Consider the following 72,089-nt stretch of genomic DNA (forward strand, 5'->3'; position numbering starts at 1 on the left):
ATTTCCAAATAACCACCTTCTGGGCCAGCTAGGCTGTGAAGTGAAATAAAACTAGAGGAGGGTATATCTTGCACGCTACTAGAGATACATTTCTGACAGTTATCAATTCTGCAATACAACAGTTTATTTGATTTCCATTTCATTCTACGTTTCTTGGATGCCAACCAATTGTCAGGCACTGGGTTAGGCATCAACAGAATATAGAGCCTAGTGCTAACAGACCTTAGTTCAATTATCAGCTCCACCCATTGTAGGTCTGTGGTCTGAGAATATATTCTGTAAAGCATGATATCACTTTTTTTTTTTCCTTTTTTTTGTTTGAGACAGAGTCTCACTCTGTTGCCCAGGCCGGAATGCAGTGGCACGATCCTGGCTCACTGCAATCTCCGTTTCCTAGGTTCAAGCAATTCTTTTGCCTCAGCTTCCCAAGTAGCTAGGATTACAGGTGCATGCCACCATGCCCAGATATTTATTATTATTTTTAGTAGAGAGAGGGTTTCACCATATTGGCCAGGCTGGACTTGAACTCCTGACCTCATGATCCGCCCGCCTTGGCCTCCCAAAGTGCTGGGATTACAGGCGTGAGCCACCGCGCCCAGCCCTGATATCACTTTCTACATAGGATGGGCACGAGGATAAAATGAGATTTACATAATGTGCTTAGTGTATACTAAGTGCTCAATAAAATATACTATTATTTATTACTACTAGCATCATTATTACAGAAATACAAGTTTGTAGAAAATATGCCCTCTGCTACAATTAATAACCTAATGAGAGCTCAAAATACAGAAACAGGTATCTATAATGCAATGGAGTAGATTACCTGGGGTTACACAGATGTGTAGACTACTAGATATATAGACTAGATATATTGACTACTATTAAAACAGAAACAACAAAAGAATGAGAGTGGTGAAAGTAGCTTCACACCTCTTTTCAAAACCTAAAGCTAGAACATCTCTGCTGAAGGTCTGAATTTAAAAAGAAAAAAAACAGCTAATGTCCTCATATACCAGGAATCTATCAGAGCACAGTAATCCAATCCTCCTAATCCAGTTCGATTTTTGTTTATAGCTGTTATTCCTTTCTAACACTCTAAAAGAAATGTTTATTATCTCTGTTTTCTCCCATCAGAACATAGACTCCATGGCTCCACAAGGGCACGCCTTTGTCTTTTGTTGATGTTCTTGCTCGGGGCTGAACTCAAAGCACCTAGAATAGTGCTTGACACATAGTAGTCATTCAATAAATTGGTTTTTAGTTGAACAAATAAGTGAAGGAATGAATGAATGGATTGATAATGGCCATTCTCTAATAGTGAACATCTTCAGAATGTGAAATACATAGAAAAATTTGGCAAAAACTGCCAAAGTTGAAAACAATACATTTCTGCCTGTAACTCCTAACTTACTGAAATCTGATTTATAAATAGTCTACATATCTTGGTTCTCAATGCAGAACATAAGGATAACTGAACAGAAGGACAACTGAACTATCCTTCCCTTCCTTTGTTCCAGTAGTCAAATAAAGGGAAGTTGACATAAATGTAGCTATTTAGCAATTATTACTGGCCATGAATAAGCTCTGTTTCCTCCTACATCCCCTCACCGGTTCTGTTCCTGGATCAAGGCACACCCGTGCAGTAGGAGCTGCTGATGGCTCAGCATCATCTAGCACCAACCATTGGCAGAGCCAGGGAGTTCTGTTTCTGCAGCAGAAGGGATGGCATGTGTTTCTGGTTAAAATTTAGAATTCATTTTTTCATAAATAGAGGGTCCTAAACATGGTTTTCATTAGAGTAATACTATTTGGTTTGTAGAAAATGTGTCAAAAGACTCTAGAAGTCGTTAAGTTAGAAGCCAGTCACTGCCGTGTAGCACAATTTCCATGGGAAAATACTGTTCAGTGTCCAAACATATTCAGCTTACAAATACACCTTTGGAACACAACCTATCTGTAAGTTGGTATTGCCAATATTTAAATTGTATTAAATATGTGCTTAACAGCTCTCTTTGGAGCAACTCAAGTCACTTTATATATGTCAATATGTCTACCCAAAAGGGATCCATGAGAAAATAAGGATATGAGAGAAAGCTTTTTGTTTTTTTATTCTAGGTTTTAAACCTAAACCACAAAGATGTGAAATACGTGTTACTGTAACAGATTAATAAAACTACAAAATCCAAATAACCTGGATATAACTGCACAGAAATCTTTCCCTTAGTTAAACCAGTGGAATGTTCCCACCTAATCAATCAAGTTATATTTTGCACATGTGCTCAGCTACTGATCCTTTTTCTAAGGAAAGAAACTGGGTTAACTAAACACACACAATAGAGAGGCAGAAGATAAGCCCCAGATGGCAGAGAAGGTGAATGTAATTGGAAGACAGGTGCGCTCCACCTGCCGGTGTGCAGCTAACTTAGAGCCCACTGTGACCATGAGGGAGAGGCTCCTCTTTAAGGATCGAGACATGACTGCTTTTCTGTGCTCTGTCTTCATATTTTTTTCCCATAGCCCATGCCACCTTAATATGTATTCTGAGCAGAATAAATTAAAACTTACATTTTGAATGCTGCTACAGATGCACTGAATTGTTTCATGAGAATATCTTCTCATCAACACAATTTAATCTTCCTTGGGGAGAGTCATGATTTTGATTTCTTTTGTAATCTCCTCACAGCATATGGTGCCGTATCAGGCAGGACTGGGCTGAGGGACTATGAGCCTCTACTCGCTATAGGAAGAGCACATAGAGCCTACATGCAATGCAATACTGAGAGCTGTATCCTGCATGAGTACAAAGACTAGGTTGCTCAGTAAATATCAGCTATTCTTAAACTTGTTCAGCAAGTTGCTGTCAGTGTCATCAAATGAATGATAAAGGAACATGAAATAATAAGACAGGGATTTTTCAGCAGGAGAAGAAAAATATATCATGACTAGACAAGTAAATTTTAAATTCTTTACTTGGTAGTACTTTGATGTAAAAAGATGGTTGGCAGATTGGTTTTTGCAGAAAAAAATATACAGTATGGTTAATAGCACTTACTAATTGCTCACCATGAACCCAACTTTGAACTAGATACTTCACATGAGGTGACTCATTTAGGCCTTTCAAAAACTTTCATATGTAAGGCAAATTATCCTTATTTTTCAGATGAGAAAACTGGACTCAGTAAAATTAATTTGTCCAAAGTCGTCTAGCTAGTTAGATGAATCACGATAGTGGAATCTGTTTTGTGAAGGCAGTAACACTTCCTATCTGGAACACAGAAGTGACTACTAGTATCATGAATCTGTTGACTATCTTCTAACAGGTAACTCTTTAATTAGCACCTCAAATGGTATCATTTCATAAATTTAGGTTTAATATTTTCCAAGTTGCTTATGGGCTATGTCCAATATCATCTCGAAAATCAATATAACCAAAATATAGCTCAATTACTACAAATCAGTTTCCTATTCCAAGCACTTAGATGTTCCAGTAATGTCACTATTCCCAATATCTTTATACTCCAAATCTCTATTCACCCTATTCCCTCTCTAATAACTAATTACCATTCATCAAGAAAGCATCTGCTACCCCTTGAAAAGTCACTCTGCTAGCTACTGGGCTCAGGCCTACGAGACATGCAAAAACCATCAGCTAATTCACAACTTAAAGGAGCTTAAAGTATCAGAATATTCACATAAAATGTTAAAAATGTGAATGTTATAATGAAGTAAGTAATCCAGATAAATGCAACTGGAATTCAGAGAAGAGTTTACCCTCAACTGAGTAGTCATAAAATGTGTGCTGTGAGCGGTGAGATTTGGCTGGGCCTTGAAGGCTACAAAGGGCTTTAAAACAATTATTTTAAAAGAAATTATTGCTCCTGGTAAAACAATCAACCAGATAGAAGGACAGAAAGGGAAAGAAAACTCCTGAGGTTCCTTGTCCTAGTCTCTGGGAGCATCCACTGTTAACAGTTCATCAAGTAGATGGAACTTGAGTACATGGAAATAAACAAAGAGGAAAAATGGCTGGAATAGCAGAGCCCTGACAAACGGGAGTGGTCATAGTGGAGGCTGATGCAAGAGATCATTAGGAAATGAGGCTAAGCAATAATAAGAGCCAATTGTGCCTTCACACACTTGTCCCACTGACACATCTAAAGGCCAACCATGTTCTAGGCAGACTCGGATCTGGAGTAGGCAGGGGAATACTAGCAAATGGGATTGTTCTTCTTATGGGGGGTTCCAGGACAAAGTTTGAGGAGTTTCACGATGACCTGAAGAGCATTTTAGAAAAGTACATTTTGATGTGAGTTTAATCAGATCCTAGAGATTAGAAGTCCCATTAAGAGGCTGCCATGTATTCCAGGCATAAAATGATGAAGTCCTTAAGTCAAGCAGCAGCAGCAGCAGAACTCGTACAGTACAACCACCTTGCACTCTATTGTAATGAATAAGAAATTAAGACTAAGAGAAGATGGGTGTTTTGCCTACATTTCGTATGTAATTAAAGGCTTGATAAAATAACTATGGATATAAGTCTTGAAGAACTAAATGGTAATATCTTTATCATTTCAGAATTAGAAAATGTTTCTCAAACACCTTATTGGTATCATAAAGATAATTTAAAAAGCAACTATCTTAAAATTTAAACATAATCTTTTCACCCAGAGACATCATAAAAATGAGAAGACAAGCCACCAGTTGGGTGAAGATAACTGAAACACATATTACAGAACAAAAGTCTGGTATCCAGAATATATAAATAGCTCTTACAAATCAATGAGTTTAACAAAAAGAAGCAGGAGAGTGGGGAACATGTATGAATAAGGAATCCACAGCAACCAGAATATTAATAAAGAGAGGGAATAAATCATCAATATTACTGGGAGACATGGAACAACAAATTAAAACTAAAATGAGATATCATTTCATATCCATAAGACTGGCCAAAAATAAAATGTATCACCAAGTGTTGACAAGGATATAAAACAAAAGGTATTCTTATAGATTGCTGTTGGGATCATAAATAGGCACAACCATTTTTGGTAATTTGCATTATCTGCTAGATGTGAAGATACAAATATTACCCTACTGCAATCCCCCTCCTTAGGAGACACCCTAATCAGAGTCCCCTTCGTTAGCACAAGGAGATGTAAACACGAATGTTCACAGCAGCCTTATTTGGAAACATCTTAAATGTCCAAAAACAAAGATTGATACCTTCATCATGATACAGTTCTACAAGGGAATACCATGTGTCAGTAAAAATGGATAAATCAGATCTACATGTCAACAAAATACTGAACAATTACAGTAATGTAAAGAAGACCACAAAGAGTATTGTTACTACTTATAGTCTAAAAACAGCAAAACAAGACTATATTGCTCAGGTACACATACATACATAGCAAACAATAAGGAAGTGCATGCGTGAGAATAATAGACACAAAGCTCAGTGGGCAAAGTCCCTCTGAGGGAAGACATGAAGAGTACGCTGAAGTCTCAACAGTGTGTGCAATGATTTATTTCACCATCTGGGTGGTGGACACAAAGGGGTTTATAATATTATTTAATTGTTTGGTGTCACTGAAATATTTCACAGGAATTTTTAATGAATAATAAAGAATTAAAAAGAATGTGTGACACCATTACAGAGTAAACGAGAAAGGAAAGAGTCAAACATTGCTTGAAAAATTTTCAAAATACTTACTCCCATTTCTACTTCCCTGGACTTGATTCCCAATGTAAGCCTCACTCAAACAGCCTCTTCATGCTTCTGTCTGTCCCAGCCTGGTGTTAGACTCATCTCCCCTATCAGTCCAAGAGGCCACTTCTTCCTGTCACTGCCTATTCAGAATCTGTCAGTGGTTCCTATCAAATCTAAACATTCTTGTATAGCCATTAATGACCCTCTCAATCAAATTCATCTCCAGGTCTAATTAAAGGGGAGGAACTGGAGGAGGAACCATTTTCTGGACCAGGAACATGCCAAGTTCATTTGCACCTCCATGTTTGTGCAAATATTTTCTCTATCTGAAAGCCAGTCCTTCTTCCTATGTAAGTCTTACCAATCCATGAAGATCTAGCTTCAGATCTTCCCTTTTGGAAGCATTCCACAATGATCTCATTCTCTGTTGAGCCCCTATTCCTACAGCCCAAAATAAGTACATTTGAGCACCAGTTTCATTCTGTAACCCATTATTACTAATTATTTCCTACATTTTAATCTTATTCTTTTTATTACATTTCAAGTTGCCCAAGGAGTTGAACTAGGTCTTGCACTTCTATATTCTCCACAGTAATGAGTACCCAGGAGATGTTACAAATATTTTTTGTTTGCCCATACTTGGAAAGGCTGGATATATACATACCAAAAATACCTGACACCTATCATCAAGATCCCTTAGGATTCGTATCATCAAAGCAGTGTTTTAAATTATCTATAAAACACATGCTAGGGAAATTATTGTGCACCATAGTTTATAAAAACATGGTTCATGTTCACATTCCATCTCACCATTCCTCGCAGGCCATTCAAAGCTGAACAGTAGATGTGGTATCTATAGCTGGGTGCCACATAGAAGGTTAGCGTATCCCCCAGGCTGGCCCACCTCACTACATCATTCGAGTAGTTCAGAAGCAGATAGTAGAACAGAATACACTACATGTCTGGCCAGAAACAAAACTAGTATAAAAAATTCATGAAAATACCTAGAAGGCTGTGATTCCACATCAGTAAAGATGTTAGATTCCAGTCTCCCCTGTGAGAGCCACTCCACATCTACGTACCTACATAGAGATCAGCCTCAAGCAAGAAAGGCAGTTGTAGCTGCTTCTCTGCTTCCCACGACACTTTCCCCCTCATCCCTGTGATCTGATTTATTCTTTGAGTCCTCAGTGAACTTTTGCTTTCTTCCACTTACAAACCATACAGGGGCCACTGTCTCTGGTCTCCCTTGAGCTTCTGGTCTCCTAGAGGGAGACAGGCATATACACAGAAAATGGAAAATGAAACTAAGTTATAAATACCTATGAGACTCAGTGGAGGCACAGAAAGGAGTACTCAATGTAAGAGGTGAGGGGTAGGAAAGAAGTTTATGCTAAGCCTTAAAGGGTTGGAATAAAGTAAGGCAATTAATCTACTCATATGTTAATTTTGAATAAGGAGGAGGAAGAGGGAACAGGAGTTTATTTTTTGTTTCCTTCTTTTTCGAAATCCTTATTTTATTTCAAAACCTTACCTCTGCTTGCCAGCAGACTGCATGTTGCCTAGTTGGGAAATGTAGCACTGCGTAGCCCATCACATTATGTTCAGGCTGGGATCAGCCCAGTGTTTACCAGGTATTAACAGAGTAAACTTAGGACCAAAGAACACAGCATCTGACATTGCAAAGGAGTGCCATGCAAAAGCTGTGCAACACCATCCTCAGAGTTACGGCCCTTATGCACTAAGAATACAGATGTGCATTCACTTGTTCATTCATTCACTCAACCAATGTTTACCCACCATTTATTAAGTGCCAGGTGCTGTGCTAGGCATCAGTGATATTTGGTGAACACTCTATATTTAGTTCTGGATCTCATGGAATGCACAGTTCAGTCAGGAAAGCAATCTGACACTCACAAGTCAACACATCATTATTGACCGTAAAAGGACCATGAAAAAGGAATAAAGTGCTATAACAGCATTCAATTGGAGAGCTTCCCTGATTAAATGACTTTTCAGCTGACGTCTAGGAAAGAGGGAACAATGTAAGAAACAGAATTCCAAGGAGAGGGGGAAAAATTTCTTAGCCTGCTCCATAGAAGCTCTACAATCAAATGAGTCTTATCTGAACTGCCTAGGCAAGGATTCACACGAAAGACTTCCAAATGCATTACCACTTAAAGATTCCCCTGCTGACCCTCCCAAACTCTAAATGGAAAGCGCATCCTCATTTGAAAGGATGAAAAGGTGACTTTGCCTTCTGGGTTAATGCCTACACAAAAATAGCTTTGAAGGGAGTGAATGTGCCTTGTCTTTTTGCTAGTATAGTATGATGAATCATATCAAAGAATAGTTGTTTGCAAAGTCTGAGACAAGATCAAAATGCCATTTTCCTCTGAAACTGCAGCATGTGTTTTGTAAAGAAATCTTAGTGATATCTAGCAGGGAAATTTGCAGTCCAGAAATAGACTTCACACTGGTTTCTACTGAAATTGAAACCAAGAAAGAAGGGGTATCCAGGGAAAGGGCATAATCATGAGGTTAGAATGAGGGTTAGTGCCAGTCCTCCTATCACATACTCATAAATGCTCTCCAGTAGTAGAATTAAAACAGCAAGTTACTCTAGCAGATGTTTTCAAATTAGCTAAAACCGTGTCACCAGAGTAAAGCAGCAAAGCTGGAAATGTGCCCAGAGAGACCTTCCCACAAGCTGCCTGAGGGAGCCATTTATATGTATCTGAGCCCTCCTAGTGCAGAGATTCAGATGCAAGGCTAGGGAGATAAGCAAGTCACAGCACAATGTATCCTCATCCAAATGCTTATCCATGGCTTCAGCAAGACCACCACTCTGCTGAATACTAAGAAAACCTGGCAAGATTGAGCAGTTCCAAACCACACACTTTGTGGTTTGCTGTTGTGTTGTTGCTTACAAATCTGACAAGAAAACATTGAGAGAAGACAGAGAAATTGTCAATGGCCACAGACGAGCAAACCATGATAATATGAAAATGAACAGTTTGGTTTCTGGCAAATCCTAGGGAGAGGGAGGAAGGTGGTTTACATCTTCATAAAATATTCAGAACATTGATATCTAGTTCACAATTAGATATCCAACGGGACAATCACATCCCAGCTATGCTGGTTGTCTATCGAAGAAAAAGACCAAGGATCTGAGTCAAAAATCTGTGGATATAGATCCAGAGGGCTTTCTCTTGCATGAGCTGGTTTTTCTAAGTGGGATGTTACTTGTTACCCAGTAATCATTAACTCCTACAGGAGGGAGAAAATAATAAAGCAACCAGAAAAAATCTTAAGTCAGTAATGGATGCAGATAACCCTGTTTCTCACTTATACAACAGCTATCTGTCTAGTAAACCCTACCGTTTACTAGAGAGGAGGATGGGAAATGGGTTGGGTCAACACATCTCCTATGCAATACCAACCTCTGTACAATCAGACTAAAGAACAGAAGACCTCAAACGGATGTCATTCACCTTTTTAACTGCCTTATAGTCATACCCCATTTTTTCTTGTTCTCAATCACATGTTTTGCTCTGTAGGTGTGTGTTTTGCAGGGTTACAAGGAAAGGTGTAGCAAATATACAATATACAGTATTGTATAAGCTAAATAGATATATCTTAGAAGCAAAAGAACTGGTACCTGGTATCTCATACAATCAGTTATCTGTGGGCGTCTGATAGATTAAAATGAATGTCAGAAGACTATTTCTAACTCCTCCTCTGTGGTAATGCAATGTTTTAGATCTTCCTAGGAACAACATCTTTGGCAATTCCTGATAGACAACACAACTAGAGAAAGTCACCTTCATTGGGCAGTAACAAGAATCAAGCTACAAATTCTCATGATTAAAATTTAAAAAAAAGAAAAAACATCTTTTGAGGGACACTGTAGTCATTACTCTCTGAAAATAGAGAACTAGTAGCACTTAGGATCTTAGGAAATAAAACAGCTCAAGACATGGGATGTTTTTGAAACATTCGAGTGTTTCAACAGCAACGAAGATTTTTCTACAATGCTAGTAAAGCATCTTTTTGTGATAGTGGTTCTTTAAAATAAAAAAAGTGTACAAAAAGACCAGCATACCACAGACATAGGCATAGATTATAAACATGAGAAGTGAGGATTGGGGAAACGTGTTCAGGTTTTTCAAGAGTCTTTTTAGTCTTCTTATTTCAATGGTGTTCCTGTAGTAGGGGAAATATAATTACCAATGGAAAAAGAGAAAAGAAACAAAAGAACCTACAATTGTATCGTTTTCTTAATTTAAGAAAAGAGAGGTAAGTGTGATTTCTATAGAGATGAAATCTACATAAAAGTAGATTTTAATTGGATGCTTCCTAAGAGGAAAACAATTCCCTCTCCTCTGATAAACAGTGGAACAATTTGTGGGAATGATCATGAAGGTAACATGAATTTGAGTTGATCATAGAAATTTCACTATAGAAATACACATTAGATGCCATTTTACTATTATTTCTGAATTTGAAATATTATAAGATCAAAATCAAAACACTGAATTCTTTGTTTCTGAAAGAGTTGATATTCAAATAATATGGTATTCATCTCAATTAAGCTGTAGATGAAACTATTACTTTGCTGCATATTAGTGAATATTGCTCATATTCACTAAAATGAGTACTTTTTAAAACAAGTTCCCCTCCACCAAGTTTTAATTTTATATTTTAAAAAATCAATCTAAATGGCTATATGGAACAAAGGCACACATATTTAATAGAGTTAACTCAAAGTGCATGCAGTTTCTATTCCCAAATTGGGTTGAATAGGACACTTAAGCTTAGAAGGATTTAAAAAGTAGAACACTACAATTAGTTTTAGGCTATTTCTCTGTATGGGCTACATAATATTTTGGAAGGAAGGTCTTGTCTCCATTTGCTTTCACTAATCACTAATATGCTTTTATTGAGTGTTTAGTCCTGGCAGAACAAAGTTTATGTTGATGGAGAAATTAAAGATGCTAAACCACGAAAATTCCCTCCTAGGGAAAACTCATATACTCACTATTTCCCCCAAGCACAATTGCTTGTGATATTTAAGAAGCTTTGTCAGAAAATTATTTTGACATATTTAAAAGAATGTTAACCAGTTCATTTTGTCCATATTTATGTTGCCTGTAATGTTTGAGATAAAGTATTATATTTGCAAACTAATCTTAGAATGAAATACAGAGAGAAATAGATAGCTATAAAGTAAAAAATATCTTTGTATGCAAGTACATTCTTCTTTACTCACACAAGGTAAGTAACATTTTCTCTTAAGTAAATTAATTTTTTTTAAATTCACAGAATTTTAGATCTGGAACGAGGGATATTTCAAGGGACTAACCACTGAAACAACTTTAAGTACTAAATCCAAAGGAAATTAAGAACAGGGCTATTGACACCTGATTTCTATGAACTTTCTTGTTTCATGCCAGAGTATGAATTTTCTGAACCAAGGGTAGCTTTTATAACTTAAATTTTTTAAAATCATGCATTTTGCATAGACATATTCATTATTTCTTTATAGGCTTGAGTTTCCTTTTAAACATTTAAAGAAAACTTTATTCTTCTGGCATGAGATAAATTAGGATACTTGTAAAATTTCTTGCCTCCATGTCATTTCCATTCAAGTTTTATTCAAGGAATAAAAAGTATTGCTTTATATGCAAAGTGACCTAGGCCAATAGAAGGTCGCTTCCTGAACTGAAATTGTGCTATAAATAACAGTCAAAAGGCTGTTCCTTTTGGAACAGCTCTTTCAGGGTAAAAAATAATTTGCAGGATGTTTGCCTCAGGTCCTAAAATCGCTTCCCTAGTCCTAAGCATTTCTCATCTCCGTGTCTACATCTTAGACGGATCTATCCTCACCTTCTACGAAGCCATTCACGAAGACCATAAAAGCTAAAGATCTGTCTTTAATTGGTACTTTTATTATATGTCTTCCCTCGTAATTCCCTAACTTCACGTGTTATGGAAGGAGGCAGGGAGCATTCACCTCCCACGACCGGGAGTCAGTCTCACTGTGTCAGGAGTAAGGAGTGAGGAGTCTCGCCTGGATCCACAAAAGACGTAACATCTCCCACCCAGCGTCCCACTCCTTGCCGCCTGGCTACCTTCAACCCCTTCCCCTCCGCACATCCTCCCCTTCTCTAGCAGAAAATGCCGCAGCGCGACGGTCGGGCTGGAGGCAAGCCCTGCAACCGGGGGCGAGCGCGGCACTCGGACACAGGCACTCAGTGTCTCCGGCACCGGCAGCCGAGCCGGGCCACCCCTTCCCACGGCCTCCCGGTGCCACCCAGCGAGACGGGGACAGCGCGCCTTCCGCAAAAAGCGCAGCAGCCCAAGTCCTGAATGCAGGGTCTTCATCGCGGCTGGCCCTCCAAAGGTGCCTCTAGCAGCTGCAGCCGCCCCTCAAAGAAAGTGCAATTTGTTATCTGGCCCAGCCTCGAGGAGAGGTCCCTGTTTGGCCTCGGTTCCAACCCGGCGCATTCAATTCGCTGAATGTAGGGTCTTCCCGCCTGCCCCGCGATTCTCCGGGAATTGGCCTTGGCCGCGGGCAGGGGGCGACTCTCCAGAGACCTCCTCCTCGGACCCCATTTCTCTCTTTCTCTCTCTCTCTGCCTGTCTCTCTTTGTGTCTCTGTTTCTTTGGCTTTCTTTTACAAACGCACGGGGGAGTTGGTCCTTTTCCACAATGCCAAAATGTCACCCAAAAAGCAAGTGCAACAACTTGCTTTGCAAACCACCCAGGAGCCTGACGAGAAATCCCCCGCGGGGAGCAGCCCCCTCCTCCCCTGCAAGGTGAATCCGCGGTGGGGTGAGGGTGTGAATTTGACCGGTGGACATGACGGGGACAGGGGACCGGTGTTCTCCTCCCCTCCCCCTTCCGGGACCCTGTCGCAATTATAAATCTTTCCCCTGCCTGGGTCCCCGTGGGGAGCCGCGAGGACTGCACGGCCGGAGAGGACGCGCTCGCCCCCGAGACCCCAGGTTACCCGGAAGGCCCGAGAGTGCACCCCGGGCGGCTGGAAAGGTAGGGAGCGCGGACTCTCGAGCCGGCGGCCCGGGGAGCCCAGCCTGCAGCCCCTCCGCGGGCTAGGGAAGCGGCGACCGCGCGGCAGGCAGCGGCCAGGAGCCACCCAGCGCGCCGCGGCCGCCGCCGCCGCCGCCGCGCGCGCCTCAGCCCCACGGCGCAGCCCGGCGTTACCTGGCCGCGTCCCGCAGTCCGGTCCTCGCTGGCTGCGTCCGTCCGTGGGTCCCACGAGCCTCGGAGGAAGGACGAGAGAGATGTCCCCGCGACCGGGACCGGCTCTCAGCGAGGTGACGGAAAGGACTCGAGACAGGAGCCGAGGCGGCGGCGGCCGCTCGCGCCGCCGATGCTGCCGATTCCCCGAGGCGGAAGGTGTCCGCGAGGCCGTGTCCTCGAGATTGCGGCGCCCGAAGCGCAGCGCTCGCCTCTGGAGCGGAGGCTGAGCGCCGGGACGCGGCGGGCTGAGGCGGCAAGGCTGGGCTGGTCACCCGCCCCTGGGTGCATGTTAATACGGTGGGGAGGAGGAGTCCCGCGCTTCCTCCGCCCAACCACCGGAGCCGGCGGGCGGGCGGCGGCCGCGGCCCGGAGCCAGCCGCTCACACCCGCCGCAGCTACTACGGCGCGGCGCGACCGCCGGCTCCGGCCCCAGCCCAGGCACGTGCGCCCAGGCCGCGAGGAGGCGCCGGCGCCTCCCGGAACGCACTGCTGACCTGCGGGTGCTGCCCGCCCAGTATCCGGGTGGGAAGTGCGCTCGCCCCAGACCGAGGGGAAAGCCCAGCATTCCCGGGGTGGAACAGAGAGGCGGCCACCCGCGAGTGGGCGTGACCCATTGGTTCCCTTGCGCAGCATCGTTGGAGAATTAAGCTTTCCCCTCCTCTCTTGCCAGCCGTTGTTCCTAATCTCGTCTTTTTAAGGGAGGAAAGTAGAACTCATGACACTTTGTATCACACGAAATCAAGTTGGCGGGCAGAAGGTTTGCTGACCTCTGCCGTCCCTCCTCAGGGTCCCTAGGAGAATTTTTGAAGAAGTAATCGTTAGCAAGGAGATAGGGGCAATAGAAAGTCTCAGACTCTCAGGGACCCATGTTCGTACCCAGCGCCACTACTTTCAAACCGTTATCCCTCAGAACTGTTGCCTCACCTCCACACCAACTTTCCCGGGTTGGATGACACAATATATATCCCACCAGTTCATCTTCGTACTGGCCAAGAGGTAATTCAAAAAGCGAAACGCATCTTATCTGCGGACCTGTGCCCTCGGTAAACTCCCCAAGATCCACCCCAAGTACACTTGGAAGCCAGGCCCCTCCACACAGGCTGAGCATCACGCTTCCACAAACTGAAAACGGACAATCCATTTGGTTTCAAAGTCAGAACAGGGATAGTGGCGTGAGTGGGTGAATTGCGATGTGGGTCAAGGAGAGAAAAAAGTAAATCAATTAAGTATTTGTTGAGCTCCTGCGCTGCCCACTTAATTGCGAACGTTACAATAGTTAAAATAATCGTGGTTAATCACTGTCTTATTTCCTTTTATTCAAAAAAGAAATGGCATCTTCATAGAGAATGCCCTTTGTTCTACAGCTCCCTGAGGGAACATTATGACAAAAAGTATATAATATTTATGTAATTTTATCCAGAAGTTATAGCATAAGATTTAGCATCTGTTTTGTGTGATGTCTAATTATAAATATTAATAGAATATCCTTTTAAAGACAACACTCCTAAAAATGTAAGGAAGTGAAAAACAGTTTTCATAAAAATATGACTCAGATAAATAACCTCTTTCCTGCAGTTTCACTGAGTGATTTTCCATTAAAGAAAATAACAATTAACTGAAACCACTAAATGGAGGTAAATTCTCAGCATTGTAATACCATGAGCACCAACGCTTTAACAATGATCTAAAAGATATTCTCAGACAATTCAAGAATTACTATAGGGGCCTGGCTCAGTGACTCATACCTCTAATCCCAGCACTTTGGGAGGCCGAGGCGCGTGGATCACTTGAGGTCAGGAGTTCAACACCAGCCTGGACAACATGGGGAAAACCTGTCTCCACTAAAAATTCAAAAATTAGCTGGGTTGGTGGTAGACACCTGTAATCCCAGCTACTCCGGAGGCTGAGACAGGAGAATCACTTGAACCTGGGAGGTGGAGACTGCAGTGAGCCGAGATCACACCACTGCACTCCAGCCTGGGTGACAGAGTGAGACTCTTTCTCAAAAAAAAAAAAAAAAAAAAAAAAAAAGAATTATAGGGACACTTCAAATCGGATTCCCTGAAAAGGCAAAATACTGATATGTGATAATAGCTTTCATGGTTTGGAAAATTTGCCTTTCCAGATTTGTAAATATGTTTAATTAATAGATTTTCTTTTCTAATTTTTAAATTGATAAATCATAGTTGCACATATTTTGCAGGTATATGCAATAATTTGATACATATATACAATGCATAATGATCAAATCAGGGTAATTGGGATATCCCTCACCTCAAACATTTATCTTTTCTTCATGTTGGCAGCATTAGAATTCTTCTAGCTATTTTGAAATATACAATAAATTGAACTATATAGTTCCCCTACTCTACTATGGAATACTAGAGCTTATTCCTGGTGTCTATCCACATTTAACCCATAGATTTTTCCAATGACATCGCATAAATAAGAAGGGCAGTATAATTGTCAAGCCCTAACTCAAATTAGATGAATTCAGTGAATAAAATTACTTTAAGTGGAAAATCAATTTTCTTACAAAATTGTTATGGTAGATTTAACCCAGCAACAATAATATCGACGTAACACTGCTATTGTTAGGGTTTTCTGACTGTAGGTGACAGAAACCAAATTTGGCTAACTTAAGTGAAAATAATTTATTAGAAAAATATTGAAAGCTTCCAGAATTAAAGTCAGGACTGGAAAGCAGTCTTGGAAACAGGCAGGATTTGAGGCAGTACCAATGGGTTAGGAAGCAGGAAAGACAGCAGTTTGGTTTGGTGCTGCACAGTCAACTTGAGCAAATGCCAGATTTTTCTCACCTTCCATTACTGAATCAAGATTCAAAATCACAGGGCTGAGTATTTATTTGCTTGGCCAAACTTCACAGAGGCACTGACTCCCTGGCTATTTATACCAGGACAAAAAGAAGAAACATTTGGTTTCTTGACTTTCAGGATGGAGGGTGGGCACCTGGTTTATGACACTGCCACAAGAATACATAATTGAAGACAGGTGATTCCTCAAAATAAATCAGGGAGTGGTGAATAAGGAGGATTTGATGCGGAGATTTTTTTTAAATGATAAATGTCTGGTACTTTGGCTATGAAATTTATATTCTAATTCTTATAGTTACTTGAAAACAAAAGATATTGTCTGAGAAAAACTGATAGCACTTCTTTTCGCTATTGTTATTCATATGCTTGTTTTTAGTTAAGAGATTTTGAAATGTTGTTTAAATAGCCTATGGCTGGTTACCTTATTTGTATTCTCATAGCACCTGTAAGCACTACTGCAAGCCAGAGCATGTCAGCTGTGCTCATTTGATCACCGAATAATGGCCATGAAAAGATGTCTGAGTTCTAATACCTGGCAAAAAGGAACTTTGCAGATATAATAAAGGATCTTGAAGTGGGAAGGTTATCCTCGGTTTCCGGGTTACCCCATTTGGCCCAACTGTAAAGATAAGGTACTTATAAGAAGCCGTCAAGAAAGTCAAAGGCAGAAGAAAAAGATGGGATGATGGAAACAGAGGTTGAAATCATGCAGGTTGAAGATGGAGGAAGGGGGTCATCAACAGAAGAATATAGGTGGTCTCTGGAAACTAGAAAAAGTAAGAAAAGGATTCTCCTCTAGAGTCTTCCAAATGGAACACCGGTCTGCTAACATCTTGATTTTAGCCCAGTTAAACTGGTTTTAGACTGACCTCCAGAGCTGTACGATTAAAAAATTTGTGTTGTTTTAAGCCATCAAGTCTGTAGTAATTTGTATCAGCAGCCACAGGAAACTAGTACAGACAAGTTACCCAGGCCTTGGGAGCTCGCTTTCAAAAGCACCCTATTGGTACTGGGTGGCATGGTAGTCCTTGCTAAAGAAGAAGCACAGAAAAATATACCTACTTTTGGAGAAGCTGACTCAAAGCTGGTTAAATTAGCAAACATGTTGGTGAGAACGGGAAATTGAAAACCACGGACAGATAGGGTTCCTATCCAAGAGTTTCCGATTCTCTAGTTACATCAAAATGGCAGCGCTCCTTCGAGACCACAAAATCGTCAGACAGGTAAAATCCCATTAAAATGAAGCATAGAGGGTGGTGGGGGGCAGCCCTGGAATAAGGGGTGCAGCGGTACACGGGGACCTGGCTTGCAATGACTGCGGGACTGGTGAGCAACTACTAAAATTCCTGGGGAAGCAAAGTAGAATTTCCTAAGAACAAAATGGATGGAGAGGAGAAAACCTGTGGTGGCTGTGAAGGCCCTGGTGCCATGTATGTCAAATTGATATCATCTATTGGCCATGAATTTATTGTAAAAAGAGAATATGCATTAACATCATGCACTATAAAAGCCATGTTGAGTGGCCCAGGTGAATTTGCTGAGAACGAAACCAATGAGGTCAATTTTGGAGAAATACTTTCACATGTGCTATCAAAAGTATGCATGCATTTTAAAATGAAGCACAGTTGTGAAAGAAGAAAGAACTCAGCGCATTTTGAATGGTAAAGGTGAAAGACATAAATTTATTCTGTATTAATAGTGCAGCCTTATCCAGTCTTATGGTTTTAAGTAACATTAAAATGGTGATAACTTCTAAATCCTTATCTTCAGCCTTGACCTCTCAGATCTCAGTTTAAGATCAGTTTAAGATTTGTAAATCCAAAGGCCCACTAGATAAATCTTCTCGAAATGTCCACAGTTATCTCAAACTTAATGGATCTGCATTAAATTCACCATCATTTGCCTTTCACCTCCATTCAAATTTATTTCATTTCCTGTTATATGGATTCATGGCACTATGATCCACCAAGTCACTAACACCAGACACCTGTGAGTTTTCTTACACTTCTGCACTAACCAGTCACCTTCAATCCATCACCAAACGCTGTTGACTTCTTCCACTATCTGAGTAGGTCTTGAATCCTTTGTCTGTTTCCGTTTCTATTATATGGCTCCATCAGGACTTCATTGTCTCATCTCCAGGTTATTATACTATCTTCCTAACTTCTTTCCATTTCCTCAGTTTTACCTTCTCTTCATTGCAGCAGGAGTGGTCTTCTAAAAATGCAACTCTAACCATGCTACTTTGGTGCTTTAAAATCTTTAATAATGACCATTATTTATCATATAAAGTTTATTTGTTTATAATGACATACAAGGTTCTTCATAAACATGGTTTCACCATCTTCAGCCATTCCTACCATGATTTGTACATTATGCCTCAGTAAATCAAAGCGCTGTTTATATAATGCCATTTATGTATCATGCTGTGTAATAGATTTGTAACTTTTTCCTACTTTATTCCCTGTCTTCAATTCCCTCTCTCTGCTTGTTCTGGCTAATATTTATTGATCCTTCAAGGTGGGCTTCAGTATATCTCTTGCCTAAATCATTAGGTTGGATTAAGTGTTGCCAATGCTCATTGCACCTACCACTATCTTAGTTACTACCACATTCTATTACAATTTTCAGATTATGTAGGTTATGTTTTTGAGACTTTAGCTATCCCTATTTGGATCAACGATCCCCAATACCTAGCATAAAAATTGTCTCTCAATAGATCATCAATATGTATTTATGAAACCCAATTGACCTAAACTGCTCTGAGAATATATTGTGGTGTCAGGATATACCCTATTATTTAATAGAAATGTGTATGATATAATATAACTTGTATCCAAATTTTAAAACCCATCCCTCATCAGGTTTAATAAATGGGGAGCTTTCTTTTTCATGCTAAACAAAAACAAATGAAAAAACTGAAGAAAGATATTTGAAAACACCCTGACTAGTTTTTCTTTATAATAGCCAATCCATTAAAATGAAAGGGTCTTAACCTTAAATGCTTTTCACTGAAAGTTTTGCTTTATGTTTTATTTAACAGTTTTCATTAAAGATGTAAATATTGGAATACAATGGATTTCGCTTCTATTTTACCCCCTTCTTTTATTCCCTGGCATTCTTTTAAAAATTAATTTTTAAACTGATACATGATAATTCCATATATTTATGGAGTATGGTGTGATGTTTTAGTACATGCATATACATTGTATAATTATCAAGTCAGAGTATTTAGCATATCTATTGCCTCATACATTTATCTTTTTTTTATGGTGAGACCATTCAAAATCCTCTCTTCTAGCTGTTTGTAAATATAAAATATAATATTGTTAGCCATACTCATCCTACTTTGCAATAAAGCACCAAAACTTGTTTATTTATTAATCTACACATGCTGTTTCCTCTTCTTCATCCCCTCTTCCTCGTTTGTTCTTCTACCCATTGTCATATGGCTTGAGCCTTGCACATTGCAATTTGGCTTTGTTCTGATAAAAGACGTCTAATTTTCTTAACAAAAAGGCCCTGATCTCTAAATAAAATTTTTAGCTAGTGACAACTGATTTTTTAAAAATTTCACCAGAAACTTCCATAACTTCACTCTAGCCTGTTTGTTTTCTACTTCTCTGCCCCGAGGTTTTCTTACTACCCCTCCTTGGGGGCATGATTTTCATGCCCCCAAGCTGGTAGCTGAGGTGATGACATCTCTGAAGAGAAAGGGCCTGCAGTCAGGAACCCGGGAATCTAGTCTACCATGCCTGCTACTGATCAGTGAGGAAGATCCCCAACAGGCAGGTGGAAGGAAACCCAGGGAAACAGTGGTACAAAAACCAGGAAAGGGGAGAATTTCAGGAGATGAGACTGGTTGATGCTGAATTTTAAACCAACATTTTTGCACGAATAATGTCTCCACCAGAAAGATACATATAGCACTCACAAATTCACCATCACAAACCAAACAGGCCGTCTTCCATCCAGTCAGTCTTTCCACTGGTGATTGTTGATTCCACCACATACCTAGATACTGAAGGCAGAAATATTAATATTTAAGTCACTCTGTATCTCTTTCTTCCACATTATCACTACGTCTAGCCCCTAAGTTTTATCAAACTCCTAAAACGATAAGGTATCTATTTTACTCCGCTGCTTAAATTTTTTTCAGAAGATCCTCTCTGTCTTCAAGGTAAAATTGAAAACAATAAGTATGACATGTAAGCCATTCATAACCCTTTTCTTCATTAAATTATCAAATTAATTCATTTGAGTGAAGTGACTTTTCACATTTTTCAATACTTGGTTAAAAACTGTATTGAAATAATTGTAACAGGTTGGAAATAACTATTTGTAGTGAAAAACAAATAATGAAGGAATTCAAGAGTAGTTAGTGCAAAACAGAAAATATATATATCTATATACAGTAGGAACTAATGATAGTACATCAACCCTGGTCAACTATCTACCAGCATAGTGGTAAAAGGGGGAGATACAGAATATCCCAATAACTAACAAAAATTAACATATTATTGTATAAATTTTGAGAAGAGACATACTCCAGATATTTATGTCTAGAAATATCATATTTAAGAGTTTACCTTCAAGCATTTTAATTTTACCCTTCAAGACATTTTACCCTTTCAAGAAATTTCTGGTAATTATGTATTATTCTAAGTTCTCCAGATACATAAATGTTCTTGACAGACTACATTAAGTAAAATTGTTTTAAAAGAAATAACAAGATTAGGATTTGACCTTTAATTTCACAGGCAATATATCTAGGCAGGTGAAAGAATAATTTTAATTGTTTTTATTAATCTTCTTTCATATTGCACTAAATTTTACTGCCCATCTTTTTAAAATCCAGTTTACATTTAAGTTTTTTATATAAGATAGACATATTCTGGATCTGTCAGGGAGAAATGCCATTGTAAACATGACTCTCATTAAAGAGAATCTAGATTAAAGAAACATTCACAATGCTGGAATGACCTGAATTAACATAAACCAGTAACTTAACCAGCAATTAGCATGCACATTTGTGTAGAATCTTATTTTGTTTTCATTGTTGTATACACCAGATTTAAAAGGAAAACATCTTCCTTTTTCAGTAAAAGAATGTGTAGTTCAGGGAGAATCAGCAGTGAATATCCAGTGATTGCATGAATAACTGATGAGTTACACACAAATAATTCTGTGAATAAGCCACTGTCTTCTAAGAATCAGATTCTTTAGATGCAAATTTGTCGGAAGATGTAATTTATTCAATCCTGAGAAGCATAGCTGCCAGACATGTATTACTGATATTGATAAGCCCATATTAATACATTTTAAGATACATTTTTTAAAAAGGTGTGCATATATTTATGCTTGGGACTCTAGAAAGACTGAGATGGACTTCCTAGGGTTATTTAAGACATTCTGTTTCTAATATTCATTCTTTTGAATTAATCATAATCTGCTTATGCTGTATTTGATACTAAAAAACTTGCAGGAAAACAAGCAGACAGACTAACAAACAAGTAAGGAACGACTTCTGTCCCTAAGAATTCTCCACTTGAAAGTATAAATTAATGAAATAATATTGGTGAAATGCATAGTTCAAATCTTGTGGGAAAGTTGGCATTCAATAAATGGTAGCTGATGATGATGTTCACAATGATGATGATTACTATAGCCTTGTAAGCATTAGTATTTAGAGTGATAACATATCACATGATAATAATTCATATGCCAGCACCCCAAGCTCTCTGGAATACAACCCTAATATAAGCTCTACACAACACACACTTAGATTTTACTAAGGCTATACACTGAAGCTCATCTGAGTGTTCCTTAGACCTTCCTTCTTAATTTACACAGGGAATGTGGCAGAAGCATGCTAGCTGTGCACCAAAATTTAATTTCTACTGCCAGTGCACAGAGCTAATCTGCTTTCTCAAACTACCCTACAGTTATGACCATAGGATTGTGTTCCAGTGAAGTGAATATAGGTAGAAATTATGTCTGTCACTTCCAAGTCTGCCATAGAAACCTCTTATAACACCCTCCATTACCTCTCTCCACGTGGCTATCTGGAGTGTGTCTTGTATTGGAAATGGCAGAAACCCAAAAAACATACAGCCTCCTAGTTGGATACTTCAATTATTATCTGTTTCATTTATTGATTGAGATTTGGGGTTTGTCAGCACAGAGCTAGTGTCAATTTATCTAATACAATGAAGAAGTAAATGAAAAAAATTTGGAGTATCTACTGTGTCCTCTACCTTTTGTATACAATATTTTATTTATCCTCTCAACCAAACCTTTGAACTAGTCATTGATAGTTTCACTTAAGGATGAGGAAACTGATGCTTGAGTTAAATAAGTTTTCTGGGATCCACAGCCGGTGAGTAGCAGAGTTGGAATTTGAACCTAAGTTTGGCCTCAGAGCTTGTATTTTCACAACACATCTTTCTCTAATCTTTGGTTGACTTAACAACTGAATAAGAGTTCTATTTCTATGACAGTTTTATAGCAATAATTTGATAAACAGGGGCATTTGTGTGGGTAAGCAGTGCTAATTAAGTTTAGAGATGTTGACATTATCTGTACATTATGGCCCTAAAATGTGGTTAACATGCTTAATAATAATCTTGCATTAGTAAGAAAAGGACAATTTTATTTGTGTACAATGTTTAAATGGCAGAGAATTGTGCAATTTCATTAAGCAGTTTTGTTGAAATATTGATGTACAATAAACCGAATGAATTAAATTGTACAATATAAATTCTGATATATATGTATGTGTGTAAATAATTATATATATTTGATACATGTATGTATATATAGGTGGGTATATATATATGCATGTGTATACACACAGGCATGAATGCACACTGATGGAACCATTACTGCAATAAAGATAATGAACACATCTATTACCTCCTGAATTTCCCTCTCCCTGTTTATCTCCCTCTTATCATTTTCCAAACCCTCTCTTTCCCTGCAAACTCCATTCTGCCTCTTGTCACATCAGATTATTTTATGAAACGTTTGTATAAATGGTATCATACAGTATGTACTATTTTTCCCTGTTGCCTATTTCACTCAACATGATGCAAGGGTCATCCATGTGGCTGTGTGTATTGAAATTGATAGTTCAACTCTTGGTTGCTCAGTCATTTTCCAGTTGTTGGCTATTAGAAAATACACTTTCATGAACATTTGGGTGTAAGTCTTTTTACGGAGATCTGTTTTTATTTCTCTAAGACAAATACCCAGGAGAGTGATTGCTCAGTCATATGGTGTGTGTTGAATTTTTAAGAAACTGCCATATTTCTAATGTATTTTGATCAGTTTAGATTCCCACATGAGTGTATGACAATTCAGGATTCTCCATATCCTCACTAATACTTGCTATGCTAAATCTTTTTAATTTTAGACGTTCTAATAAGTGTGTACAGGTATCTCCTTGTCATTTTAATTTGCATTTACCTAATGATTAATGATGATGGGCATGTTTTTGTGTGCCTATTTGCCACTCATGCATCTTTAGTGAAGTATCTATTTGAAATTTTTGCCTGTTTTTAATGAGCTGTTTTCTTTTTATTTAGTTTTGAGGGTATTTTGTATATTGAATACAAATCCTTTATTAGATACTTGCAAATAGTTTCTCCCAGACTGTGGCTTGTCTTTTCATTCTCTAAACAGTATCTAAGAGCAGAAGTCCTTATTTTCTATGAAATCCAATGTGTTATTTTCTTTATTTATAGATTATACACTTTGTGTTGCATATCTAATAAATATTTGCTTAAATCAAGGTCACAAAGGTTTTCCTCTTGTTTTCAATAAGTCTTACAGTTTTAGGTTTCATATTTATATCTATGATCCGTTTTGAGTTTGTTTTTAGATGTCATGTGAGGGTCAAATTTTATTTTTTGCATATAGGCATGTAAGTGTTTCAGAACTCTTTGTTGTACATATAATCTTTTTCTACTGGATTATCTTTGCAACTTAAAAAAAATCAGTTGACTGTATATGTGTGAGTCTGTCTGGACTCTGTATTCTGTCTGTCCCATTGAATTTTTTTTTTTTTGAGATGGAATTTTACTCTTGTTCCCCAGGCTAGAGTACAATGGCCCAGTCTTGGCTGACTGTAACCTCTGCCTCCCGGGTTCCAGTGATTCTGCTGCCTCAGTCTCCCAAGTAGCTGGGATTACAGGTATGTGCCACCACATCCAACTGATTTTTGTATTTTTAGTAGAGACGGGATTTCACCATGTTGGCCAGGATGGTCTCGATCTCTTGACCTCCTGATCTGCCCGCCTCAGCCTCCCAAAGTGCTGGGATTACAGGTGTAAGCCACTGCGCCTGGCCTTGAATTCTTTGTATCTGTTTATGTCAATACTGCACTGTTTTGATTACTGTGCCTTTACAATAAGTCTTGAAGTCGGGTTGTATAAATTCCTCCAATTTTGTTCATTTTTTTTCAAAGCTACTTTGATATCCTTGGTCTTCTGCATTTTCATATGGATTTTAGAGTCACAGTTTTAATTTCTAAAATTAAATAAATAAAAGACTATGGAGATTTCAATTGGAATTCCTTGGAATCTAAAGAGCAACTTGGAGAGAAATGATACTTAACATAAACATGGCATATTTTGCCATTTTTATGTGTTTATCTGAGCAATGTATTATAGTTTTCAGTACACTAATTCTGCACAACTATTGTGAGAGTTATCTGAATAATTTTATATTTGTGGTGCTATTATAAATAGTATTATTTCAATCACTTTCTAATTATTCACTAAAAGTACATGGGAAAATGATATTTGTGTACTTTTATCAAATTTTCTAATCTTATTCATCTTACTACTTTTTTTGTACGTATCACAGGATTTCCTAAATAGACAACAATGTCATCTGTAAATAAAGATGGCTTCACTTTTATAACTTTGATGCCTTTTATTTTATTTCTCTTGCCTATGTTCTCGGCTAGAAACTCTAGTGCAGTATTGAACAGAAGTGATGCCAGAAGTCATCCTTGACGTGTTTCGGAACTTAGCAGGGATGCATTTCTACTCTCAACATGATTACGATATTATAGTACTTTCAAAGATGCACTTTATCAGGTTGAGAAGTTTTCTTTTTTGAAAATTTCAAGTCTTATTTTAGATTCAGGGGATACATGTGCAGGTTTGTTACAAGGGTATATTGTGTGATGCTGAGGTTTGGTGTACGATTGAACCCATTACCTAGGTAGTGAGCATTGTACCCAATGAGTGGTTTTTCAGCCTTTGCCCTCCTCCCTCCCTCTCCCTGCTTGTAGTCTCCAGCGCCTGTCATTCCCACCTTTATGTCTATGTATACCCAAAGTTTAGCTCCCAATTATAAATGAGAATGGTATTTTGTTTTCTGTTTCTTCATTAATTTGTTTAGGATAAAGGTTTCCAGCTGCATCCATGTTGCTAAAAAGGACATGATTTTGTTCTTTTTATGGCTGCATAGTGTTGTATGGTGTGTATATGCCACATTTTCCTTATCCAATCCACTCTTGATGGGCATCTAGATTAATACCATGTCTTTGCAATTGTGAATAGTGCTGCGATCAACATGTGAGCACATGGGTCTTCTTTTCAGTAGAACAATCCATTTTCTTTTGGATATATGCCCCATAATGGGATTGCTGGGTTTAATGATAGTTCTATTTTTAGTTCTTTGAAAAATCTTCAAAGTGCTTTCCACAGTGAGTAAACTAATTTACATTCCCATCAACAGCATATAAGTATTTTCTCTTCTCCACAGCTTCACCAACATCTGTTATTTTTGACTTTCTAATAATAGGTATTCTGACTGGTGTGAGATAGTATCTCATTGTGGTTTTGTTTGACATTTCTCTGATGATTAGTGATATGGAACATGTGTTCATATGTTTGTTGGCCACCTGTATAACTTCTTTTGAGAAGTGTCCATTTGCGTCCTTTGCCCACTTTTTAATGGGGTTATTATTATTATTATTTTTTGCTTGTTCAATTGTTAAAGTTCCCTACAGATTCTGGATATTAGACCGTTGTCAGATGCATAGTTTGCAAATATTTTCTCATTCTACAGGTTGTCTGTTTACTCTGTTGATAGATTTCTTTCCTGATTTTTTTCCAGATTTCATGAATACGGGTGTTACTATACATATACTCTCTCTCTCTTCCTCTCTCTCTCTCTGTATATATTATGTGTGTGTATATATAAATGTATAATGTATTTGTGTGTATATATACACAAAAAATACATATTTACGTTGTTAAGTCTTCTTGTTGAATTGAACCCTTAATCATTATGTAATGACCTTCTTTGCCCTTTTAGATTGTTCTTGGTTTAAAGTCTGTTTTAGCAAATACAAAAATAGTGACCCATGCTCTCTTTTGTTTTCTATTTTCGTGATAGATCTTTCTCCATCTCTTTACTTTGAGCCTATGGATACCATTAAATGTGAGATGGGTCTTGAAGACAACAGAAGATTGGGTCTTATTTTATTATTCAACTTGCCACTCTGTACCTTTTAAGTGGGGCTTTTAGACTGTGTACATTCCAGGTTAATTTTGATATCTGAAGCTTTGATTCTGTTGTGATGGTGTTAGCTGGTTGCTTTGTAGTCTCAGCTGTGGAGTTGCTTTATTAGTGTCTGTGAGCTAAAAGCTTGTGTTTTTATGGTAGTAGGTATTTTTTTCTTTCGTTTCTATGGTTAACATTTTCTTAAGGACCTCTCGTGAGGCTAGTGTAATGGTAACAAATTCCTTTAGCACTTGCTTGTCCAAAAAATATTTTATTTCTCCTCCACACGTGAATCTTATTTGGGAAGGATAGGAACTTTTTGTTTGGAATTTCTTTTCTCTACGAATGCTATAAATAAGCACCCAATCTCTCCTGGATTATACAGTTTCTGCTGAGAAGTCTTCTGTTAGCTTGATGGGGTTCCCTTTGTAAGTGATATGACCCTTTTCTCTATCTACCTTTAAGAGTTTTTCTTTCATATTGATCTTGGAAAATCATGTGTCTTGGGGATGGTTTTCTTGTATAACATTGTGCAGAGGTTCTCTGAATTTCTTGAATTTCCATGTCAACTTCCAGCACAATTGGAAAACCTTTTTGTGAATTATATAATCAAATATGCTTTTCAAGTTTCTTACTCTCTCATGGAATGCCAATGACTCTTAGGTTTGGTCTCTTTACATAATCCCACATTTCTCACAGGCTTTGTTCATTGCTTTGAATATTTTCTTTATTTTTATCTGACTGGGTTGATTCAAGTAACCCACCTTTGAGCTCTGAAATTCTTTCCTTAGTTTGGTCAAGTCTGTTATTAAGCTTTCTCTGTTGTATTTTGCAATTTCTATAGTAAATTTTTCAATTCCAGGAGTTCAGTTTGGTTCTTTCATAACATGGCTATGCCATCTTTCAAGTCTTGAATTGTTTTAATGGCTTCCTTGGATGGGATTTTTAACTTTTTCTTGAATCCCATTAAGCTTTCTTGCCATCTGAATTATATGTCTGTCCTTTCAGTGTCTGTCCCGGGAGCAGACTCAACTTGTCAGGCTTATCCCAAGCTTTCTGCTCCCAAATCATTAGATTATTCCAGATATCATGGGCTGTGGAGCTCCCTGGGGAAGAAGCTGCACCTGGTAAAAGCTACTCCCTTCCCAGACCAGTCCTTTGGAGGGAGGGACACCCAGCCCCTGTGTCAGCACACAAACCCACACCACATTCTCCTCAGTGTTCTGAGAGTGGGGGCTCTTCACCAACTCTAGCTCAGGCTACAGAGATCTCTCACCTTGATACCCCAGGTGGTGTACTCAAATCCTGGGGTGTTGAGACAGGGCCCATAGTTTTGTTCTTTGGCCCCGTGGGGTTGAGCGCTGGCTGTGCTAGGGAATCCAAACTGCTACCATTTGCCAGGAAAACACTCAGGCAGGATAGTGGAGGCTGTGCTGTGGGTACCTTCTGTGGAAGTTGGCAGACAGGTGGTCTTGGGAGGGGCCAATGGACCAGAGATTGTGTGGTTCTCCTGTCTCACAAGAAAGGCAGCCCTACTCTCTCCCAGGCCAACAGACAGTAGGAGATACAGTCCCTCAGAGCAAGATGGAGAGCCTTAGGGAAATGGGCTCATATGGTCACGTTTTGCTGCAGCTGCACCATTTGCCAGAAAACCTACTGGGCTCCACGCAGGTTTGAGTTTTGCCTCTGCCTGATCTCTGGGCAGTTCCTGCTGCCAAATCAAATGTCCATGGGGGTCATGGGATCTCTTAGCTAGGATCCCAAAGGTCTGGGAGGGTGGTGCATGGAAGTTCCTTCACTTGCCCCTTCTTTAGGACCTGTTCAGGACCAGGAGCTGATTCTGGCACTCGGCAACTTGGTGCAGGCTTCCCAGCTTCCTCACCCTTCAGCCATGGTGTCTGCATCACCTCTTTATTGACTGTCAGTGTTTTCTCTCAAAAGATCTGTTTTTAGAAGTTTCCTGTAATTGTTAGCTTGCTCAAAGTGTTTTCCCTTTTTTTTAATTTCCTTTTTTTTTTTTTCCAGCAATGGATGTTGCATTTTGTCAAATGCTTTCTCTACATATTTTGATAGTGATCATATGGGTTTTCTTCTTCTTTATTAAATCTGTTAATGGGGAATTACTCTGATGGATTTTGGAATGTTAAACCAATTCTTCTTCCTGTGATAAACCACACCTGATCATGATGTATTATCCTTTTCCTATATTTTAAAATTCAATGTGCTAAATATTTGCTAAAATTTTTAAAATTCCATTCACGAAGCATGTTGAGCTGTAATTTTTTTCTTTACCTATCATTTTTGGTTATGATATCAGGGAAATAACAACCTTATAGACTGAGCTTGTTTCAACCATCTGAAAGTTTGTGTAGAATTGATACTATTTCTTCTCTAAATGTATGGCAAAACTTAGCAGTAAAGTCTTCTGGGTCTGAAAATTTCTTTATAGGAGCTTTTAAAATAAAATTTCCACTACTCCAGGAGCTATGGAACTACTCAGGTAATCTGTATATTTTAGACTGATTTTCGGTAATGTCTATTTTTCAGTTTATCTAACTTGTCAACTTTATTGAAATAAAATGGTTATAGTATTTTTTTTTTTTGCTAAGTTGTTATCTGTAGAATCTACACTGATCCCCACCTTCATTCCTGATATTGGTAAGTTGTATGTTTTCTCTTCGCTCTTGGTCAGTCTGTTTAGATATTTATCAATTTTGGTGATCTCAAAGATGCAGCTTCTGGTTTTATTGAGTTTTTTTCTATTGCTCTTCTATTTTCAATTCTGCTGATTTGTATCCTGATATTTATTATTTTCTGTCTTGCTCATTTTATTGTTCATTTGTTTTTTTGTTTTGTCTTATATTTAGTTTCTTATTGTGAAAGCTGGGTCATTGATTTTGAATCTTTCTTCTTTTCTAATATGCATTGCAATAAAAATCTAAGTACTACTTTATTTGTCTCCCACAAATTTCATATATTTTCTCTCATTTTTCTTTAGTTCAAAATACTTTCTAATTTTCTTTTTGATTGCTTCTTTTACCTATGCATCATTTAAAATTGTGTTATTTAGATTTCACATAATTGGGGATTTTCAAGATACATTTCTGTTATTGATTTCTAATGTATCGCCAAGTGAAAAATAAATGTAGTATAAATCATATCATCTTAACATGGTCTAAATCAAATTCTTTGAAATTTATTGACACTCCCCATGACTCTGTCATATCATGTGCAGAAGCAGAAGTCAAGCAATCCAGTCTTGGATCCAACATTGAGTGTGTATACTCCAGAGGGCATTGACTACGAGATCCACATTTTTTTTTGCAGCTATATCCCTAGCACCTTACAAACTACTGACACATAGTGGGTACAAAATAAATATTTTTGTAATGACCAAATGAGTTAGTTAATAACTAAACTGTGGTCATTTCTCCCATATAAACCCCACATGTGGGGGTAAGCAGCCTATTATTCCTCCAGTATTTTATTTTAGCTAGAATTCTTTGAACATCTTATATGTAGAAAACTAGATTATACTAGGTACTTGAAGGGGATACATAGATGTGTAAAACTTAATCTTTGCCTTCAAGGAATTTGCAGTCTAGAGGGAGAATGAGAAAGAGAAACAGCTGACTATGATACAAGACGTAATTGTACTTATGTGAAGCCTACAGAAGCATTGCTTTGGCAAAAAGGAGTAATTAAATTTAATAGAGATACCTTCTTCTGAGTGCTAGAATGATAATCTGTATGAAGAGCCTCTAAAGAAATGTTGCTAGTTTATTGGAAATTTGATAATTTTCATTTAATTAGTCCTGTGATAAATGAAGGAATTTTTCCCCATGGAAAAGATTCTTCTTAAAAAGACTAATGAAGTAAAGTGCTTTACCCTTTGAAGAGGGGCATCCCATCTGCTTCAGGTGTTTCCCTGTCCCCTTGACTATTTAGATTTGAAATCTCAGGCACTAGTCAGGTCTGGAACCAATAGCATAGATTTATGCTCTGAGCAATTATTTGAAAGTATTAAATTAAAATAAAGCCTCCTGACATTTCAGTCAATTTCTTTTCCTTCTTTCTAGTAGATAACATCTAAGTTAGGGAAAGTGAGGTAGCCACAAATAGTACCTCAAAGAATTTAGACTTATGCGCAATTCTTGTGTTAGACATTCCAGTGCTGTACAGGCAGCTGGAAAGATATTTCAGGTAGAAGTGTGAATGTTTTATGTTTCAGAAGCTTGGCTTTTGAAGTTTTATTTCACAATCTAACACCTTTGACTCTGCTCACCAATGCAGTGCTCAGCTCTCCTCACCACTCCTGGGAAATGAAAGGGTCAAATTGTTGAAGTGCAAATGTACTATCTGTTCCCGTTGTTCACATACACACATTCACCGCATCATGGGGAAACCACACCAGCTCCTTCAGCAAGATGCATTTAGCTTTGATGGAGTTAGCAATAGGGAGCCTCTGAGGTGTTTTAGTCAAGGATGAGGAACACTGAAAAAAAAAAAGAAAAAAAAAAAAAGCTGTCATTGAGGTGCTAACAAAAGAACAGAGACATAAAATCTTGAAAAAGCAGCATTCTTTAGAGCTCATTTCCATTCACATAAAGTTCTGCAAAATGTTCGACTTGCTTGGTCTTTAAGTCAGTAACAAGAAAATGCAGAGATATAGAAAGTGAAAAATTAGAAGAAAAAATGAAGAAAAGGGGGATTTTGGAAGGTATTTTTCACTCCTGAGGTGAGCCTAGTAAGACTGAAACAAGCCACCAACCAAGAGGCAAACACATTTCTCACCTAAAGTCATACCTGAGCTGTCCTTAGCTTAAGGAAAAACCAAATGGATTCGGTGATTATAACAATGACTTTAAAACATTTTAGCAGAATATTTTTCTCTTTTTTCCTTTTTTTGTGGGGGATGCTGAGGTGGTTTGGTGGGGAAATCACCATTAAAATGCTACCTAAATATTAAAAGCATAATTTCTAATTTTAAAATAGGTCAATAAAGGTACTATTTTTTAAATAAGGTAATTAATTAGTTAATTTTTTTAAGACCGGGACTCACTGTGTCACCCAGACTGGACTGCAGTGGTGATCATAGCTCAGTGCAGCCTTGGATTCTGGGCTCAGGCAATCCTCCTGCTTCAGTCTCCCGAGTAGTTGGGGATAACAGGGGTGTGCCATTATGCCCAGCTAATTTTTTCTTTTTCATCTTCCTTTCTTTTTTTTTTTTTTTAGAGATGTGGTTTCACTACTTTGCCCAGGCTGGTCTTGAACTACTGGGCTTAAGTGATCCTCTCACCTTGATCTCCTCTACTTCCTGTTGTTGCTGAGAGCGAGAATGAAGAGTGATGTGCTGTGGGCCACTAACATGGAGAGAAGCCGCTCCAATTCTCCTACAGAATGTGGCTCAATTTCTTTAGAAAAGAGCTTAAGACATTTCTTTTGGGCAGCTTATCATCTAATGCAGCTGTCCTGAGTATCAGGCTTTTCATTTATCTTATTTCTGTCTCCTCTATTTGTTTCTTCTTCCTTTTTGCTCCTACTAGTGCATTGCATATGCTGTGCCAGAGCTCCCTGGAATCCATTTCATCTGCCAACATTGCTTTGTTGAAATGTCTTATCTATTGATATGCCCAACAAGTAGAGTGCACATTGAGTAAAAGAGTCTCACACTCAGGTACATCATCATAAAATTTTAATACACCACCATTAAAGAGAGAATCCAGGCTGGGCACAGTGGCTTATGCCTGTAATCCTAGCACTTTGGGAGGCCGAGGTGGGTGGATCACTTGAGGTCAGGAGTTCAAGACCAGCCTGGCCAACATGGTGAAACCCTGTCTCTACTAAAAGTATGAAAATTAGCCAGGCATGGTGGCACATGCCTATAATCCCAGCTACTTGGTAGGCTGAGACAGGAGAATTGCTTGAACCCAGGAGGTGGAGGTTGCAGTGAGCCAAGATCATGCCACTGCACTTCAGCCTGGGCGACAGAGTGAGATTCCATGGAGAAAAAAAAAAAAAAAAAGGAAAGAAAGAAAGAAAAAGAGAAAATCCAGTATTCTCTGGAGAAAAAAATACACATGCCTTAGCCTAATAATGGTATTACCATTCTAAAATGGCAACCTTTTAAGAAACAATGGAGCATTGACCCTCAAATAAATGCTATTTAAGGATTTGATCTGGATATCTGTATATAAAACAAAAAGAATTTTGATTTATGCTTCATACCATATACAAACATGAACTCAAAATGGATCATAGAACTAAATATATACTTAAAACTGTATGAATTCTAGACAAAAATATAGGATAAAATCAATGGAATGTTGGGTTGGGTGAAGAGTTCTTAGTTTTAACACCAAAAATGCAATCCATAAAAAAATTGGACTTTATCGTAATGAAAAACTTTTGCCCCATGAACTTTTGCATAACACGTAGCTGAAAAAAAAAAACTGTATTTAGAATACATGAAAAACTCTCCAAACTCAATATTAAGAAAAGAAACTACCCAGTTACAAGCTGGATAAAACATATCAACAGATACTTCACTAAAGAAGATACACAGATGGCAAATTAGTCCATGACTAAAAGTTCAACGTCATTAGTCATTAGAGAAATGAATTTTAAAAATATAATGTGATATCCACAGATACTTAAGATTAATAACAGGGCACAATTCCAAATGCTAGTGAGGAGGTAGAATGGCAGGTGTTTGCATGCATGGCTGGTAAGAATGCAGAATGTTACAGCACTTTAGAAGAGTGTCTCAGTTTCATACATATTTAAACATATACTTATCATATAAAGAACAAATCTTCTAGGTATTTCTCCAAATGAAATGAAAACTTGTATTTGTACAAACATATATACATGAGTGTTTATAAGCAGCATTATTCACGATTTTTCAAAACTAAAAATAATGTTCTTTAAATGGTGAAGGGATTACAAAAACTCTAGTACATTCATACAGTAGAGTACCAGTCAGTAATAATGTAAGACAAGCTCTTGACACACAAAACACAGGTGAATCCCAATGGCATCATATTAAGTGAATGATGCTTAACTCAAATGCCTATATATTGTGTGATTATATTTCTATGATAAATTTGTAGGAATGGGGAACACATCACAGGTTGTCAGAAGTTGCAGATAGGTGGAGGAGTTAACTTACAAAGAAGCAGCACAGGGAACATTTGTAACAACAGAGCAGTTTTATATCTTATTTGTCTTGTTTATACTGTTCTCAAAACTCATAGAACTATATACCACAGTGAATTGTGTATGCTAATTTGAAGAGCGAAAGCTAAAATAATGAAGAGAATGATAAGAAAGGCCATAGTTTGGTTGGTTAAAAAAAGTACAAACGAAATAAAAAGGATTCCCAGAATGCATAGAAAGAGGGGTATAAAAATCCCATACGTATGCACATGTCTGTGAAATTTTATAGCGCTGAGAATAAATACATACCCTAAAATCTGAGAAAGAGACAGAGAGAATATAAATCTTACAAAGCAATCAAAATCCCACTGACAGTGGATTTATAGACAGTTAACCTGCAAATCCATACATGATCAAAGTGATACTCAATTGTGGATGCAATAAAGATGATGTAATTCTTGCAGCAATGGAGAAGTTCACTTTTTTTTTTTTTTTTTTTTTTGAGAGACAGAATTTCTTTCTTGTCCAGGCTGGAGTGCAATGGCGAGGTCTTGGCTCACTGCAGCCTCTGCCTCAAGCGACTCTCCTGCTTCAGCCTCCTCAGTAGCTGGGATTACAGGCACATGCCACCACGCCTGGCTAATTTTTTTTTTTGTATTTTTAGTAGAGGCATGGTTTCACCATGTTGACCAGGTTGGTCTCAAACTCCTGATCTCAGGTGATCTGCTTGCCTTGGTCTCCCAAAGTGCTGGGATTACAGATGTGAGCCACCATGCCTAGCCAAGAAGTTCACTTTTCATATATCCTTTATGAGGAAATTTTTTGAGGTTGTAATCCAGCAAAATAAAGGTAAAAGTCGTGAAAGAGACATTGTGCAACTGGGTCAAATTCACAGAGAAAACAGATATAATGATACAACAGAGAGAAACTCTTAAATAGAGTAATATTCAACAGGGATGAGACTTTCTAAAATTAATACAATCGCAAGTTACCTTAAATTGATGGAAAAGAGCAGGTTTCTATAAAAACAAAATGAGTTTCAAAAGAAGCCTTCTGTTGAGCTCAGATTTTGGAAATCATAATTTCAAGTATTGAAAGAGAAACATAGAACCAAGGATGCCTATGGAAACATGATTCAGTTTCAATTCTTATGAGTATTGTACAAGGAAAAAAATAGGGTATTATAAAACAAAATTAGAACAAGACCAAAGATGGCCTAAATACAATCATTTGGGCAGATGGTTTAATGAGACAAAACTACTCAACTTATTTTCCTTTTTTGTTCTTACTTTTAATCAAAGAGAAAAATTTGCAATATGGAAAAGAAAATTTTTAAAAATTTTATTAAGAGAGATTTAAAGTCCAATGAAGGTGAGAAATAGTAAGACAGCCTTGGGTACTTAAAAGATGCTGAGGTTAAATATATTGAATAAGTTTGCAGATACAACTGAAGAAATATTGTTAATGTTTTTTTTAAAAAAATCATAGATATGGATGGAAGAGTTAGGTGACTTTAGCTGTACCAACATCACCATAATATTTTTCAAAAGAGAATAAAGAAAAAATCCTTACATTATTATAAATACTACCAAATTATATATCAGTTCCCAGAGAAACTCTACAAAGGATTATAAAATGGATCATTCTTAAACAAAGAAACTGGTCATCAATATAAACAATATGGATGCATAAAAAGTAATCATGGGATAATTTGTAACAAAATAGGAGTATTGACTAGACCAAGAGAAGCTTACAAATACACAAAGAGCATGTTAATATCCAACAACACATGCAAGTACATGGCACATATCCTATGGATAAGATTGAAAAGTGTTGGCTGTATTATAGGTCGATTAGTTGAAATCATATTTACTTGAACAATTATATCCAAAGAGTGTTGATTGATGCAATATGTCAGTCACTGAGGAGGAAAATCAGAAAAATCAATAGTAGCACCCAACAGGGCTTCCCCATGCCTGTTTTACAATTTTCACCTGGGTTGAAAAAAGAATCAGCAAAGTCATCATATTAGAAAAGCAAACAGCTGCTCATAAAGATCCTAATGCATTCAGGCAATGAGCTGAAATGACATGAAACTCAATAGGAATAAACTTTATGGCTTCCTCTTAAAATGTCTTCCCACCAATTTTTAAAAGATCACTTGATGGAGTAGATGGGGAAGATTACTAAACAGCTTGTGTAAAAAAAATACAAACTTACTATAAGTTCAATGTAAGCCAAAAGTAAGCATGACTACCTTAAAATTTAAAGTAAGATTTAGCTTCAGCAGAAGACATATACTTCTCTGATTTGGGGAATTTAGCTTTCTACTGTTTACAGCTTATCCTTGTCAATGGCTGCAGTGTGAATCTAATTGCTAATTGTATTAAGTGGATTGGTATGAAACTGGAATCTGGTCAGAGTGGGACAAGCAGAATGATGCAGGAACTGGAATCCATCAAACATGAGAAACAGTTGAAAGCATAGAGAACAGATAGCGCAGAAGAGGCGGGACTTTTCATCTTGTATTATTAGTGCCTAGTAGAGGAGTCACAGATGCGTATGAAAAGATAAAACGTGTTGTGTGTAAAACAAAGGTATACCCGAGACCTATTATATTCCTCTAAGATAAAAAAGGTCTTTTTAGAAACATATAAATATGGCACTTTAATAGTTTTTTACTCTTTGTCTTGAATTAAGATCTATCCTTTGTGATGGCTCAAACATTGCCTTTGTTTCTGGACGCTTGAAAGTGAGTCACCAAAAAGCTTAGTTTTTCAGTGATCTCAGTGGGTAAACTTTCTGGATAAGTGACATCATGAAGAAACAGTCGTACCTCATTCACATAGTATTATTCAGAATTAACTTATCCGATTGGCCTTTAACTGCATTAAAGGCACTTGTTTGGTACTTGGATTTTATTACTTTGTTTGATGTGTATATCCTTCAGATAACTACTTGGTAACAATCACTCTATTCCAAGTGATCCCCAGATGTAGTCACAAAGGCATGTTAATCTTATTATTCCTCTTATTAAGTACAAACCTTGGCCCAACAGTAAAGTGCTCACTGTTTTTCAGGTGCTCTGAGGATACACAAAGGAGAGGTGGTATATTTCAGCTGCCTTTGGGATCATATTTTATCTGTTTGTCTATTTTGGCTTTTTTTTTTTTTAAAGAAGGCAAAGAAGGGTGATATTAGGGCAGAGTTGGCAGCACACTACTCCTCTTGAAAATCCCTTCTGGTCTACAGGGAATTTACCCTAACCTTTGTGTGGAAGTCAGTCATCCAGTTCTAAATTGAAATTATCTCAGTGATAGTAAAGCTCCAACAAACACAACCTTTATCTGTATGCAAATAATTGCCATGGTCTGTATTCTTTGCTCATCTGAGATTCCTTATTAGGAAAATAGTGTCTGCTGATTTTGGCCAATCTGCTCTATTCTTTATCTCAAACAATGGTGTCACTATCTATCCAGTCTCTTCAGCTGAAACCACAGAGGAATCTTCCACTATTCTTCCTCCTTCGCTTCACATACCAATACAGGCACTAGGCCTGTCCTCAGAAATGCTTGTGAAACCCCCTCCAATTTGCTACTGCCAAAGTCAGATTCTCATTTTCTAGATTACTTTGAGTGACTCTTACATGTGTCGTACAAAACCTTTCACAATATGACCCCAACGAATACCACCATTGCCCATTATACATGACCATATGCAACACGTATTAAAGCTTACATAAAGCTTTAATTCCATAAACACATACTGAGAACTTAATACATGAAGAACAGTAGTTTACATTTTAGGAGTACTAAGATTAAATCACATATGTTCATACGATGGTAGAAAGAAGCAATCATAAACCAATTATCTATCTAAGCATATGCTATATGATATAACAAAGATAGTGCAAGAGAGAGAAGTGGACAAGGAAGAAAGTGAACATTTTCCTCATCGTGAGGCAGGGAAGAGTTCACAGAGAAAGATATATTTGAATAGAAAACAGAAGGATTATAGGGTGCATAAGACTTAGCAAGGCAGGTATGGAGAATGAGAGAAGTCCTGTTAGAGAGGAGTTTCCGGAGTATGAAACCTGATACCTTTGTGAAAAGATATATCCTTTGACATTGCTGGAGCACAAAAGGGAGAAGTCAGAAATACAATTGGAAAAGTAAGGAGACATTTGATTAAGTAAGGCCTTAAATGTTTTCTAAGCAGCTAAGACATTGAGATTTCACTCCACAGACATTGAGGAGCTATGGTGCCTTATAAGCAAGACAGTATCCGAGGATTTTGTAGTTTTATGAGTCCTCTGGTAATAGATTCTATGAAGGCTCTGAAGCCTGGAAGTTGAAGTGTTGGACTTCATCAAAATTAAAAACTTTTGTGCTTCGAAAGACAATATCAAGAAAGTAAAATGACAACCCATGGAATCAGAGAAAATGTTTGCAAACAACACATCTGATAAGTGTCCAGTATCCAGAATGTATAAATACTCTGACAACTCAACCATAAAGAGACAACACAATTTTAAAAAGGGCAAAGGATTTTAGTAGACATTTATCCCAGTAAAGTACATGAATGGTCAATGAGCACATGAAAAGCTGCTCAATTCATTAGTCATTGGGAAAATGTAAACAAAAATCACTATGAGATACCACTTCATACCTACTAGAATGGCTATAATTGAAAAGACAGATTATAACCGGTGTTGAAAGGATGTAGAGTATTAGAACCATTGTTCATTGCTGGTGGCAATGTAAAGTGATGCTGTCACTTTGAAAGATTGTTTGACATTTCCTCAGAAAGTTACTATATGATCCAGGAAATCCAATCCTAGTTACATATTCATGAGGCTTAAAGACATTTGTTCAGACAAAAGCTGGCATATGAATGTACATAGCAGCATTATTCAAAATAGCCAAAAAAGTGAAAATAACCCAAAAGTCTGCTGACTGATGTAAAGATAAACAAAATGTATTATATTCATGCAGTGGAATATTATTCAACCATAAAAAGGAATGAGGTACTGATACATGCTACAACATGGATGGATCTTGATAATATTATGCTCAATGGAAGAAGACAGGTAGCAAAGGCCTCATATATGATTTCATTCGTATGAAATATCCATAGTAGGCAAATCCATAGAGAGAGGATGTGGATTAGTGATTGCTAGGGGCTGGGGGCTTCAGGGAATGAGGTGTGACTCCTAATAGGTATAGGACTTTTTCTTGGGGTGATGAAAATATTGTGGATCAGATAGTGGTCCTGGTTGTGCAACTTTGTTAATATATAAAACTTCCTAATTATATACTATAAAAGGTAAATTTTATGATTGAGAATTATATTTCAATGTTTTAAAATGTCCTATGTGAGTACAATTTTAGAAGCAAATAGTTCCGTCTGGATATACCAGAAAAAGAAGTAATATTTGATGTGGGCCTTGGGATCACCAGAAAATAAGCTAGATTATGATGTAGTAAGACAAATAAATGAAGGAAGGAAATAGTAAGTCTTTATTTTCTGTGTGAGTATGTATACATGTATGAAAACATATTCTATTTTTAGCATTCTATAGCAAAAAGATTGCTTTATGCCTTCTCGATCATAATAGTAAGATGTGTACACTGCAGAAATAAAACAGATTTTTAAAAGCTCTATATAGCTTGTTTATTAACAGTTTATAAATTTTCTGCTTTTTTTCTATTTTTTTCCATTTAGCTATTTAAAGTCATATAGCATATATAATTCTACATTCTGACTTTCCCCATAAGCACTCTTGTAAGTATTTTCCCATATGATCTCCCATGTGATTTAAGTTCCTCATAAGCATACTTATTGTTTGCTGCATTCATTGATGGATCTCTAACTTTGGAAATTTAAGATGTTTCTAACCTTTCACAAATATGAATAATGCTCCATGACTATATATGTATATGTGTGTGTGTATGTGTGTGTGTGTGTGTGTGTGTGTGTGTGTATTTGCCCAAATTTTTGATTATTTTAAGGATAGATTTCCTTAAAATAGATGAGAAAACTATTTTTATTTATAAATAGTGCCACATGTCTTTGTAATCATGACAAATTTCAGTGACTGTTCAATACTACATCTTTTCCTGCTCAGCCAATAGATGATCAAGTTTAGCACATCTGCAAAACGGTTAAATAAAATTTGACAGAGTTCTATTTGTACGGGTGAGTGCAGCAATGTCATTTTACCATTGTCTTTTTATGACTAAAAAATAAAATTAGTTTCTTGTTTTATAAATCATTTTTATACTTTACATTCTATAGTCAACAGCACAAAAAGTCCATTTCTCAGATAAGGGCTGGTTTCCATCTTAGGAATTAAATAGTAACAACAACTTGATAGAGTGATCAAGAGATATCAACCATCTTTATTTGTTGAGGCTCCCAATCTAAATTGGCTAAAGGACACTGGCTCGGTGTATGCCAACCTAAACTGGCCTGTAACTTTAGACTTATCTGAAACTAAAAGAGGCAAAAGTGATATTCTGTGACTTTGGAAGTCAGGTGACAAAATATGTTGTACCTTGTGCCTTTTTTTGGTGGACATAAGAAATCTCACTATTCTGGGGCTACAAGGCTAGAAAGACAAAATTGGTACTCTGGTAAACAATTCAGCACAGGTCCTAGGCAATGGCCAGCATCCAGTGTAAACCTTGTGAGTGTACCATGTTGGATGTCCAACCCAGTCAAGCCTTCAGATGACAGTGGCCTCCACCAATATCTAATGCTAACTGTCTGAGAAACCAAAAAGGAAGAACTTCCAAAATAAGTCCTTCTCAAATTCCTAATCCATAATTCATGATTAAAATAAAGTTTTTTTAAATTTGTTATACTTTAAGTTCTAGGGTACATGTGCACAACGTGCAGGTTTGTTACATATGTATACATGTGCCATGTTGATGTGCTACACCTTAACTCATTATTTACATTAGGTATATCTCCTAATGCTATCCCTCCACTCTACCCCCACCACATGACAGGCCCCGGTGTGTGATGTGCCCCTTCCTGTGTCCAAGTGTTCTCATTGCTCAATTCCCACGTATGAGTGAGAAGATGCGGTGTTTGGTTTTCTGTTCTTGTGATAGTTTGCTGAGAATGATGGTTTCCAGCTGCATCCATGTCCCTACAAAGGACATGAACTCATCTTTTTTTATTATGTCTGCATAGTATTCCATGGTGTATATGTGCCACATTTTCTTAATCCAGTCTGTCATTGACGGACATTTGGGTTGATTCCAAGTCTTTGCTATTGTGAATAGTGCCACAATAAACATACGAGTGCATGTGTCTCTATAGCAGCATGATTTATAATCCTTTGGGTATATATCCAGTAATGGGATGGCTGGGTCAAATGGTGTTTCTACTTCTAATCCTTGAGGAATTGCCACACTCTCTTCCACAATGGTTGAACTAGTTTACAGTCCCACCAACAGTGTAAAAGTGTTTCTGTTTCTCCACATCCTCTCCAGCACCTGTTGTTTCCTGACTTTTTAATGATTGCCATTCTAACTGGTGTGAGATGGTATCTCATTGTGGTTTTGATTTGCATTTCTCTGATGGTGAGTGATGATGAGCATTTTTTCATGTGTCTGTTGGCTGCATAAATGTCTTCTTTTGAGAAGTGCCTGTTCATATATTCTGCCCACTTTTTAATGGGGTGGTTTGTTTTTTTCTTTTAAATATATTTGAGTTCTTTGTAGATTCTGGATATTAGCCCTTTGTCAGATGGGTAGATTGCAAAACTTTTCTCCCATTCTGTAGGTTGCATGTTCACTCTGATGGTAATTTCTTCTGCTGTACAGAGCTCTTTGTTTAATTAGATCCCATTTGTCAATTTTGGCTTTTGTTGCCATTGCTTCTGGTGTTTTAGACATGAAGTCCTTGCCCATGCCTATGTCCTGAATGGTATTGCCTAGGCTTTCTTCTAGGGTTTTTATGGTTTTAGGTCTAACATTTAAGTCTTTAATCCATCTTGAATTAATTTTTATATAAGGTGTAAGGAAGGGATCCAATTTCAGCTTTCTACACATGGCTAACCAGTTTTCCCAGCACCATTTATTAAATAGGGAATCCTTTCCCCATTTCTTGTTTTTCTGAGGTTTGTCAAAGATCAGATGGCTGTAGATGTGTGGTATTATTTCTGAGGGCTCTTTTCTGTTCCATTGGTCTATATCTCTGTTTTGGTAACAGTACCATGCTATTTTGGTTACTGTAGCCTTGTAGTATAGTTTGAAGTCAAGTAGTTTGATGCCTCCAGCTTTGTTCATTTGGCTTATCATTGTCTTGGCAATGCGGGCTCTCTTTTGGTTCCATATGAACTTTAAAGTAGTTTTTTCCAATTCTGTGAAGAAAGTCATTGGTAGCTTAATGGGGATGGCGTTGATTCCATAAATAACCTTGGGCAGTATGGCCATTTTCATGATATTGATTCTTCCTATCCATGAGCATGGAATGTTCTGCCATTTGTTTGTGTCCTCTTTTATTTCACTGAGCAGTGGTTTGTAGTTCTCCTTGAAGAAGTCCTTCACATCCCTTATAAATTGGATTCCTAGGTATTTTATTCTCTTTGCAGCAATTGTGAATGGGAGTTCACTCATGATTTGGCTCTGTGTTTGTCTGTTATTGGTGTATAAGAATGCTTGTGATTTTTGCACATTGATTTTGTATCCTGAGACTTTGCTGAAGTTGCTTATCAGCTTAAGGAGATTTTGGGCTGAGATGATGGGGTTTTCTAAATATGCAATCATGTCATCTGCAGACAGGGACAATTTGACTTCCTCTTTTCCTAATTGAATACCCTTGATTTCTTTCTCCTGCCTGATTTCCCTGGCCAGAACTTCCAACACTATGTTGAATAGGAGTGGTGAGAGAGGGCATCCCTGTCTTGTGCCAGTTTTCAAAAGGAATGCTTCCAGTTTTTGCCCATTCAGTATTATATTGGCTGTGAGTTTGTCATAAATAGCTCTTATTATTTTGAGATACGTTCCGTCAATACCAAATTTATTGAGAGTTTTTAGCATGAAGGGCTATTGAATTTTGTCTAAGGCCTTTTCTGCATCTATTGAGATAATCATGTGGTTTTTGTCTTTTGTTCTGTGTATATGCTGGATTATGTTTATTGATTTGCATATGTTGAACCAGCCTTGCATCCCAGGGATGAAGCCCACCTGATCACGGTGGATAAGCTTTTTGATATGCTGCTGGATTCGGTTTGCCAGTATTTTATTGAGGATTTTTGCATCAATGTTCATCAGGGATATTGGTTTAAAATTCTTTTTTTGTTGTGTCTCTGCCAGGCTTTGGTATCAGGATGATGTTGGCCTCATAAAATGAGTTAGGGAGGATTCCCTCTTTTTCTATTGATTGGAATAGTTTTAGAAGGAATGGTACCAACTCCTTTTATCTCTGGTAGAATTCAGCTGTGAATCCATCTGGTCCTGGACTTTTTTTGGTTGGTAGGCTATTAATTATTGTCTCAATTTCAGAGCCTGTTATTGATCTATTCAGCGATTCAACTTCTTCCTGGTTTAGTCTTGGAAAGTGTATGTGTCCAGGAATTTATCCATTTCTTCTAGATTTTCTAGTTTATTTGCGTAGAGGTGTTTATAGTATTCTCTGATGGTAGTTTGTATTTCTGTGGGATCGGTGGCGATATCCCCTTTATCATTTTTTATTGTGTCTATTTGATTCTTCTCTGTTTTCTTCTTTATTAGTCTTGCTAGTGGTCTATCAATTTTGTTGATCTTTTCAAAAAACCAGCTCCTGGATTCATTGATTTTTTTAAAGAGTTTTTTTGTGTCGCTATCTCCTTCAGTTCTGCTCTGATCTTAGTTATTTCTTGCCTTCTGCTAGCTTTTGAAAAATAAAGTTTTTTTTAAGCCTCTAAGTGTGGGCATAATTTTAATGCAGTAATGATAATTGGAACAAATATAAATTTATATATAAATCTTTATACCTCTATATAAAATTTCAGACTATATACGTCTTCACAAACACACTGAAATATATTATTTGTACCCCTCCTCACTTTTTAAACTCAAGTGGCTTAACACATAACTCTTGCTGGACTAGACCTTAAAGAAGATTGATTGATTGATTGATTGATTGATTGATTGATTTTAAGATGGAGCCTGGCTGTGTTGCCCAGGCTGGAGTGCAGTGGCATGATCTTGGCTTACTGCAACCTCTGTCTCCTGGGTTCAAGCAATTCTCCTGCCTCAGCCTCTTGAGTAGCTGGGACTACAGGCACATGCCACCATGCCCGGCTAATTTTTGTATTTGTGGTAGAGATGGGATTTCACCATGTTGGCTTGGCTGGTCTTGAATTCCTTGCCTCAAGTGATCCACCCACCTCGGCCTCCCAAAGTGCTGGGATTAGAGGTGTGAGCCACTGCGCCTGGCCAAGAATATTTATTTTACTCAATATCTCAGCTGCATCAAATAATTGTTCAACTTCTGATAATCCCTCCAAGGACAAGTGCTGTCACTTAGTAACATAGTTTTGCCATCTTTGGGTGACTTTCAGTTTCTTCAAAAGTTCTTAGTTTTTATATTGAGCTCCATGTAGCTCTCACCCATTGGCCTTGGTTTTACTGCTCAGTTACCTTAAAAAATATACCACCTCATCTGTGTCTACAATTCAAATTGTTATTGTGATATTTCTCAAAATCATGAGGATATATAAGAGAAAAGAAAGCTTTGTAGGTAAAGCTATAAATAAACTCACCTTCTGTGAATGTGGTTGCTTGCTAACATCTAGTTGTTTTTATTACTGCCCTTGCAACCCGAGTATAAACTAAAGGAGATCCTCATTTCATAACAATACTGCTTCTGGACATTTTGCCACTTAAGGACATTTTGGGACATGATTAGATGTCTTGTTTAAAATGTCTTATACTTCTGAATTATTGAAAGTTTAGTTGAAAAAATCAGAGATCATAAAATAAAAATAAAATAAGAAATCAACAACTGAGTTTAGTACATTTAATTCTTCACTAAACATTTAATTGAAATGCAATATGACTCAACCAAGGAAATATCAAATGGAAATATTTACAAATTAAAAAGAAACACACACATACAAACAAAAAAGTAATTCACCAATTGGTTTCAAAATAGGAGTTCATTTAACATTAATTATTTGATAGAGTTATGTATGCTTCATCTCCTCGAGTTGAGTTGAGTTCTGAGCTTGGCCCAGGAATCACTATGTCTAGGGAGCACACTCTGTGATTCCACTGCCAGTGCTACTCTAGTCACCATTTGAGAAAAGACCACAATATATACAGGCAGAATAGTTTTCCAAGTCACTTAGTGAGTTTCTTGTTTTTGATGGTCAATTTCCAATTTCTAAACCAAAAGCCATTATACTTCCTAGTCTTTGCAATGCCACCATTCTTAAAATTAACAATGATAATCATTACTAACTTGAGTGATCTAATTAATCATAAAATGTTGAAAGAAATCCCAGATATGCAGATGTAATTGGGGTAAGGGTTCATATTGTTTATCTAATAATGATAATAATAAAAACCCCTCTAGCTGTTATTTTTTTTAAAAAACTTTAGGCCTGGCGCAGTGGCTCATGGCTGTAATCCCAGCAATTTGGGAGGCCGAGGCAGGCGGATCACGAGGTCAGGAGATAGAGACCATCCTGGCTAACGCGGTGAAACTCCATCTCTACTAAAAATACAAAAAAAATTAGCTGGGCATGGTGGCGGGCACCTGTAGTCCCAGTTACTGTGAGGCTGAGGCGGGAGAATGACGTGAACCCGGGAGGCGGAGCTTGCAGGGAGCCGAGATCACGACACTACACTCCTGCCTGGGAGACAGTGAGACTCTGTCTCAAAAAAACAAACAAACAAACAAACAAACAAAAACTTTAAATTTTTGGAATGTTTTTAGATTTACACAAAAATTATAAAAATAGTACATAGTGTTCCAATAATACCCCAACCCAGTTTCTGTTATTAACGTCTTACGTTAGTATGGTACATTTGTCACAAACAATGAACCAATATTAATGCATTATTATTAACTGAAGCTCACACTTTATTCATAGATTCTTAGTTTTTGCCTAATGTTGTATTACTGTTCCAGGATCCTATGCAGGGTATGACATTAACTTTAGTTGTCATGTCTTCTTAGGCTTTTTTTGGTGATCATAGTTTCTCAGACTTTTTGTTGTTTTTGATGACTTTGAAAGTTTTGAGGAGTACAGGACAGGTAAATTACAGGATGCCCTCTCTTGGAATTTGTCTGATTACTTTCACATGATCAGAATTGGGATACTCATTTTTGGTAGTGATATGGTTTGGCTGTATCTCCAGCCAAATCTCATCTTGAATTCCCACATATTGTGGAAGGGACCCAGTGGGAGGTAATTGAATCATGGGGCAAGCCTTTCCCATGCTGTTCTCGTGATTAGGAGTAAGTCTCACAAGATCTGATGGTTTTAAAAAGAGGAGTTCCCCTGCACAAGCTCTCTCTGCCTGCTGCCATCCATGTAAGACATGACATGCTCCTCCTTTCCTTCCACCATGATTGTGTGGCTTCCCCAGCCACGTGAAATTGTAAGTCCAATTAAACCCCTTTTCCTGTATAAATTACCCAGTCTCAGGTATGTCTTTATCAGACTAATACAGGTAGAAAGACCACAGAGAAAAAGTGCCATTCTCATCACATCTTATCAAGGATACTACTACTGAAATGACTTGTCACTGAGGATGTAATCCTTGATCACCTCGCTGAGACAGTGTTTGTCAGATTTCTCCACTGGAAAGCTACTCTTTTCGATCCTTTTCATGCTATATGTATTCTTTGGAAGGAAGCCATTCTATGAAGCCCACTCTTCAGAAGTGCAGCATTATGGTCCATCTCCTCAAGGGCAGGGTATCTGTGGAAATCACTTGGAATTTTTATGTCCAAGAGATTTGTCCATTTTCTCTTATTTAATATTTACTGATTTATATCAACATAAGTTCATGGTTTTAAAATATATTTTGGGTTATAATCCAACCTTACTTTATTCATTTTGTTCAAATGACTCTAGCCACTGTGATCATTTGGCATGCCTCCATCTATGTGAATTGTTGGAGGTTTTGTTTTGGTTTTTGAGCACTTTGCTTTCTGGTGCTACGGGGTGTTCTAGGTTCATCTTCTATATTTCCTGCCCCAGTCTTGGAATCAGTCATTTCTCCAAGAAACTAGTTCCTTTTATCAGAGAATGGTTATAGAAACTAAGATCTTGGCACTAGATGTGCTGTTTGCTGGTGGGGTGTCATACCTTTTAGGTCCTCTCTGGTGATAAAACAAAGAAATGTATATGTGTATAATAACTTATGTATAGGCACCATGTACAAATCTTTCTATATGGGACCATTTTTATCTACATTAAACTAAGCATACACTAATACTGATGTCTCCAATTCTAATCTACTATGACATGGATCTTCTATCTTCTACTCTTTGCTTAACTGTAAATTCCCTCTCTAACAGTAAGAAACCTTGCTCCCACCATCTGCCATCCACTTAATTGTTCAAGTCCAGCATACATATACATAACATAAATATATATAGCATACATGTTTCAGAATTGTTAACCTATACCCCCATGGGAAACCATTTCATCAACTATAGTATTTATGTACAGTTCTTTTTGCCATCAGTTAGTCTTACAGACTCCACTCATTTCCAAGGACAGCATTTTTTACCACAACTCCCTTCAGTGTGGTTCTTTCGTACATTTGTAATACAATTAGATCCTCTTGTCACATTCTGCATTCCTTCCTGGGATCCCCCCCACCCCACCCCGGTCTCCTACATGATCTTTTAAAATTTGTATACATTAAGATTTCCTCTGATTTCTGTAAGTTCTATGGCTTTTGATAAATGCATAGTAGCATGTACCCATGATTACAGTATCATAAAGAATAGTTTCACCATTGTAAAAATACTTTCTGTGCTTTACCTATTTAATCACTGTTCACTATTCTCTGAGAAGCCCTGGAAAAAATTGAACTGTAACTGTCTCCATATTTCTGCTTTCTACAGAACATCGTATAAATTGAGTCATACAATAGGCGACCTTTTCAGATAAGCTAAGTAAAATTTTAGCGATATGCATTTAAGGTTCACATATATGTTTGGGTGGCTTGATAATTGATTATTTCTATTGCTGAATGGCATTCCATTGCATTGGCATACCATAGTTTATCAGTTCATCTATTAAAGGACATTTTGGTTGATGGAATCAGGTGGTTAAATACTAAGGTACACGGTTGCTAGAGTGTATGTTAAAAGTATATTTGGCTTTGTATGAAACTGCTAAATTGGCTTCTAGAGTAGTTGTAACTCTTTGCATTCCCACTACTTCTTGTTGCTCCACATCTTTACCAACAATTACTATTATCAATATATTTTATTTTATTTTTTAGACATTGTAAAATAACTAAGATGTGGTATCTCATTGTTATTATTTTATTTTATTTTTGAGATGGAGTCTTGCTCTGTCACCCAGGCTGAAATACAGTGGCGTAATCTCGGCTCACTGCAACCTCTGCCTCCTGGGTTCAAGAAATCCTCCTGCCTCAGCCAACTGTGTGCCAGCATGCTTGGCTAATTTTTGTACTTTTAGTAAAGATGAGGTTTCACCATGTTGGCAAGCTGGTCTTGAACTCCTGACTTCCAGTGATCCACCTGCCTCGGCCTCCCAAAGGGCTGGGATTACAGGCCTGGGCCACCACGCCCTGTCTCTCATTGTTATTTTAATTAACATTTTCCTAATGACAAAAGATGTTGAGCATCTTTTCATGTGCTTTTTCTAAGGCTCCTTGTTAAACTTCTACAAAGAGTAAAAGCAAAACTTGCTATAATTGTGTAGAAGTTTGAGGACTTTTCAACATCTCTCATGGGAGCATTTACCTGTCCTATCTTAAGGCCAGTTGTGGCTTAGAGTGAACTTTCTTGATACTAAATTATTTGGTAAAAGATGCTCACTCTTCTGGTGTAACCTGCAAAAGCAATTTAGAGTGATGGAAAAGGTCATAATTTAATAGTAAGTCTGAAAATGACTTACTTATTTAGATAATGGCAAATATTTTATTATAAAAAGTAGCATCAATATATGCATATTCAAATAATTTTATGCAAATTTTTTTACACTTCTGATGATTTTTAATTCATTTATTAGCAAGGAGCCTTAGAAAATCAGTTTCTCTTAATTGGAAGTGGTTCTTAAAATCTTTAGCATTTCTAAAATTTGTTCATGATTAAAAATCCTAATTAAAATAGCATAACTTTAACTCAGAACAAATTTAGGGTAATTATTTTTTCCGTTTTCATTCATAACAAACATTTTTAGTTTATTCCTTAGATTACTGTTTTCCAGATAGCAGTATTTTGATGACCCTTATACAATTTTTAGCTGTATGTGTGTCTCATCTATCTATTTGTTTACTGCACATTTTGTTACATTTTTTAAAAATGAACATATTTTAAATAACTTTATATCACTGCCGTGCATTTAAAAACATCTCACTTGTCATAAGTAGAAAGTAACTATAAGGTACACATAATCACAATTAAGTTTTTATGTAAGTAATGCTAAATCTAATCAATTTGCAATGCATACCTAAAATAACATTACTGAATGAGAAAAATGATGATAATTTTTTGATTAATTCAACAATAAAGTCACATTTGGTTTCACACGATGTGAAGATGTGGTTCTTGGAAAAAGCATTTTTGCTTTTTTAGAGTTTTTATGTTAACTACAGAATCAAAACTTTAAGTATTGGATCATAAAGGGTAATAATGTTACCCTTTATTACCTAAGGGTAACTACTTAGTCTCTGATACATTAAGACATTTTAATTCCTTAAAAATATGTTACCTTTACCCCCGCGTGATAAGAAAAAGTTGCTTATCCACTACTCACCAGTGTCTTCTGACTTGGAAAATGTTATGAAGACTTTTTTTTCCAAATCTTTCCAGTCCCTTTTTATAAGAATCCAAACAATTTTAAAGCAAAGTCTTCAAAAAAGTTTATAAACAGTTGGAACAACCAAAAGATTCCAACTCAGCCTGATCGGGGATGTATGTATGCTCCGAAGTATGTGATTATATCATATTGGCTTTATACAGAGACAAACTTGACTTCTAAGAAAACTATACCCGATAGTTAGTGAGATGCCTAATACTCTGGTTCTCAGGAGTTTTTCACATGGAGTAGGCTTCCATCTCCCTTGAAGTTAAGCCATGTGACTTGTTTTGGTGAGTGAAATGAAATGGGTTACTCCCGCACTGAAACTATAAAGAGCCAGGGCACAATTCTTTATATTTTCTTCCCTTTCCCCTGGCAATTGGCAATGTTCTGATGGTGACAATCTGGCATGTGGGGTTCTACAATGAAGGCCACCATTGCTAAACAGAACCCTGGTCAAACTAAGAAGGTCATATATCATGTATTCTAAGTCAAAGACAACTGAGAATTGGTTGCTGGCAAAGCTTAACACACATAGCCCATTCTGACTAATGCATACACATTTAGATTTCTCAAATGAGCAGATATATTTGCAAAATTTAATTTGCAAATTTGTGCTCATAAATATTACTGATTAAATATTTCTTTCAGAGGAATATGAAGTTTGCATTACCTAACATAACACTGAAGACTTTCTGAGTGAAAAGTCAACATTCTTCAGTCTGGAATAGTAGTTATTTGTAAACATTCTTCATCTCTTCACAAAGCTGAGCATAGTTAAGTATTTGGAGGTCTTCCCTTGATCATTTTAACAGATTTAAAAATACTTCTCCTAAAAAAATTGTGCATAACACATGGGATAAAAACTTCCTTATGTTTTCAACCCAGAATATATTTTTCTTCTGTTGTAACAGCTTAAATGCCTGAAACAGGTTTTCTTAGCATACCAGAGGTGTCCATAGTGTCAGTGCTTAACCCAGTATATCATTTTTAGTCTGTGTTACTATTTGAGCTGAAGCTGTCAATTCAAAATCTATTCTGTAGTCGTAGATATTTGCAATGTTTGCCTAAAAATTGTCTTCATATAATTCTTTATTCACTCATATTTGAAAAACAACTGTTAATAAATATTACCTTGCCGTACTTAAGAAAGTAGACATTTCTTTGGTTTCTGTCAATATCTGTAATACTAAAATAAACTCACCCTCTTGGATGAAATAACTTTATTAATCATTTTATTTTTTCTGTGTCCAAATATAATTTTTATCATTTTATTTCATAGCAAGTTTACTAAAGATTCTGTCACTATTACAGATTTTCTAGCTTGTATGTATTAAAGTGACACTGTATGTATGTATTCTAATGATTTTTGCATTTCTTTCTTTATTGGGGAAAACTTATTCAGTCCATTGAATTTTTTTACACTTAATTCCAAATATTTTGATAGATTCTCCTTAGTATTCTTTGGGTACTTTAAAATTGTACTTGAGATGTATTAATTTGTGTTTCTAAATACATGATTCAAAACAGAATACAGTAAATCACATTGCTAGATTATGAAAGTTAGAAACATAAAATTTTTCTATATATTTTAATGACATTTTAGTTTTATTTATAGATGATACTTATAAAAAACACAGAGTAACTGATTTACTTAATCCTCATAACTCTTTGAAGATATATGACTGATTTAATCACCACCAGTACTACTACTCACGTTTATTTCCATCACTCTCTTTGCCTTCATGTTTTAAAAATTCATTCTCTTTTAAGTCATTCATCCATGATGGTATTAACCAGCAGCAAAATAAAACATAAAACCAACAAAAATATCAATGATAAGCTTGATTCCAATTCACAATTATGTATAATTAAAATATTTTTTATAATCAATGACTGTCAACCTCCAGAAATGACAAAGTGCAGTTGAAAAAAAAAATGCATCAACGTGGTTGCAAATTCAATATTTAATAATCCTCAGTTGAAATCCACATTATTTAAACTTTGCATCCCTTTAAAAAACGCTGGTGCATGTGTCAGTTTCTATAGGTTTGAGGCATCAAGGGGTAGGTTTGAAATTCCAGGATGGGCTGGGCACAGTGGTTCACACCTGTAATCCCAGCACTTTGGGAGGCTGAGGCGGGTGGATCACGAGGTCAGAGATCGAGACCATCCTGGCTAACACAGTGAAAACCCATCTCTACTAAAAATACAAATTAGCCGGACGTGGTGGCACATGCCTGTAATCCCAGCTACTTGCAAGGCTGAGGCAGCAGATTGCTTGAACCCGGGAGGTGGAGGTTGCAGTGACGCGAGATGGTGCCACTGCACTCCAGTCTGGGTGACAGAGCGAGACTCCATCTCAAAAAAAAAAAAAAAAAAAAGAAAAAAAAAAGAAATTCCAGGATGAATCCACTAAGTGATTAAGTTACTATGGATACCTTCTCCATTGCAATAATATCTGGTGGATCATACGTGTTACATAATAGTTATATTTGTGTCTAAAACATATTGTTTTGTTGCTTTATAACAAGCCACTCCAAAACTTAATATCTTAAAACAATCACCATTTAATTATTTTCAGGATCCTATGATTTGACTTAGCTGGATAGATCGTTTGCTCTTCTCAGTTAAAGCCTTTCATACAGCAGCAATTATAGGTGATTGGAGCTGGAATGTCCATGATGGCTTCACTGACACGTCTGGTGACCTGATGTGGATGATTCTGGAAATCAGAGCTCACCTTTGGCAATGGTATGGCTTACTCCCCCCGCAATGTAGTTTTGGGGCCTCTTCCTCTCCATGAGGTCTCTCTATGTAGTCTCCCTGCATGGTCCTCTCAGTGAGGTAACTTAATATCTTATGTGGTGGGTCAAGGCCGTCTTATGTGGTGGTCTCATATAGTGGTTCAAGGTGAGCTACAAAAGACCAAAACCAGAAGATGCCAGAACTTTTTAATTTTAGGCCTGGAAATGGCAAAACATTACCAAGGTGAGACAGAAATGGGAACAATGCAATAGTAATAGTCAATTTATTTCAGAAGAGGAGTTGGGAAGGCATATAACAGACACTGGTCCATAGCAGTCCTGAATTCAGACAAATACATGTTGACACTTGCCCTAATTCTGAGCAAGAAATGCATACCCTTGTAGACTCAGATCTGCACTCCATGAGTGATTCTTCTAACTTCTTAGCTCTGTCTTCTAGACTTTTGGTTCTGATAACTGAGTTTATTCTTCGTTTTGAATGAGAAATGGCCTGCCTGTGCAGTGTAAGGTTATTTCTCAGTATGCCTTCTGTCTTTGGAGACAGAGGACTCAGAGGCCTTCTTTCTTTCTGAATTATCTGTGTGTCCTTTAGTCTGAGCTAGTATGGGTCTTAAGTGAACTTTTAAAACTATGTATTAAATTATAAATTATAAAAATATGAATATTCATTAAATAGAAGCCACAAGCACATATCTCTTCAATATTTCTTCATTACAGGTCTGTCTTTACTTTGGGTCATGGATCAACTTAGCATAGAATGATATCCTTAAAATATTCTTGAAAGCTCTCTTAGACATCTTACTACCTATCAGTGAGGGTGCATGAGGAATGACCTTATGTTCATAGAAGGCATATATATACCTATATATGTATGTGTATATATATATGATGGTCTCCACACCTAGACTTACATTTTTCTTACTTTTTAAAAAAAGTCTTACAGATGCAACCCAGATCTTTACCTGAGGCCACATTTTACTAAGAATGTAACATCCGCACTAAAGCCAATTATTATTTTGTGAGTCTTTTTCCGAAAGAGTATTGGTATGAGAAACAGTTGTATTTTCATATTTAACAAGTCCTGACTGCATTATATTCCCTCTAAATGCTGTTTGAAAACCAAGCAACTACCTCTTTCGCTTATCTAAGATCTCCCATACTTTATCAAAGGTGGCCCAAGTAAGGCAATTGGCACATTGAACTTTCTGCCTATAATCTGCTTAGCTCAAATCGGAAGTTCCTTAGGTGTCTTTTCTATCTTCTACGTGATCTTGGAAGATGTTTTATTAATTTTTTAACATTATATAACTTGAGTTCCGTTTTCTCCATCTGCCCATTATGATTTCCAGGCTGTCTTATCAGGCAGGCTTTATTAACAACACCCTCAGTGCTTCTAGTCTCTGCCTGCTACGTGTTAACAAAACTCATACCACATTTTTTTTCCCATGGCAGTATCTACTTTGGATATCAATTTCTGTTCTGAATATTTATTACGGTGCAATAAGCTACCCCCAACATATGTGTATGAAAGGATAATTTTGCTATATCTCATGATTCAAGAGTTGGCTGGTGCTCAGCTGGCTGGTACTTCTGCTGGTCTCAGTTACAACCTGCTTTGTCACTGCAGTTAGATGGTGCTGAAGTTGAAATCTTCTTTTGTTTTTAGAGATTTTTATTTGTGCCACTGGTGCCTGGGTAGGAATAGCTGAACCTCTGGGCTCAGCTGGGACACTGGGGTGCTAGGGCTTTCTCTCTATCCCTGTGGTCCCAAGGCTTCTCTCTTCACCTGGCTTTTCCATGTGGTTTATCCACGTAGTCTTTCTAGCAGGGGAGCCATATTTTTCAGTTGGTAACTTAGAGCTTCTAAATCACAGAAAGTAGAAAAGAGAGAGCTTGTTTAAAGATTAGGTCTGGAAATGGCACAGCATCACTGTGCCACATTCCATTGATTAAAGTAGTCACAAGACTAGTCTAGATTCAAGGGGATAAGGGACTAAATAATGATGTCAAAAATAGAAAGAAATGATTCATTGTGGACTTTTTTTTTTTTTGAGACGGAGTCTCGCTCTGCCACCCAGGCTGGAGTGCAGTGGCCGGATCTCAGCTCACTGCAAGCTCCGCCTCCCGGGTTTGCGCCATTCTCCTGCCTCAGCCTCCGGAGTAGCTGGGACTACATTAGCTGGGACTACAGGCGCCGCCACCTCGCCCGGCTAGTTTTTTGTATTTTTAGTAGAGACGGGGTTTCACCATGTTAGCCAGGGTGGTCTCGATCTCCTGACCTTGTGATCCGCCCGTCTCGGCCTCCCAAAGTGCTGGGATTACAGGCTTGAGCCACCGCGCCCGGGCTCCATTCTGTTTTTAACATGTTATGGTTAGTATGTATAAAGACTTTGATTTTTGTACTTTTTTATATTTAATGAATTGTGTCAGTGTTTTACATGAATAATTTTATATTATCAGTAATAGGATAGATTTACATGTCGTTTTCTAGTATTGTGCCTCGATTATTTTTCTTTTGTCCGATTACATTGGCTCATGCCTCCAAAACAATGTCAAATTGCGGTAAAGATACAGATGTCTTTATTTTTTTGCTGATCTTAGTGGAAATGCCTTTACTGTTTCTGTATCAAGTAAGATGCTGCTTTATGTTTTGAGTGTTTTTCTTTAGAATGCTTGTTGAACTACTGAAGGCCTTTTAAACATCCATGAAGATAATCATGTTGCAGTTTTTTCCGTTTACATGCATTGATATGGTAAATTAATCCATTTTGAAATACTGAATTATCCTCCACCTCATAAATTCCTTTTGGCCCTGGTGTCATTTTTAATGAGATATTAAATTTTTCTTCTACATTTTTTGTGTTTTATAAGCCATATTCAATATTGACATTTTCTGAATGTCTTCTGTATATGTATTAGGAGAAATGTTTGATTTTTCACTTTAATTTGATAATGCAGCACACTATATTATAGTAACTATTTTTCTAATCCTGAACACTTTTTAAATTTCTAGAATAAGTTAGACTTGATAATAATATATTATTTTTATATTCACTGATAAATTTCAAATTAACTAATAGTTCATTCAGTATTTTTAGATCTACAGTCACTTTTTAAAAATAATGCCTTCCTGCTATTCGCATCGTTTGTATTATTATTTTATAATTAGTTGAGTGGCTTTTTTTCTCACTATAGTTTCTATAATAATTTCCTTATAGTTTTTGATCATCTGCTTTTTAAAGTTTGTGCTGTGTGTGTATGTGTATGGGTAAGGTATGAGAGTGCATAGTTTGAGTGAAAAGAAAGAAATTTGGTTAGAGTTGGAATTAGCTTAATGGTTGGATGTTGATTAAGGTTTCTTCTTCTCGAATTAGTTGGAGTAATTTACTTTTTCTCTAGGGAATGATCTCTATTTCATCTGAAAATATTAAGTATATTGAAATGGTAAGTGTTCATGATTTTTCTTACTTTTAAAAATCTCTACACATTATCTTCTCTCCTTTTATTATAATAATGTTTATCGTGACATTGTCTTTTTGGTTATGAGTTTTTACAATTTTTCCTGAGACTTTTAAAAAAAGGTATTTAGTTTTATTTTCTATACTAATTTTAGTTAGAGACTTGGCTTAATTACCAAATCTAATGACCAATGCTAGGAATCGATTTCTCTTAACCTATCAGTGTCAATTGACTGGTTAAAACGCTTTCGTCATTTGGCTTCTGGAACATTACCTTTTCTTGATTTCTCTCCTACCTCATTTGTTATTGTTGTTTAGTTTCCTTCATTGGATCATTTTTATTTCCTTGTAGTATGATATCCCTAGGTTTAGTTTTGAACCTCCTCTCGTCATATATATTCATTATCTTCTCCAGATCATCTCAGTCATTCCTGTGGTGATAAATATCTCCTACATGCTTGTGAGTCCCAAATGTACTTATGCCTGTTTCCTGAAATTCAGACACATATCCATCTCCTTACTTGACATATTCATTTGAATGTCTATGAAGCATCTGTGTAAGAATATGTTTTTAAAAATCACTAAAATTTCCCCTTCTCTCCCAGCTTACCCCATCTCAGGATAGTATAAATTCATTATTTTAGTTACTGGGCCACAATCTGTGGAGTTATCCTGAGTCCTCCCTATCTGTGAAACTCCACTTCCATTTCTTAGCAGGTTCTGTTGACAGTTTCTTTAAAATATATCTAGAATATGACTACTGGTCACTTCTATCACTAGCATTCTGAGTCCAAGCACTGTGTTTTCTTGACTGGCATTCCCAGAACCTAGAAAAGTATCCAGATTAGAATGTATGTTCATGAATGTTATGTGAAGAGTTAATCAATGTACTTCTATTTAACTATAACATTCTAGGACTTAAAGATACTTCACCAATAACGTTAATGTTATTTTGTTTATATATGATAAAAAGAATACCTGAGAAGCTTAAGTATTGCCCAAAATTACATTCCCATGGTGCCATCTTTTTCTCTTTATTGATTTTTAAAAGGCCAATATGGTATTTGGGTATAGAATACATTTATCTTTAGATTTATTGCCTTTTCAAGTGCATCATAAAATTCTAAAATTGAATCATCTTTTCTTGGATAGAGAACCAATATTCAATATAATTCAATTTAATTTATTTCAATATATCTACTGATTTTTCTACTTTATATATAGCAATGTCCCAAATACTGCCAAACACTGTGGTGCACAAAAAAATGAGTAAAACACAGTCTACATATCTGAGGGCTTACAACCTAGTCATAGTCCAACCAGAATATACATTTTTTTAAAAGATAGGGAAATGGTACCAGAAACGAATAGTGAGGAATCTGGAAAAGCCTAATGAATTAGCCAAAATCTATATGAGGGTTTTGTGGGTCATATTGTGTCCCCCAGAAAGATATGTTAAAGGCTGAAACTCTGCTACCTTTGAGTGTGATCTTATTTGGAAGAGGGAACTTTGTAGATGTAATCAAATTAAGATGAGTTCACATTTCATTAAAATGTGTCCTAATCCAACATTACTGGTGTCCTTATCAGGACAAAACACAACAATGCAGACACAGACTCACAGGGTAGCACCTCATGGAGGGTGGAGGCATAGATTAGAATAAGGTATCTATAAGCAAAGATATATAGAAGATTTGCCGAAGCTGAGAGACACATTCTTCCTTGGGGAACCAACCCTTCAACAAAAACAACAATTTTTGTTATTTTCTAAACCACACAATTTGTAATACTTTGCTATGTCAGTCCAAGGAAAATAATACAAATTTTACTACCAGGAGTGGGATGCTGCTGTAATAAATACTTAAGAAATGTGGTAGTAATGGGTAGTAGCAGGAAGAATTTTATGGTATATGTTAGAAAAACTCAGACTTAAAGAGATCGTTGGTAGAAATATGAATGTTAAAGGCAATTTTGGTGAATGCTGAGAAATGATAAAGCTTCTTTTATCTTAGAGAGTACATTCATCAACATGAACAGAATGTTGCTAGAAATATGAACATTAAAGGTAATTCTTGCAAGGTGTCAGATGGAATCAAGGAAATCAGAGCAAAGATGATCCTCATTATAAAATGGTAGAGATTTGCCTAATTGTCTTCTGCTGTTGGGTGTAAAATATAAGATTAGATGATGAACTTGGATACATAGCTGAGGAGATTTCCAAGCAACGTGTGAAAGATGTGACCTTGTTTCTTCTTGCCACATACAGTAAAATGCAAAAGAAAATAAATTGGCAAAGAAACTCTTAAGCAGAAAGAAACCAGAACTTGATTTTTTGAAAATTTTCAGTCTCTCCAGGTAGCTTCCTCTGGAAACAGGGGCAAGGAATTTCTGTAAAATATTTTGGTGGGCTGGGAGACTGAGGCAGGATAATGGCGTGAACCTGGGAGGTGGACCTTGCAGTGAGCTGAGATTGTGCCACTGTACTCCAGCCTGGACAATAGAGTAAGACACCATCTCTCTCTCTGTCTCTCTCTCTCTCTCTCTCTTCATATGTATTAGAGTTATGCAGATCCAACACCAAGGATTGCTGGCAACCACCAGAAGCTAGGAGAGAGAGGATGACTCTCCTGACACCTCGATTTTGGACTTATTGACCCCAGAACTGAAAGAATTTTAAGTTTATGTTGTTTCAAGCCGCTTAGTTTGTGATAATTTTTATGGCATCCCTAGGAAATGAATACAGGGAGTTTGGTGATTATGAAGAACTCTGACCTCTGACTCCTTTAGAAGAATAGATTTAGACTCTAAGCTACTAGATAAAAGTCAAAACATGTGCATATTCAGTTAGTAACCAGATGATAATCTCACAGGACAAAATCTAAAAAGACCAGAATGTAGAGAAAGTTTGCTACTATTCCTTCAGTATTGTATGACAAAAGGACAATGGTGAAAAATACATTTTACATTTCAATTTACATTTGTCGCAAAATAACTTTTACCACACCATGATGCATTCTGATTTGTCTGTTCCATTCTATTTTCTTTTGTGTCATAAAAGAAGGCTGACCATGACTAACCAAGGTGATTTCAAGAAGCAGTCATGAAAAGCATTGTGTGTAAAAACACTCTAGCTCTAGCACTCCCTAACTTTTTTGCACTATTATCAAAGTCAAAGGTAGTCTGCATTTAGCTGGCATAAACTTGGATGCATTCTCTTAAATTATGTTGTATTATTGTCTTCTGCTCTCATTGTCATAGCCATTTAATAGAAAAAAACATTGAGAACTACTCATCAAAATGGTACATAAGGCACAGTGCCTTCTATGAATAATTTGACATATGTTAATCTACTATTTTCTTGTTCATTACATAAAGAGAACAAGGAGATTTTTCAATCTGTCCAAGTGTTTGTGAATAAATGTTATCATCTTGACTAAACGTTCCAATGTGGTAAAATAGATAAAGCAACAGATAATCTTGTGTTGATGCCATGTATTCTTGGTGAAGATTCAGGTCTTGCTTATTGGGAGAGAGAGGGTAAGAAAACCACTCGATTAGAGAGAAATTTCGTTGTCTTTAAGAACATAGTGATTGACAGTGGCAGGACACTGGTAGTAATCCACTCATTAGCTATGGGTGTTTCCATGGACACCAGTGCAGTACCACAAATCGTGAGTGGGAGAAAAAGAAAATTATGAGAACCAAGAATAATTTATCTACATAAAGTACACATTTCAGAAAGACAGTCATTTACTTGTGATTTTTTTTAACTGAGCTTTTCCTTTGTTTCAGACTCTGCTGATCTTCTTTAATGTCAAAGGCTCTCTGTTAGAAGCAGAAAAGAAAGAGTCTGATTTAAACAGCATTGCTGTTGTGTCCTATTTTGATCATTTGTTTGGTCAATTTGTAAAAACGTTTAATGCTTACAAAAGGAATTAGAAAATACATGGGCTGTCTTTGATAAACAATCTTCTGACTGGTTTGCCCATTTAATACTACAGGTAACATTTGTTGTGGTAGAAATACTAATACTACAACCTTACTCTTAAAGAAACGATTTCAACTGGTCAGTCAGTTCTACTTTCAAATATTTCATTCATTCATTCATTCACTCACTCATGTTTACATTTTCACTTTTTCCATAGATTATGATATGAAGTGATAAAGTTCTGAAATAAATGTGTGTAATGTATTTTCACTCTCATTGTAGTCACAGATTTGTTGTTGTATTTGGAAATAATGATGGGGTATTTTTACATTTTTGTCCTGGACTTGATGTATGTATGCAATGAAAAATAAGACCATTGAGCACTTCCTCATAAGGAAAAATTGCAACAGCAGTAGAAAAGGCCATGTGTTAGTCAGGGTTCAGCCAGAGAAAAGAATCAGTAAGGGTCAGGGTGTGTGTGTGTGTGTGTGTGTATGCGTGACAGAAAGAGAAAGACAGCCAGAGAGAGAGAGAAATTTGTTACAGGGTATTGGGGGATTGGCTTTCACAATTGTGGGAGATGGTTAAGCAGTCTCTGTAAGGCTGCTGTCTCCTCATATAGTCCTGAATCTTGAAGCTCACAGGGTGTGCAGGCCAAAAAGAAAATAGACATAAAATGAGGAAGACCAAAGGCAGGATGGATTCCATAAGCATGAGCCAGAAACCAATCTGCAAGGACTGAGCATTATCTTCTTGCCTCTACCCTTGGTACCAAGTGTATCCTGCAGAAGTCATGCCTGTTGTCATGAAGCTAAATTGAAGCCCGGGAGTCAGAAATGCTAAAGGAGGCTCCAAGGAAAGGTGAAAACAATTGCAGGCTCAGCTTCTACTTCTTGCCAACGAGGTGAGTCAACACATTGGCAACAATATGTGGGAACTACAAAATGTCTGCTGCTCACCTTCTGCCTTGAAAACAGCACAAGGATCTCCCTTCTGGCCCACTCTTGTGCCTCAGTTTTCCTTTCTTGAAATGACTAGAAACTTCTTCTCTGTATTCTTTTAGCCTTTTATAAATTATAATAGTAGTTATCAAGCATTGAACATTTGTCATGCAACAGGCATATGTTGTTTCATTTAATCCTCACAAATTTCCTGTGAGGTAAAGTCTATTAATAACCCAGTTTTACAGATGAGGAAATCAAGGCTTAGAGAGGTTAGGAAACTTACATAAGGCTATGATGCTAAATTATTAGTGGAACAGAAATATGAATCTAGATGTCTAGGATCATGTTCTTTCTCTGAATCTCCAAACCATGTCCATCTCTGCTATGGTCCACATGTAAATATACTCTAATTATTTCAGTCTATTTGTATCTGTTTTTTCCAGCACACTGGAAATCCCTTAAGGCAATAAAACATCTTACTTTTTCTTTTTCTGATGTCAATTTGTATTTTCTGTTGCTCTTTGTACTTTTTCACTCTGCAGCTATTTGGAACACCAATATTGCTCTTTTACCTTTTGTAACAACACAGAGAATAAAATCTCATTATAAGAAGATAACTTTAGTAAATTATAATCAAATGCTTTTCTTGGCAGTAACTTTTAAGCAAATAATTATAACTGTAAATGCTTCAAGAAGTTGCAAGAAACTTAACAGATTTTTTTCATTGTCTAAAAACATACATCAGTTATTTGGAATGATAAACCACTTTCATGGTCTTGCACATAAAACTTCAGCATCATTCTGTTTATAATGATTGGCCCAGAGCTATCAGAGAGATCTCTGGGAGAAGTGACTTTGCTGTGTCAGGCGTCAGATAAGTGCTAACAGGAAGGTCAGTTTTCTTCCCTCCGGAAATAACAGCAGAAAGAAAATAAACCCTTTGGTGATTACAAGAGGATAAATAAATAAAATTAAAATTAAATTAAAAAGTGAGAAACATTGAATAAGCAAAGGAAAACCAAGATACAAGCAACGGTCCCCATATTCGGAAAGAAAACTTCCTTATCAGAGGACTTTACTGACAGCCTTCTGAGAGTACACTGCGCAGGTTCATGGAATTGGAGCCATTAGGTCTAATATTAAAATAGAGCATTTACTAGCAGTAGAGAAAATTATACAAATAGAAAGTCTTTTTTTATTTTAGAAAATAATTAGAAAATAATTCTATAGGAAAGCAGATTATTTTTATCATGGATTCTTTACTTTCACAGTTAAAAGTATTAAATGTCTGATTCCAGATGTGGTTTGAGCTCTTCCTAAGAGGCAGGCACTTTGCTAGCTTATAGGCCAGCTGTACTGTGGTGAATAAGTGAAGGCCAAGCACTTTAAAAAGATGACAGTATAATGGGGGCATATCTGTAAAACGAGGTGGTTGCACATCAGCGGTGAGAAGTGCAACAGTAGGACAAAACACAGGAGGGAAATCTGACAAAGTATTGAGGCTTCAGGTTAGACTTTCTGGAGGAGGTCACATATGTGAAGCATGGGTAGAATTTAGCTAAAGAAAATAATTTGATCACAAGAGGTCAGGAGTTCGAGACCAGCCTGGCCAACATGGTGAAACCCCGTCTCTACTTAAAATACAAAAAGCTAACTGGGTGTGGTGGTATGCACCTGTAATTCCAGCTACTCAGGAGACTGAGGCAGGAGAATTGCTTGACCCTGGGAGGCAGAGGTTTCAGTGAGCCAAGATTGCGCCATTGCACTCCAGACTGGGGGACAAGAGCGAGACTTCATCTCAAAAAAGGAAAAAGAAAAAAAAAAAAAACAAAAAGAAAAGAATTTGAGAGTAGGAAAGAACATTTAAAGCAAGAAAGTATTGTATGAAATGAGAGGAATTGAAAAAGAAAATAACATGTTCTAGGAACGACAATCACTACCCACTGAAAGGGTTGCACTCTAGAAATATATCATGGAACACAAATCATGGTTGTCACAGACAAGGTCTCACTAAGTCCTGGATCAGGTAAAATGCATGAAGGAAATATATCTGTGCTTTAAAGACATCTTCTATCAAAAACATGCAATGAATTGAAATTATTTCCCCTAATGAAGCCCTCTGATCGAGTGTCACTTGAATGTTCAGTCAATCTGCAAATAGTCTTGAGTTGTTATGCTTCTCCTAAAGCCTGTTGTCCCACATGGTTTATGTTCTGTACCCAAGTGTTAAATTTTTTTAGCTAATCCTGATAAGCTCGTAGTTGCTGGCAGGTCCTTGTTGGGTTTTTTTTTTTAAGTTATCACAGTATTTTACGGCCTACTTTCTCAGTCTGGTTTTGTAATTGAAAAATGATGCAGAATATTTTCTGTACTCTCCCTTTGATAATTCCATATGATCTTTAAAGTGGACAAAACAATATTTTTGTGTTTTTTAATTTCTAAATCATGAAATAAAAGCATACATTAAAAAAGGTTAGTCATATGCAAGTGTGCAATAATATACTAAAATCAAGAGAGGACCACTGCCCAGTATGGTTAGAGGAAATAATAAAGTGAATGTCAAGAAATGAATATACATAAGGCAGGGGAGATACCTCCAAAGCCTTTCCATGTTTAATTAAAGAACCTGGGATTTACACTGAAAGGGATAATTAATAGCTAAGAAGAGTAAATTAGGCTAATGTCACAAAGCTTTATTGGGTGACTTTGGAGTTTGTGCACTTGAAGTGAATGAGGTCAAAGATGGAAAAACCAGTGAATTTTGAGGATAATGGTAAGATCTGGAAAACAGTCAAAGGTGTTGATGACCTCAACTAGAGAAACGCCAGAGGACATCTAAAGAAATGAATATATTTGAGAGATATTTAAATAGGATCATCCATAAAACTAAGTGACTGAAGGTGGAATGTGAGGCAAAAAGGAGAGTAAACGTTGATACTCAAGTTACTGAGTTGGACAAGTGAGTATATCAGCAGATCGTGCACTGAGAATGGAGTCACAAGAAAGGGACACAACTGAACACCTACTATGTGCCTCAAACTATACTGCACTGGCTTTTCACACATTATCTTATCAATTTTCCCAACCAACCAAATAAAGAAACTGAGCCTCAGAGTGTGTTAAATAACATGTTCAATGTCACAAAGCTAGTACACTGGGGAAAGTGAAACTCAAACCCAAAGACTCACCTATTTTATTTCATTTTTTACTAGGTTTAAATATTTTGAGTTTGAGGTCCCAGTACAAGCTCAAAGTAGAGATGCCAAAGTAAGAAATAAACCTTTTCAAATTTTGAAACTGGGAGGAAGGCTATATAATTTTCAGTTGTGAAGCCAGGGGAATGAAAGCCACTATGCATGGAGAGTGAGAAGGCACAGAGCCCAAGACAGCAATGTGGCAGACACAGAATGGAGGAAGGAACATTTGCAGAGAAGACAGAGAAAAAGCATTCCTAAAAAGGAATTAAAGTAGGAGCAGTGTGTCATAGAAGCCAAGAAAATTGAAATTGCCCTAAGGAAAGTGGTCTTCAGTGTCAAATGCTACATTAAGATCACGTTAAACAACGGCATGAAGATGGCCATGTAGCATAGCAATAGGAACATTGTTGGTAAAGTCCAAGAGTCTTTTTTAGTAGAGTGATGAGGGTGGAATTCACCATAATCATTTTTCTTTAGTGAAAGAAAGGGAAATAAAATGCAAGGACAGCAACCGTTCAAGAAGTTGGACAGTGAAGATAAATTAAAGAGGTTTGTTACTTCTAGGAAGGGTATTTGTAATTATTAGAAATACTGAAATATGTTCAAATGCTGCCATAAAGGAGACACACAGGCAGGCTTACTGTGGAGAGAACGCAAAAGGTCAGGCTTTGATTCAGAGTATTTACTGTGTCACAGTAACAAGGTGGTGGTTTCGGCTCATTTACAAACCAAGCCATTAGGGAGATGCAATATGCACATGCTGTTAACTGACATTTTGGGAAGACATGAATATTTTGCATCTCCTTTTCTCCTGGGTAGCATTGTTGCTAAAGTGAAAAGCCTCAACTATGATCTATGTTAAACATAGAGATTTATAAAGGGTTCCCAATTGATATGAGCTTATGCGCTATGAGGTTCTTGCAAAGATTGCGAAGGGACATGCTTGGCCATGGCTCATCATTATCCATCACCACAGGGAGGTGGGAGGAGATGGGGAGGAGTGTGGCACATGGGCTGAACTGCATGTTTTGTTTTTCTTCTCTCTGGTAGTATCCATTGGTCATTCACAGAATCATGAAATAGAAATGTAGTAGAACTCATACCACGTCATAACACCTGTAACACTGAAACAGTCATCTTTGGGCAGCAAAAGTATAACATTGTTATATCAGTTGGTGCATTATCTGTAGTCAATATTGCTTTTATAATCTTATAAAATCTTCACATATTGAATATGTTCACACCCCTTTATTTTTTTCTCCAACAACCCATAAACTGGCAGTAGACTTTCAGTTTATTTTAAAATCATACTTATTGTTCTTTTTCTGATTTTAGGTTTAATGCGTGCTCATCACAGAGATTTTCATGGTAAATAAACATTCAAATAAAAATTAAAATATTACTCATTTACCCAGCCACAGATAAGCATTGTTTTCCTTATGATATTATTTCTCTCTAGATTTTATTGTGTATATAAAATTTCTTTCTTAGGTAATTCTTTCATAAAATTGATCAAAATACTCCATTTTATTATAATTTTCAAATAACATCTTTCTTTGAAACAGAATTATTTAAAAACATGAATTTAATAGCAGTGTATTAAATGATATAAATACATACAAATAAAACATTTAGTAGTACAAAGAATATATAATTTGTACTATTATAACCATTGTACTATTCTCGAACATTCAAGGACATGATAAATAATGCAATAATCAAGATCTTTGTGCCTAGTTTATTATTTTGTTTTCCTCACTTAGGATATATTTATAAAATGGCAATAATTAAATGGTAGGTTACATATAAAGTTAGTTTATATCAAGGTCTAACCATTTAAATTTCCTGTCACCAATATAAGAGATGCTACTATCAATTCTCTCACTTCTACATGGAAACTTTGAGATTTACCTCCACATTTTGTAGAATATTTGCTAATTTGAATGAGAAAGATCATTGTTTTAATTTGTATTTCTTTAGCTGAAGTAAACTTTAAAAAAAAGATTATCATACAATATAGTATACTGGTTACAATCATCGGATTTCGGGGTCAGACCGATTGCATTTAAACTTCCGCAGCTCCATCTAATAGTGATGTTTCTTTAGCCAGTAACTTAACCACTCTAAGCCTCAATTCCTCCTGTAAGAATAGCAGCACCTCCTAAAGGCCAGGAACTCTTCTAAGAGTACCCTTATATATTAATTCAGGTAATCTCCACAACACCATCATGGAGAAAAAGGCATTGTTACTATCTCAATATGTACACTGTTAACCCCTAGGCTACGCTGTCCCACAGGACTGTTGGAAGACTTACATGAGAAGGTACATGTATGTAAAGCATTTTAGATCTACACCAGAAACAGAGCATATACAATAATTAGTAGCCAAAATTAATTTCTTGTGTAAATTGCGTAGGTACTTTATTTATTATTCACTGGTATATTTGAAATTGTCTTATCAAAGTATATACTTTTTTTTTCTAGTAACAAAACCACTTGTTTGTCGTTTGTTGCAAACTTTCTTTTGGTCTAGAAAACTATTAAACAAAAACAATCATCTTTTTGATTCCTCTCAAAGATATAAAAGGTTAAACACAGGAGGTTTAGAGTACAGTAAGGACACAAAATTTTTAAATTTAATTATTAATTTTTGTGGGTACATAGTAAGTGAATGCATTTATGGAGTACATAAAATGTTTTGATACAGGCATGCAATGCATAATAATAACATCATGGAAAATGGGTTATCTATCCCTTCAAGGATTTATCTTTTGTGTTGCAAACAATCCAAGTATACTCGTTTAGTTATTTTAAAATGTACAACTCAGTTATTATTGACTATCATCACCCTTTATGCTGTCAAATAGTACGTCTTATTCATTCTTTCTAATTTTTTGTACCCATTCACCATTCCCATCTCCCTTCTACCCTATCACTACCCTTTCCAGCCTATGGAAAATATTTTTCTAATCTCTATCTCCATTAGTTCAATTGTTTTGATTTTTAAATCCCACAAATAAGTGAGAACATGCGATGTTTGTCTTTCTGTACCTGGCTTATTTCACTTAACAAAATGATCTCCAGTTCCATCCATGTTGTTACAAATGACAAGATCTTTTTTTTTTTTTTTTTTTTTTTGTGGTGGAATAGTACTCCATTGTGTATATGTACTATATTTTCTTTATCCATTCATCTGTTGATGGACACTTAGATTATTTCCATATCTTGGTGATTGTGAACACTACTGCAAAAAACATAGAAGTGCAGATATTTCTTTGATATGCTGATTTCCTTTCTCTTGGGTATATACCCAGCAGTGGGACTGCTGGATCATCTGGTAGCTCCATTTTAAGTTTTTTGAGTACTCTCCAAACTGTTCTCCACAGTGATTGTATTAAGTTACATTTCCACCAACAGTGTATGAGCATTCCCTTTCATCCACATTATTGCCAGCATTTGTTATTGCTTGTCTTTTGGATATAAGCCATTTTAACTAGGGTAAGATGGTATCTTATTGCAATTTTAATGTGCATTTCTCTGATGAGCAATGATATTGAGCACCTTTTCACATGCCTGTTTGCCATTTGTATGTCTTCTTTAAAGAAATGTCTATTCAGATCTTTTGCCCGTTTTTTAATTGGATTATTCAATTTTTTTCCCCTAAGTTGTTGGAGCTCCTTATGTATTCTGGTTATTAATCCCTTGTCAGATGGGTTGTTTGCAAATATTCTCTCCCATTCTGTGGGTCATCTCTTCACTTTGTTGATTGTTTCCTTTGCTGTGCAGAAGCTTTGTAATTTGTTGTGATCCCATTTGTCCATTTTTGATTTGGTTGCCTATGCTTGTAGAGTATTACTCAGGACATTTTTGCCCAGACCAATGTCCTGGAGAGTTTCCCTAGTGTTTTCTTGTAGTAGTTTCATAGTCTGAGGTCTTAGATTTAAGTCTTTAATCCATTTTGATTTGGTTTGGTATACAGTGAGAGATAGGGGACCAGTTTCATAATTCTGCATGTGAATATTCAGCTTTCCCAGAACCATTTATTGAAGAGACTCTCTTTTCCTCCAGTGTATGTTCTTGGCACCTTTGTCAACAATGGGCCCACTGTAGGTATGTGAATTTGTTTCTGGGTTCTTCTTTTAGTTCCATTGGTCAGTGTGTCTGTTTTTATGCCAGTACCATGCTGTTTTGATTACTATAGCTCTATAGTGTAATTTGAAGTGAGGTAAGATGATTCCTCCAGTTTTGTTCTTTTTACTTAGGATAGTTTTGACTATTCTGGGTCTTTTATGGTTTCATATAAATTTTAGGATTTTTTTTCTTTTTCTGTGAAGAATGTCACTGGCAGTTTGATAGGGATTTCATTGAATCTGTAGATTGCTTTAGATAGTATGGACATTTTAACAACATTGATTCTTTCAATTCATGAACATAGAATATATTTCCATTTTTTGGTGTCCTCTTCAATTTTTTTCATCAGTCTTTAATAGATTTTATTACAGAGAACTTTCACTTCCTTGGTTAAGTAAATTTCTAGTATTTAATTTTATTTGTGACTGTTGTAAATGAGACTGCTTTTTAAATTTCTTTTTCAGATTGTTCATTGTTGGCATATAAAAATGCTACCAAGTGTTGTATGTTGATTTTGTACCCTGCAAATTTACTGAATTTGTTTATCAGTTCTAACAGATTTTTTGGTGGAGTCTTTAGGTTTTTCCAATATAAGATCATATAATCTGCAAACAAGAATAATTTGACTTAACCCATTCCAGTTTGGATGTTTTTTATTTTTGTCTGTTATGATTGCTCTAGCTAGGACTTCAAGTACTATGTTGAATAACAGTGGTGAAACTGGGCACCCTTGTCACTTAAAGATCTTAGCGGAAAGGCTTTCAGTTTTTCCCCATTCAGTATGATACTCAATAGTATGATACTAGCTGTGAATCTGTCATATATGACTTTTATTGTGTTGAGGTATGCTTTTTCTATACTTAGTTTTTTGAGCTTTTTTTTTTATTATGAAGGAATGTTGAATTTTATCAAATGCTTTTTCAGCATCAGTTGAAATGATCATGTGGCTTCTGTCCTTCATTCTGTTGATACGATGTATCACATTGATTGATTTGCATATGTTAAACTATTCTTGCATCCTGGGGATGAATCACACTTGGTGATGACTGTTGGGGAAACCAGCCCCACACCACCCAGTGGATACCCTGAGTCCATCGGAGACAAAGGAGTTAGAGACAGAATAGCATTTAAAAGGCGGGTCCAGGGGAGTGGAGCATGGGAGGCTTGCTCACTCTCAGGCTCCACCCCAATTTATTGGTTTACAAGCTCTTCCTTCTTAAGGCAGATGGAAGGGGGAAGAAGGGATGAGGAAAGGGATTAATCAGTGAAGGAGAGCTCCTTAGTCATTCAATAAGATGTATAGCAATGGCGGTTTCTGTGAATTTCCTTGAGCAAAGGCGTGTGTCTAAACTACTTAAGATCTTTACCTTATTGGGACTGAAACAGGTGGGAGCGGGTTTCAGGAGGAGCCAAGATGTTTGACTACACTCCACTGATTCAAGGGAGTGTTATCTTCCTGAGCAACCTGTGGAATGCCACTAAGTGGTTATGCTCTTGGGGCATAAAGACATGAGCGGGTTATACTCTCAGGGCATAAAGACATGAAGGCAATAAGGAGACTTTTCTCCTCAGAGGCCGCCCATGGCTTCCCATGGGTGTCTTACGCAGGGGAGACCAACTCAACTGACACCCCAGAAACTCTTTCCCACAATGACGAATGATCTTTTTAATATGTTGTTGAATTCAGTTTGCTAGTGTTTTTTTGAGGATTTTTGCATAAATATTCATCAGAAATATTAGCCTATAGTTTTCTTTATTTGAATTGTCTTTGTCTGATTTTGTATCAGGGTAACACTTACCTCACAGATTGAGTTTGGAAGTATTCCTTTCCCCTGTGTTTTTCAGAAGAGTTTGAGTAGTATTGACATTAGTTATTCTTTAAATGTTTGATAGAATTCAGCAGTAAAGCCATTGAATCCTGAGCTTTTCTTTACAAGGAGACTTTTGATTATGGCTTTGATCTTGTTGCATAGTATTGATCTGTTCAAGTTTTGCTTTTCTTTCTGGTTCAATTGTGGTAGGTTCTGTGTGTCTAGGAATTGCCCATTTCTTCTAAATTTTTCTGTTAATTGGCATATAGTTGGTCATAGTAGTCACTGATGATACTTTGAATTTCTGTGGTATCAGTTGTAATGCTTCTTTCTCATCTGTGATTTTATTTGGTTCTTCTTTCTTTTTTGCTGAGCTAGTCCGGCTAAAGGTTTATTGCTTTTTTTTAACTTTTCAAGAAAACCAACTCTTTGTTTCTTTAATCTTTTGTATTGTTTTCTTTATTTTATTTGTTTCTACTCTGATTTTTATTTTATTTTCTTCTACTCTGATTTTTATTTTACTTTCTTCTGCTAATTTTTTGGTTTGCTTTGCTCTTGGTTTTCTTATTCTTTAGGATGCATCACTAGATTGTTTATTTGAAGTTTTTCCTCTTTATTAATGTAGGCATTTATAGCTATAAACTTCCTTTTTAATGCTGCTTTTGCTGTCTCCCATAGGTTTTTGTATGTTGTGTTTACATTATCATGTGTTTTGAGAAATTTTCCAATTTTATTCTTAATTTCCTTATTGACCTACTGATTATTCAGGAGCATATTGTTTAATTTCCATGAGTTTGCAAAGTTTCCAAAATTCCTCTCGTTATTGATTTCTAGTTTTATTCCATTGTGGTCAGAGAAAATGCTGGAAATTACATCAATTTTTTGAATGTTTTAAGGATTGTTTTGTGACCTAACATATGGTTTATCCTTGAGAATAATCCATGTGTTGAGGATAAGAATGTGTATTCTGAAGCTGTTGGATGAAATGTTCTGTAAATATCTGTTAGATTCATTTGGTCTACAGTGCAGATTAAGTCTGATGTTTCTTTGTTGATTTTCTGCCTGGATGATCTGTCCAATGCTGATGTGGGGTGTTGAAGTCTCCAGCTATTATTATAATGGGGCCTTTCTCTTAAGCTCTAATAGTATTTTCTTTATATAGCTGTGTGATCTAATTTTGGGGTTCATATATATTTAAGATTGTTATAACCTCTTGGTGAATTGACTCCTTTATCATTATATAGTGACATTCTTTTTTATTCTTATAGATTTTGTCTTGAAATCTATTTTGTCTAATATAAGTATAGCTACTCCTGCTCTTTGTTGATTTCCAATGGCATGGAATATTTTTTATATCCCTTTATTTTCAGTTTATATGTATCTTTATAGGTGAAGTATGTTTCTTATAGGCAACATATTATGGGTGTCTTTTTCTTATCTATTCAGCCACACCATGTCTTTTGATTGGAGAGTTTAGACTATTTATATTCAGTGTTATTATTGATAAGTAATAACTTTTCTGCCATTTTATTATTTGTTTACTGGTTGTTTTGTGATCATCTCTTCCTTCTTTGTTTTCTTCCTGTTTTTCCTTAATGAAGGTGACTACCTCTGGTAGTAAGACTTAGTTTCTTGCCTTTTATTTTTTGTGTGTCTGTTGTATGTTTTTTGGTTTCAGGTTACTATGACACATGCAAATACTATCATAAACCATTATTTTAAGCTTATAATCACTTAACACTGTTTGCATAAACAACCAAAAAAAAAAAGAAAATGAATAAAAACTTTATGCCTAAACTTCATCACCCTGCTTTTAAACTTTATGTTGTTTCTATTTATATCTTATTTTAGTGTCTATCTTGAAAAGTTATTATAGTTACGATTTTTTTATTTCATCATCATTTATTCTTTGTATTTTGGATAAGAGTAGCTTACATATCACCGTTACAGTGTAATCATATTCTGTGTTTTTCTGTGTACCTGCTATTACCGGTGAATTTTGTATCTTCAGGTGATTATGGATTTATTACTCAGTAACATTCTTTTCCTTTTTTTTTCTTTGTTTTTCTTTTTTTTTTTTTTTGAGATGGTGTCTTGCTGTTATCACCCAAGCTGGATTGCAGTGGCATGATTTTGGCTGACTGCAACCTCTGCCTCCCGAGTTCAAGTGATTCTTATGTTTCAGCATCCTGAGAAGCTGGGATTACAGGCATCCACCACCACACCTGGCTAATTTTTGTAATTTTCAGTAGAGACAAGATTTCACCATGTTGGCCAGACTGGTCTCGAACTCCTGACCTCAAATGATCTGCCTGCCTCAGACTACCAAAGTGCTAGCATTACAGGTG

This window comes from Macaca nemestrina, chromosome 19 (genome assembly GCF_043159975.1).
Source record: "Macaca nemestrina isolate mMacNem1 chromosome 19, mMacNem.hap1, whole genome shotgun sequence".
Taxonomy (NCBI): domain Eukaryota; kingdom Metazoa; phylum Chordata; class Mammalia; order Primates; family Cercopithecidae; genus Macaca; species Macaca nemestrina.